Genomic DNA, 60,948 nt, shown 5'->3' with positions numbered 1-60,948 from the left:
AATGAAAAACAAACTGGATATATTTTTTTCTGACCTGAAATCACATTATTCTAAAACAGAGGATCTCATTTCGAAGGAGATCAAATAATTTAGGTTCAATTAGAATTAACTAACCAAGGGCAGACTTCAGCCATCTCAGATTTTGATCTAACTTGTTTACACTCATCCAGGGTGATGGGCAATTCCAGCTCATGGGAAAAACAATTATCGCAGACAAAAGGCAGCCCTTCTCACATTTGTAAGGCAATATTTGCCCGACCTCGCCATTCCCAGGTGGCTCCACTGAATTCTCTTGTTAGCTCTCTCCTCAGTCTTTGATGTGGAGACAGATTATATCTTACAATAGACCTCAAAGAGGGAGGCAGCTGCGTGCATTCGGTAGAAAATAGAAAAAGGCATGGCCAGGTTGACCACTATTATCCAGGGTTCAAAGCCAAAGACAATTTCCTCCAATCCGTTGTCATACTCGGGGCGGCAGCCAAAGGCGGGAGGGATCCAGAGCTGCAAGAGAAGAGGAGGTGGTCCTAGCAGCCGCCCGGGGGCCCCCCACAAACCCAGGTGCTGACTTGGACTCAGGGAGACCAAGTCACACCTGTCACAGGGGTAAGCAGCCCCTGTGTGTTTCCCATCTCTATGGAGTCCACTGAGCCAGTCCACTGAGCCCCGATGCTGCATGAATGCTCTTCACACCTACCTGGTTCTCTCCATCCCCACAGCCCTCACCTTGGTCTGGTCCTCCATCTCCCCTTCCCCGGACTGCTGCAATGCCTCCCATGATCCCCCCCACTCCAATGGGTGCCTTCGATTCCCCCCCACACCCCGCTCCAGCACATCACATGGCTTCAGAGTGATCTTTATAAAGCACACATCTGACCTTGTCACTTCTCTGCTGACCACGCACCAGGGCTCCAAATGCCTTCAGGAGACAGTCCAAATTCCCTCAGTGATCGGGAACACGTCCACGTCTCCACATCTCTCGTCACGCCCTTCACTCTGGCCCTCCCGGGCTGTGCACAGCCCCCAAATGTGCCTTTCCCCAGCCTTCAGGGTTTTGCTCCTGCCTCTTCCTCTATCAGGGACTCCCTGTCTTCCTTCTGCTAAGTCTTACCTTCTTCCGAGTCCTGAGACACCTCCCCTTCCAGGAAGCCCTCCTTGATCTAACCAGTCAGGCAGGAACTCCCTGTGTGTTCCCATAGCCTCCAGTGTTTTCCTACAGTGGTGCTCCCTGTTTCCCACACCCGTCTTTACATTTCACCATTGGTGCTTGGGGGTCCCAGCCACGTGGGTCTGGGCTGGGGAGTTCTGTGGTCCTTTTTCTGTCTTGTTCTTGGCTTAGAGAGGCAGCCCAGGCCCTGCCCACATCCCCCTGATCGGGAGGAGAAGCACATGCCGTGGAACCAGCCCTGGGTTCCTGCCACTTACAGACTATAATTTAATATCTCCAAGCCACAGTTTCCTCACCTATAAGATGGGAATACTAACACCTGTCTCAGAGGGCTCAGGTGAGAATAAAATGGCAACTACATCTGCAAAACATAAAGCAATAACCTATTATTTTTGTTGCTCATGGAATCTACACACTGGTTCCCCCTTCTCAGCCTCCGTGTCCCAGTTCCTCCTCCTCTACCTCCCCCTAAATTGTTGGGCTCCTAGACCTACTTCCCTCTCACACTGACATTTCTACAACTTTCTCCACCCCTACACTGTGGCAGGTAGCCTCTCGGATGACCCCCCATGGTCCCACCTCCTGGGAATCTTGTGGAGCCCTGTCCCCCTGAGTTGGACTGAATCTAGTGACTCTCTTCTAACCAACAGAACATGACACAAGTCATGGGATGTCACTTCTGAGATTAGGTTACAAAAGGACTCTGGAGTCCATCTTGCTCACCCCCTCTTGCAAGAGAGGAAGCTGGCTGCCATGTGAGCCAGCCTATGGAGAGGCCACATGGCCAGGAACTGAGGGGGATCTCAGGCCCGCAGCCAGCAAGGAACTCAAACCCTCAGCCCAACAGCCCAACAGCCCACCAGGAACTGAATCCTTCCAACAGCCACATAAGTGAGTTTAGAAACAGACCCCCTTCCCCTCCAAAATCCAGCCATGAAATGACTGCAGCCCCAGTGGGCACTTTGACCACAGCCTGTAAGGGACCCTGAGCAGAGCCACCCAGCTAAGTCACACTCAGATTCCTGACCCAGAGAAGCTGTGAAATAAGAAATGTCTGTTGTTTTAAGTTGCCGAGTTTAGGGCTCATTTCTTACGCAGCAATGGGTATCTGATACACATGGCTTTCATTAACATCTCCATATAGAACACTCATGGGCTTATATCTCTAGCCCACTTTGTTCTCTGTGTTCTGGGTCCTTAAGCGTCATCCTCCCATGCCAGCTGGTTCTTCCCGCCCTCCTTAGCTGGTTCCTCCTCCTTTGTTCTGTCTCTTAACGTTGGCTGGTCCCAGGGCTCATTCATTCCTGGGTCCTCTTCTCTACCCTATACCCATGACCACTAATGATCTCACCCAGTCCTGGTTGTAAATACCAGCTATGGGCCTACGACTTCCCAATCTAAATCACCAGCCTGGTCCACCCTTGAGAATTGCAGGCTTGTATATCTCACTGGCTACTTGGTTGTCTGAAATGCATCTCAAACTCAACATTACATTCCCATTTCTCCCCATCTCCTCAGGAACATCTTCCTCCCAGAGGCTCAATCAAATTTCAGGCATCATCCTCATCTTCTCACTCATTCTCATAACAATCCACCTGCCACCCAATCCATCAATTCTCAATCCACCCGTTTCTCTCCACTCCACCTGCCAGGCCACCACCCCCATCTCTCACCTGGACCATTGCAGTGGCGCCCTGCTTAAGCTCTCAGCCTACAGTCTATTCACCACTCATCGCCAGATTAACTATTTATGTAAGATGGTGTCCCTTTCCTGGTTAAACACCCAAGGGCTTCACAGTACATCTAAAATAAAATCTACCTGCTACATGGGATGGCAGAGCTCTCTGTTAGATGGTCCCTTACCACCCCCCAGCCCAGCTCCCCAGATTGTCCCCTACCCACCCACCCCAGTCACATGGCCTTCCTCCTCTTCTCAAAGGAGGAAAGCTCCCCCCACCAAGGGTTTTGCACCGGCTGATTCCTCTGCCTGGAGCACCCATGGCTCCTTCTGCCATCCAGCTCTGGTCTCTAATCCCACTGCCTGAGAAAGCCCTTCCCACCAACTTGGCCATGTGATCTACCATGGCCATCCAAGCACCACTTCACGCCCATCCTTTCTTACTTCCCTGCAGGGCATGCAGCACTATAGGCATTTCTCCTGTTTGATTTTTTGTTGCTAGTCCTGCCATCTGGTTTATAGACCCCATAGGAGGAAGACCAGAGCTCTGGGGCGTGCTGCACCCTCATCATGCACAGCACTGCTGGCCCTCAGTGGGCACACGGAGGACATATTGTCAAGAAGGAGGGAAAATGAGAAGAAAAGGAAGAGACCTTCAAGATGGCCGAAGAGTAAGACGTGGAGATCACCTTCCTCCCCATGAATACATCAAAAACACAGCTGCATGTGGAACAGCTCCTACAGAACAACTACTGAATGCTGACAGAAGACCTCAGACTTCCCAAAAGGCAAGAAACTCCCCACGTACCTGGGTAGGGCAAAAGAAAAAAGAAAAAACAGAGATAAAAGAATAGGGACGGGACCTGCCCCTCTGGGAGGGAGCTGTGAAGGAGGAAAGGTTTCCACACACTAGGAAGCCCCTTCGTGGGCGGAGACTGCGGGTGGCGGAGGGGGGAAGCCTCGGAGTCATGGAGGAGAGCGCAGCTACAGGGGTGCGGAGGGCAAAACGGAGAGATTCCCGCTCGGAGGATCAGTGCTGACCAGCACTCACCAGCCCGAGAGGCTTGTCTGCTCACCCGCCGGGGAGGGCGGGGCTGGGAGCTGAGGCTCGGGCTTTGGAGGTCAGACCCCAGGGAATGGACTGGGGTTGGCGGCGTGAACACAGCCTGAAGGGGCTAGTGCGCCAGAGCTAGCTGGAAAGGAGTCCAGGAAAAAGTCTGGACCTGTTGGAGAGGCAAGAGACCATTGTTTCCGGGTGCACAAGGAGAGGGGATTCCTCCCCTGTCTGCACACAGGGGGCAGAGCACTGCCTAAATGAGCTCCAGATACGGGCACAATCCGTGGCTAACAGCTCAGACACCAGAGACAGGCATGAACCACTAACGCTGCTGCTGCTGCCACCAAGAATCCTGTGTGGAAGCATAGGTCACTACCCATGCCCACCCTGGGAGCCTGTGCAGCCCGCCACTGCCAGGGTCCCATGATCCAGGGACAAGTTCCCCGGGAGAACACACGGCACAGCTCAGGCTGTTGTAACATCACGCCAGTCTCACCCCGCATCCCAATTATGACTACTGTACCCCTGCCTCCCCCTGGCCTGAGTGAGCAAGAGCCCCCTAATCAGCTGCTGCTTTAACCCCCTCCTGTCTGGGTGGGTAACAGACTCCTGAGGGCAGCCTACACACAGAGGCAGGGCCTAAACCAAAGCTGAACCCCAGGAGCCGTGCTAATAAAGAAGAGAAAGGAAAATTTCTCCATGCAGCCCCAGAGCAGCAGATTAAATCCCCACAATCAACTTGATAAACCCTGCATCTGAAGAATACCTGAATAGACAACGAATGTTCCCAAAATTGAGGCAGTGGGTTTTGGGAGCAACTGTAGACTTGGAGTTTGCTTTCTACATCTAATTTGTTTCTGGTTTTATGTTTATCTTAGTTTAGTATTTAGTACTTATTATCATTGGTGGATTTGTTTATTGGTTTGGTTGCTCTCTTCCTTTTTTTTTTAATATATATATATTTTTTCTTTTTTCTCTTTTTGTGAGTGTGTATGTGTATGCTTCTTTGCGTGATTTTGTCTGTACAGGTTTGCTTTTACCATTTGTCCGAGGGTTCTGTCTGTTCACCTTTTGTTTGTTTTTGTTTTTGTTTTTTTTCTCTCTTCCTTTTCTTCTGAGCCATGTGACTGGCAGGGTCTTGGTGCTCCGGCCAGGTGTCAGGCCTGAGCCTCTGAGGTGGGAGGACTAGTCCAGGACATTGGACCACCAGAAACCTCCCAGCCCCACGTAATATCAATCAGCAAGAGCTCTCCCAGAGATCTCCATCTCAACGCTAAGACCCAGCTCCACCCAACGGCCAGCAAATTCCAGTGCTGGACACCCCATGCCAAACAACTAGCAAGACAGAAACACAACCCCACATTTTAGGCAGAGAGGCTGCCTAAAGTCATACTAAGTTCAAAGACACTCCAAAACACACCACTGGACATGGCCCTCCCCACCAGAAGGACAAGATACAGTCCCACCCACCAGAACACAGGCACCAGTCCCCCCCACCAGGAAGCCTACACAGGCACTGAACCAACCTCACCCACTGGGGGCAGACACCAAAAATAATGGGAACTAAGGACTTGAGGCCTGCGAAAAGAAGACCCCAAACACAGTAAGTTAAACAAAATGAGAAGACAGAGAAATATGCAGCAGATGAAGGAGCAACGTAAAAACCCACCAGACCAAACAAATGAAGAGGAAATAAGCAGTCTACCTGAAAAATATTTCAGAATAATGACAGTAAAGATGATCCAAAATCTCGGAAACAGAATGGAGAAAATACAAGAAATGTTTAACAAGGACCTAGAAGCACTAAAGAGCAAACAAACTATGATGAACAACACAATAAATGAAATTAAAAATACTCTAGAAGGAATCAACAGCAGAATAACGGAGGCAGAAAAATGGAGTCACCTGGAAGATAAAATAGTGGAAATAACTACTGCAGAGCAGAATAAATAAAAAAGAATGAAAAGAATTGAGGACAGTCTCAGAGACCTCTGGGACAACATTAAATGCATCAACATTCGAATTATAGGGGTCCCAGAAGAAGAAGAGAAAAAAGAAAGGGACTGAGAAAATATCTGAAGAGATTAGAGTTGAAAATTTCCCTAATATGGGAAAGGAAATAGTCAATCAAGTCCAGGAAGCACAGAGAGTCCCATACCGAATAAATCCAAGGAGAAACACGCCAAGACACATATTAATCAAACTATCAAAAATTAAATTCAAAGAAAAAATATTAAAAGCAGCAAGGGAAAAGTGACAAATAACATAAGAGGGAAACCCAATAAGGTTAACAGCTGATCTTTAAGCAGAAACCCTGCAAACCAGAAGAGAGTGGCAGGACATATTTAAAGTGATGAAAGGGAACAACCTACAACCAAGATTACTCTACCCAGCAAGGATCTCATTCAGATTCGATGGAGAAATTAAAACTTTTACAGACAAGCGAAAGTTAAGAGAATTCAGCACCACCAAACCAGCTTTATCACAAATTCTAAAGGAACATCTCTAGGCAGGAAACAGAAGAGAAGGAAAAGACCTACAATAACAAACCCAAAACAATTAGGAAAATGGTAATAGGAACATACATATCAATAATTACCTTAAATGTAAATGGATTAAAAGCTCCAACCAAAAGACATACACTGGCTGAATGGATACAAAAACAAGACCTGTATATACACTGTCTACAGAAGATCATACTTCAGACCTAGGGACACATACAGACTGAAAGTGAGGGGATGGAAAAATATATTCCATGCAAATGGAAATCAAAAGAGAGCTGGAGGGGCTTCCCTGGTGGCACAGTGGTTAAGAATCTGCCTGCCAATGCAGGAGACCCGGGTTCGAGCCCTGGTCTGGGAGGATCCCACATGCCACAGAGCAACTGAGCCCACATGCCACAACTACTGAAGTCCGTGAGCCTACAGCCTGTGTTCTGCAACAAGAGAAGCCACCACGATAAGCATGCACTCTCCAACAACTAGAGAAGGCCCGTGCGCACCAATGAAGACCCAACGCAGCCAAAAATGAATAAATAAATTTAAAAAAAAAAAAAAAAAAAAAGAGAGCTGGAGTAGCTATACTCATATCAGACAAAATAGACTTCAAAATAAAGACTATTACAAGAGACAAAGAAGGATACTACATAATGATCAAGGGATCAACCCAAGAAGAAGATATAACAATTGTAAATATTTATGCACTCAACATAGGTGCACCTCAATACATAAGGCAAGTGCTAACAGCCATAAAAGGGGAAATTGACAGTAACACAATCATAGTAGGGGACTTTAACACCCCACTTTCACCAATGGACAGATCATCCAAAATGAAAATAAATAAGGAAACACAAGCTTTAAATGATACATTAAACAAGATGGACTTAATTGATATTTATAGGACATTCCATCCAAAAACAACAGAATACACATTCTCAAGTGCTCATGGAACATTCTCCAGGATAGATCATATCTTGGGTCACAAATCAAGCCTTGGTATAAATTTAAGAAAATTGAAATTGTATCACGTATCTTTTCCAACCACAATGTATGAGACTAGATATCAATTACAGGAAAAAAAACTGTAAAAAAAACAAACACATGGAGGCTAACCAATATATTCCTAAATAACCAAGACATCACTGAAGAAATCAAAGAGGAAATCAAAAATTACCTAGAAACAAATTACAATGAAAACACGATGACCCAAAAACTATGGGATGCAGCAAAAGCAGTTCTAAGAGGGAAGTTTATAGCAATACAATCCTACCTCAAGAAACAAGAAAAATCTCAAATAAACAACCTAACCTTACACCTAAAACAATTAGAGAAAGAAGGACAAAAAACCCCACAAAGTTAGCAGAAGGAAAGAAATCATAAAGATCAGATCAGAAATAAATGAAAAAGAAATGAAGGAAATAATAGCAAAGATCAATAAAATTAAAAGCTGGGTCTTTGAGAAGATAAACAAAATTGATAAACCATTAGCCAGAATCATCAAGGAAAAAAAAGGGAGAGGACTCAAATCAGCAGAATTAGAAATGAAAAAGGAGAAGTAACAACTGATACTGCAGAAATACAAAGGATCATGAGAGACAAATACAAGCAACTATATGCCAATAAAATGGACAACCTGGAAGAAATGGACAAATTCTTAGAAAAGTGCAAACTTCCAAGACTAAACCAGGAAGAAATAGAAAATATGAACAGACCAATCATAAGCACTGAAATTGAAACTGTGATTAAAAATCTTCCAACAAACCAAAGCCCAGAACCAGATGGCTTCACAGGTGAATTCTATCAAACATTTAGAGAAGAGCTAACACCTATCCTTCTCAAACTCTTCCAAAGTATAGCAGAGGGAGGAACACTCCCAAACTCATTCTATGAGGCCACCATCACCCTGATACCAAAACCAGACAATGATATCACAAAAAAAGAAAACTACAAAAAAGAAAGCCATTATCACTGATGAACATACATGAAAAAATCCTCAACAAAATACTAGCAAACAGAATCCAACAACACATTAAAAAGATCATAGACCGGGCTTCCCTGGTGGCGCAGTGATTGAGAGTCCGCCTGCCGATGCAGGGGACACGGGTTCGTGCCCCGGTCCGGGAGGATCCCACATGCCGCGGAGCGGCTGGGCCCGTGAGCCATGGCCGCTGAGCCTGCGCGTCCGGAGCCTGTGCTCCGCAACGGGAGAGGCCACAACAGTGAGAGGCCGGAGTACCGCAAAAAAAAAAAAAAAAAAAAAAAAAAATCATAGACCATGATCAAGTGCAGTTTATCCCGGGAATGCAAGGATTCTTCAATACACACAAATCAATGTGATACACTATATTAACAAACTGAAGGCTAGAAACCATATGATCACCTCAATAGATGCAGAAAAAGCTTGCAAGAAAATTCAACACCCATTTATGAAAAACACTCTCCAGGGCTTCCTGGTGGCGCAGTGTTTGAGAGTCCACCTGCCGATGCAGGGGACATGGGTTCATGCCCTGGTCCGGGAGGATCCCACATGCTGCGAAGCGGCTGGGCCCGTGAGCCATGGCCGCTGGGCCTGCGCGTCCGGACCCTGCGCTCTGCAACGGGAGGGGCCGCAGCAGTGAGAGGCCGGCGTACAGCAAAAAAAAAAAAAAAAAACTCTCCAGAAAGTAGGCATAGAGGGAACTTACCTCAACATAATGAAGGCCATATATGATAAACCCACAGCCAACATCGTTCTCAATGGTGAAAAACTGAAACCATTTCGTCTAAAATCAGGTAGAAGACAAGGATGCCCACTCTCACCACTATTATTCAACATAGTTTTGAAAGTTTTAGCCACAGCACTCAGAGAAGAAAAAGAAATAAAAGGAATCCAAATCAGAAAAGAAGTAAAGCTGTCACTGCTTGAAGATGACATGATACTATACATAGAGAATCCTAAAGATGCTACGAGAAAACTACTAGAGCTAATCAATAAATTTGGTAAAGTAGCAGGATACAAAATTAATGCACATAAATCTCTTGCATTCCTATACACTAATGATAAAAAATCTGAAAGATAAATTAAGGAAACCCTCCCATTTACCATTGCAACAAAAATAATAAAATACCTAGGAATAAACCTACCTAAGGAGACAAAAGACCTGTATGCAGATAAGACACTGATGAAAGAAATTAAAGGTGATACAACCAGATGGAGAGATATACCATGTTCTTGGATTGAAACAATCAACATTGTGGAAATGACTATACTACCCAAAGCAATCTACAGATTCAGTGCAATCCCTATCAAGCTACCAATGGCATTTTTCACAAAACTAGAATAAAAAAATTTACAGTTTGTATGGAAACACAAAAGACCCCGAATAGCTAAAGCAATCCTGAGAAAGAAAAACGGAGCCAGAGGAATCAGGCTCCCTGACTTCAGACTATACTACAAAGCTACAGTAATCAAGACAGTATGGTACTGGCACAAAAACAGAAATATAGATCAATGGAACAGGAGAGAAAGCTCAGAGGTAAACCCACACAAATATGGTCACCTTATCTCTGACAAAGGAGGCAAGAATATACAATGGAGAAAAGACAGTCTCTTCAATAAGTGGCGCTGGGAAAACTGGATAGCTACATGTAAAAGAATGAAATTAGAACACTCCCAAACACTATACACAAAAATAAACTCAAAATGGATTAAAGACCTAAATGTAAGGCCAGACACTATAAAACTCTTAGAGGAAAATATAGGCAGAACACTCTATGACATAAATCACAGCAAGATTCTTTCTGACCCACCTCCTAGAGAAATGGAAATAAAAACAAAAATAAACAAATGGGACCTAATGAAACTTAAAAGCTTTTGCACAGCAAAGGAACCAATAAATAAGACCAAAAGACAACCCTCAGAATGGGAGAAAATATTTGCAAATGAAGCAGCTGACAAAGGATTAATCTCCAAAATATACAAGCAGCTCATGCAGCTCAATATCAAAAAAAGAACAACCCAATCCAAAAATGGGCAGAAGACCTAAATCGACATTTCTCCAAAGAAGATATACAGATTGCCAACAAACACATGAAAGGATGCTCAACATCACTAATCATTAGAGAAATGCAAATCAAACCACAGTGAGGTATCACCTCACACCAGTCAGGATGCCCATCATCAAAAAACCTACAAACAATAAATGCTGGAGAAGGTGTGGAGAAAACAGAACCCTCTTGCACTGTTGATGGGAATGTTGATACAGCCACTATGGAGAACAGTATGGAGGTTCCTTAAAAAACTAAAAATAGAACTACCTTATGACCCAGCAATCCCTCTACTGGGCATATACCCTGAGAAAACCATAATTCAAAAAGAGTCATGTACCACAATGTTCATTGCAGCTCTATTTACAATAGCCAGGACATGGAAGCAACCTAAGTGTCCATCGACAGACGAATGGATAAAGAAGATATGGCACATGTATACAATGGAATATTACTCAGCCATAAAAAGAAACGAAATTGAGTTATTTGTAGTGAGGTGGATGGACCTAGAGTCCGTCATACAGATTGAAGTAAGCCAGAAAGAGAAAAACAAATACCGTATGCTAACACATATATATGGAATCTAAAAAAAAAAAAAAAAAAGGCTCTGATGAACCTAGGGGCAGGACAGAAATAAAGACACAGACATAGAGAATGGACTTGAGGACACGGGGAGGTGAAAGGGTAAGCTGGGATGAAGTGAAAGAATAGCATTGGCATATATACACTACCAAATGTAAAACAGATAGCTAGGGGAAAATAGCTGCATAGCACAGGGAGATCAGCTCGATGCTTTGTGACCACCTAGAGGGGTGGGATAGGGAGGGTGGGAGGGAGACGCAAGAGTGAGGAGAAACGGGGATATATGTATATGTATAGCTGATTCACTTTGTTATACACAGCAGAAACTAACACAACATTGTAAAGCAAATTATACTCCATTAAATATGTTAAAAAGAAAAAAGAATGAAAATGAGAATAAAAGAAGAGTTTATGGACCTCTTTCCTGAAATCCAGATCTTTCCATCTGCTGTGAAGTTGGCTATAATTCTTGCTACTCATCCCCTTGAAAGGCAACCTATGCCCCCTTCCCTTGAATCTGGGTGGACGCTATCACTGCTGGACCCATAAAATATGGCAGAAATGGTGCCGTGCAATGTCCACACCCAGACCTTAAGAGACTGGCACTTCCAGTCCTTTGGAAGCCTGGCTCTGGGTCCTGAGCCATCACCTAAGAAGTCCACCTCCCCTGAGACCGCTGTGCTGGAGAGTCCCCATGAATACGCTGCAGCCAGAGTCCCCACTGAGTCCAGCCTTTCAGCCTCCCCAACCCAAGGCACCAGATCGTGGACTTTCCAACCCAAGCAGCCCATCCAGTAGCTTCAGTCAGTTTCATTAGGAATAGAATTGTCCAGCCAAGCCCTGCCAGAATTCCTAATCCACAAGTTCCTGAGACATAGTAAAATGGTTGTTGTTTTTGTCATGCATTTGGGGTCACTGGTTACACAGCAATAGAAAACCAAAATATCTGCCTGTTGGTTATGTCCACTTGGATGTCCTTACCACTGAAAGTGTCCAGTACTAAACTCACGTGCTTCCTTCCACCTGAGCCCCTCCCAAGCCTGCTCCCCCTCCAGAGACCCCAATCTCCATAAGTAGCATCACCATGTATCAGGAACTCAAGGCAGAACCTGGGAGCCGCTCTTGGCATCCCTCTCCCTCCACAGACTACAACATGGATGAACCTGAAGGTCCTTGCACCACGTGAGATAAATCCCGTATGGTTCCACTTATATGAGATACCCAGAGTCAAACTCATAGAGAAAGAGAGTAGAACGGTGGTCGCCAGGGGATGGGGGTGAAGGGAATGGAGAGTTGTTTCATGAGTACAAAATTTTAGTTTTGCAAAGTGAAAAAGTTTTAGAGGTGGGTGGCGGTGATGGTAGCACAATCGTGTGAATGCAGTAAATGCTACAGAATCGTACACTGGAAAATGGTTAAAATGGTAAATTTTAGGTTATGTGTTCATTACCACCATTAAAATTTAATTTAATTTAAAAGAATAAAAACACAAATCAGATCTTGTCACTCAGAGCATAAAACCCTTAGATGGTTTTCTGTTGCATTTAGGATTAAGTCCTGGCTTGTGGCCACGCCTCTCTCTTCTTGCTCTCCAAGTTCTAGCCACGTGGGTTTCCTTCCAGTTCTTGAGCGCATCCAGCAAGCCCTACCTTGCTCTGCATCCGTGCCTTCCCCGTACCTGCTGCTCCGCCCAGACTGCCCCACTCCACCAAGAGGAGGCCTCCCCTGAACCCCAGTGTTCCCACAGCACCCAAAGTCTTCCATCATCACACCCACCGCCCTTTACTGTCCACCCCACAGCTGCCAATCGCCCCACGTGGTCGTGCATACCAGCACCTCCAGCTGCTGCCTCTGCGCCAGCTCCTGGTCCCGAACAGAAACAGTTCCTGCCTCTGCCAGATGCCCTCAGCACAACATGGGTTGAAGTGCAGGGTTTCAAAGTGCTGCCCGTGGAGTTGGCTCAGGTCATCCTAAGACATCAGCCTGCATTCATTTCCGTCCTATGGCTCACTCCCCAGGGAAAGGAGGCAGTGCCTGGGGCCATCAGGGGCAGAGCACAGAGATGAAGAGATAAAACGTGTACTTCTCCTGGTCCAGAGCCCTGAACCTGGCCTTTACTTCTCCTGGTCCAGAGCCCTGAACCTGGCCTTCGGGTCCCAAGAGAACATCAGTTGCCACTCGATTCTAGTGTAGCAGTGCTATTCTCGGTCAAGCTGGTCCAAAAAAAGCAAGCCAAGTGTACCACCTGGTGATCAAGCAAAAAACCAACACAGGGAAAGTGGTCTTTCTGAACTCACTGAAAAGAGAGATCTTCATACCTTGGGGTGCATAAAAAACAACACGCTTTAGGGGCTTTCTAGAACCAACTCTGACTTTATAAGAACCTAAGTTGATACACCCCTCTCTGGAATGTAAGCCTTATATAAAATGCAGCCCCGTTGTAGTTATTAATATCTCCTCTCTTGTTCTCCTGTTTTAAGTCCTTTGTTCACTGCTGCACCCACATAGCTCCTGACACAGAGCAGATGCCCCATAAATGTCTATAAGATGAAAGAAGAGGGCGCACCTGGAGCCACACTCTTCTGGGACCCCTTCTCCCTTCAGAACTCCCCACATCTGTCTGCCGACCTGGAGGGGGACCAAGGTCCAGGTGACCCAAAGCAAGAATCAGATTCGGTTGGCAGACACATGGCCCTTTCAGCTTCAGATGGACCCTCCCAATTTTGTGGCCTTAGGGTAATATCAAAAGTTGCAGTCTCTGGACATGCACCAACTGACATTAGGGAGAGGAAGCTAAAAAGTTAGTAAGCTTCTGGGGAAACAGAGCAGCCCTGATGATACGGAGGCTGGTAGCAGAGAGTTGGCTGCGATGATGGACGGGCCCCGTGTGCTGGGGCGTCGTCACCATTCCACCAGACACAGTCACTGCTGATGTCTGTGTGCACCAAAGGCCGCTTCTCCCTCCTTTTTACCCAGACCTGTCACCCTTCTATGTACCTCTAGAAGAAATCCCAACAATACACAATGCTTTGTATTCCTTTTCCTTCTCACCATCCCCACCAGCACTGCCCTGGTTCAAGTTTCCATCATTTCCTATCTGGGCAGCTCTGTGGGGCTTCTGTTCAGGTTTCCCTGACTTTGATCTTACCTCCCTCCATCCTTCCTGCACGTTGCTGCTAGATCATTCTAAAACACAAATCTGAGAGGGTCCTCTACTGCCCTCAGCGTGAAGATCAGACTCAGCCAGGCTTATGAAGCTCTGCTCAAGCCAGACCCGTCTAACCAGACCCTCCATCCTGCTTCCCGCCCTGCTTCACGTGTATGGAATTCATGACAAGCTGCTCACGCTACTCAAATAGGCCATGGTGTCCTTTGCCTCTGTGTCTTTGCACATCACGTGCCCTCTGCCCCAAGCCTTTCTTTTTCTTGCCTTGATCACAGTTGGTAAACTTCCAACTGTTCCTTGAGGCTGAGGCAGACAATATTGAGTGGCTGATTATACATCTTTTTCTACCTTGTTACCGTCCATTATAGAGGCTAGAAAGCAAACCATCCACTTCCCCCTCCTTCCTTGCAGTTAGGGGTGGTCACATCAATTGCAGACATTGCCTGGCACCAATCCTTCCCTCTGTCTTCCTGTCTTGAACCCAGATGTGGTGCCTGGTGCTGCAGCAGCCATCCTATGACCATGTGCCAACCACATTCAGTAGAAAGGTGAACAGTGCCTGGATCCTTGATGATAGGGTTCAGCTGCCAGGCCAACCCTGAATAGCCAACTTCCAGAATTCTTGTCTTTAAGACTGAAGATACTGCTGATCAAGCTATCTGTTATTTGCAGCCAAAAGCACTCCTAATTGAGTCTCTGTCTCACCTCAAGCATCCCCTACTTATTGAAGTCCCTCTTTGACTCCATGCTCCCATTCCACCTTGTAGATAGCCCTGTCCCAGCATTTGCCATATTCACTCTATTATATTTTTTCCTTGTCTCCCTCTCCCACTAATACTGTGACCTTTTTGAGGAAAGAGATTACGTCTTCTCACCTTTAATTCTTTGTTCCCACCCCAGTCCATGGCATACAGATACTCAGTCAGCAAATTTGTAGAATATAAGCCTATGTTCCAGTCTAATATTTTAACCTTACGTTTAAATTATTTTGATTAAAAGCTGCCTTTATTCCTTATTTGAAAACGGCAAGGAAAACAGATTAATCAATATATTTAAATAAAGAAATAACTTGCAGATTACCGAAATATTGCAGAGGAACAAAAAGGCTGCAATATTCCTTAAGACTCTTCTCTGGGCATTGCCCTGCAGGAAATGGGGGTGGCGGGCTGGGCCCAGGGCCCCCTCCCAGCTCTTCTCCTCTTCCTCTTTGTTATCAACTTCTCTCAGACACATATTTCCATTGGCCGCATGTGACATCTCGCTGTCCTGGGGAGCCACGTCCCCGGCTGCAGGTCTGCTCTCGAAGCAAGAAGGGAGGGATGTGGCATTGCCATTGTAGACTGTGACCACCTGCAGGGTTCTGATGTCCTTGGAGAGCTTCTCCGGCTCTCGGTGAATAGACTCAATGATGAAGAGGTTCTGGATGTACTTCTCAACAACCACCAGGATGGAGTAGGGCAGGTTGTACCAGGTGTACGGGGGGCAGGACTCGGCACAGAGGATGGCCAGGATGGAGCCCCAGGAGATGAGCCAGGAGCCGGAGGCAGTGCCCACCAACAGGTCTGCATCCAGTTTGCGGGCCGGATTTTTGGACTCGTCTAGTGATTGCTCATCTAGCCTATAAATCCGGATCCCAGCCAGCCCTGCCGCCCCCATGAGTACTAGCAAGATGATGGCATACAGGTAGAACATGATGAGTGCTGACTCGCTCCCGGTTTTGGAACGCCCGATCCAAATCAGATACACCACCACGACCCCAATGGTGGCAGCCAGTGCGGTCAGGCCCAGTACCGAGCCCAGCATGACCCCGTGAGACCTGAACTGCATCTTCTGACGCTGATGACTGTCAACTTTGCGCCCGATGTTTTTCCACAGGACGTAGAGCATCGTGGAGGCCAGTATCTGATATTCTATGTTGAAAGGGTAGAGGTAGTAGATCCCGTGGGAGATGGCAGAGCAGAGGGTCGGGGGTGTGCAGTTACATGGAGGCGTGTGGTCATCTAAAACTAGCGGGGAGACACACCACAGGGGAGGACAATTAGAACATTCAGTGGCGAAGCAGAAAACCACAAACAAATACTCTCACTGTGGATTCATGCTTGGGTTTGCCATTGAATTAAAAGCTTTATTTCATGGCTTTTGGTCATGTTTCATATCATGGCTAAATTGACAGCCATGAATACTCCCCAAAGAGTACTAATTACACGAATTAGATCTTATCCATACATCAGAATATTGTCCAGCCATTGCAAATGGTATTTTAGAAATTTACTCATCAGCATATAAAGACGTTCAGAAGACACTGTTGAACAAAAGCAGCTTCCAAAGAGGCTGGAGTATGGCTCCGTTTTTATAAATTATAGATATCTTGGTGATATATATATACAGAGACAGAGAGATAGGGAGATAGACAGACGTAGAAAAAAATTGGAAGGACATAAACTAAAATGTTAACAATGGTTATCTCTGGGCGGAAAAATGGCAGGTGAATTTTTTTTTTTTCAGTAAAAGAAACTTCTATTGAGATATAATTGACATACAGTCTTATATAAGATTCCCTCTAGATTTTGCTTCGCTGTATTTTCTAAACTTTCTATATGAATATGATTGACCTGTGTGATTTTTAAATTACTTTTTTAAAACAACTTTGTGAGGGAAAATGCCCCTTATCAGCAAAAATTTTCCTCTTGAGAATATCCGAAGCCAGCAAGTGTGGCACGAGACAGGCCCCACCTTCTGAAAGACACTTGGCAATGGTATAAAGGACCGTTTCATAACAAGGAGGGGAAAAGCTGTAAGTAATTAATGAAATATGCAACAAAAGCCTTAAAGATGATATAAAGTCTCTGGCCTATAATTCCAAGCTATTCTAAAGGACAAGTCAAAAATATAGTCAAAGCGTTAGGTAAAATTTTGTTGTGAGTTTTTGAGAAAGAAAGAGAAACACCTCAATGTGTAACAATTTAGAAAATGTTAAATGAATTTTAGTACATCCTTACAATAGAATAGTAGGCAGCCATTAAAAATTATAATTGTGTTTTAATGATACAAGAAAATAATTGTTACAATAACAATGGGAAAAAAGTAAGAACAAATTGTATATCCAGTATTTTTAAATGCATACCACAACACAGAACTCAGTTGTGAAATCAATTTAGAGGGTAGCAACCAATATATTTTTTAATGGAATTGCAATGGAATAAAACAGGATTGAATAAATGGAATCAAATACAATAGAAATTTGAGTGTCTCTGAGATAGTAAGATTATTATTTCATGTGTACACACATACAGGTATATGTTCATTTGGGTTGCAATGTAAAATCTATTTCTTATTGTATGTTGTAGAAAAAAAATGATCGAATATGTACAGTATGATCTCAACTATAAAAAAATAAATAGCACCAAGACCAAAAAATAACCAGATGTTAACAGCATTTAAGTGCACTTCTGGGTAGGTGCTACTGTGGATTTTTTCTTTACATTTTGTCATTGTTTTAATTTATGATATGTCTTAATTTATATGATACTACTTATAAAATCAGACAAAAAAGCTTGGTAGTAGCATTAATTACCCTCACTTTTGCAGAACACTGCAATTTTCAATTCAAAAGGAGTTTCCCCAACACTTGTAACACAATACAATACAATGCAAAAGACAAGGGAAATACTCAGGAGAAAAGGTTCAGATTAACAGAACGTTAGAGCTGACAGAGTCCTTTTTTATAAATTAATCTAATCCCATCTTCACCAAGGTCTCTGGAGCCAGATTGCTGGAATTCAAATCCCAGCTCAATCGTCCATCTGCTGTGTGATCTTGGGTTAGTCACTTAACTTCTCTCTGGCTCAATGGCTTCACCCATATAATGAGGTCACTGTTGCCTACCTCAGAGTGTTGGGACAAGAGTTTAATGTGCCAGCCACTCAGAAAATGCTTAACAAAACTTTTTGTTATTGTTGTCACTGCTGTTACTGTTATTGATACCAGTGAGGAGACGGGTCCCAAAGAGAATGGCCTTCCCAAGAGCAGGCTGCTTGTTAGGGGTGGTGAAGAAATGTAGTGTGTCCCCCTAATTTTGTCATCCCCACCGCACTGGTGAGGAAACGGGTTTAAAGTTGCTCTCTGGGACTGACCGGGGTTTGTACAGAGAGGATAGATGTGCATTGCATTAAAGCTGGAAGGACTCATGGAAAGTACATGGTTCAAGACCCTTCACTTCATAAAAGAGAAAAGGGAGGCTCGGAGTGGTTGAATGTTTTCCAAAGGTCACACAGCTAGAAGGTGATGGGAACAAGACCCAAACCTGAGACATCAGTCCCCTGTACATTGCACCTTCCTCTACCCCACAATCTTCTCAACCCCAGTGCTCTAATATAGAAGCAACAGGTCACAAATGCTAAAGAATTTTGGAAGAAAATGAAGAGTCATGAGACAGGCGCTCCAATAGGAACAAGGGGGGAATAAAGATGGGCCAAAATTATAAACTAAGTAGAGTTAAATAAAACTTCAAATGAACGAAAACCAATTAACCACAACATACCATTAGACTTCTATGGATTTTTTAAAGCTATACTTTTAGTAGAAAGAACTGGTAATAGAGGTTTAATTAAAAGCACAAACAGAAACAACCACCAATCTTCCAAGGTTGTAAACAAAGACATTCATTTCCATACCAAACTGGACCATGAGAAATGGTGATCAAAATGATGAGCCCTGGATCTGACAAGTCCCTGAGTCACTGAAGAAACCTTTAATTATGCTCAGCACACCCTACTTATGGAAGCAGGATGAGAGACTTAGGAGGTTTTGAAAGATTTTCAACAACAGAGGATTGTCTGGCCGATGTTGAATTGGGTGGACCCTGCAGGTCTTTGAAACCTGTACCTCCATCTATGGACATTCTGGTCCCTGCAGGTTTCCAAGCGGTTCCAAGATGGCAGCTGGGCAACTCTTACCACTCACCTATTGTTATGTTCCCGAAGCCCAGGGTGATGAGCCGTTCCTTGTGCTCGTTAAGTTGGTGCTTTGACTCATTCAGGACGCTGTTCACCCAAAGAAGCAGGTTGGTGAACACTGAGTGGATCACCCCAAACCTGAAAAACACAAGGACTCACTTCCTGAGCAGCCCTGGGAAGCTCCTAGCCCCGTGAGGTGAGATGGAGACATTGCACACATGTACACGGGCACACACACAAGCTTCCTTCTTAGCAGTGATTGTGATTTCATCTGGCAGCTCAGGCTCTGGTCCTGAGGGTCCCCTGTCTGGCAGTTCTATGGGACCTTCCAAAACCACAACCTTGGCATCCTGCCTTAATCTTGAACCTGCCAGTACTCAACTCATTGTCTACAGGACAAAACAAAACAAATAAAAATCTGGGTCTTGGAAGCAGGGATACAGGGATGGAAATTTACTAAAAACGGGCAACCTACCCCACCATACCCCAAACCCTTTCTTCCAAAAGGGAATAGAACAATGAAGGAAAGATGAAAGGACTACTTTGGAAATCTGGAGAACTGGGTACGCCTTTACTGTTGGGTTGCCAACCCAATGATCATTATCCACGCCCTCTGTCTTACCCCTTACTTCTAAAGACACCAAAACAAACCAGAAGCTCACCATCTGGCCTCCCTTGAAGCTAAGCATGGCCACTGTGGCCAGTAGGATGTGAGATGAGGTCTACTGGGCACTACTGAAAAGCTTTTGCTTTCTTGATGGAAGAGATCAGAATGAGAAAAGCCTACTTCTTCTCCCCCTTTTTCCCAGCCTTCAATACAGACACGAAGGCTGGAGTTTTGGCAGCTATCTTGTGACCATGAAGCAACAAGCATGGGATGAAACCCTCACCCCCTGAGGGTGGCAGAGTGGAAACATAGAAAGATCCTGCTCTGTGACGACACTGTTGAGCTGCTGGAGTCTTGGATAGGTTCAGGAATTAGGCCATATTATTTACAAATAGAATATGTAGCTGCATTGGGGGTTTGAAAGTTAGGAAGCGACAAGGCTGTTCTCGTCTGACCTCAGAGTTCTGTCCTTGCCTCTGACCACACTGCCTCCTAAAGAAGAAGAAAAGAAATGACATGGAGGGTGGACTCTGGACTCTGGAGAACAGAGGAGGGATCTGGGGGAATATGGTTCCAATGGAGTCACTGTCTGTTTCAAAACCTCCAAAGATTCCCCATGGCTGCCAGTTTAAGATGTATTCACTTTGGTAGCTTCCAGGGTGCTTAACAATGGGCCTTGCATGGAGCAGGTGCAGCAAATACAGGTGATTTGAGAGAGGAATTCCTTGAAACCTGTGTGTAACTGATCACTTCTCAGTTGGAGAGCAGAGGCCCAGAGGATGTGAGCCCCCTCCCCATGTAACCAAGAGCACCCTTGTCCATAATCTCCCTACAGGAAGAATGGTACAGTTGGGTCCTCAACCCTGACCTTGCCTCTCCTCTGAGTTTTAACCCCAGATGACCCCCTGGGGTTCCCATGAGCAACTGCAAGCAAAGTCTTTCCTCATTTGAACTCCAGCTTCCTTTGGCAACTTCCCAGTGTCCAGGCACAAGTGGGGAAGGAAACAGCCGCCTGCGGGTGTCTGAGTCAGCTGTTTGTCCATCTGCTTGCCCCTCATGCTTGCCCAGTTGCTATAGATTGTGGCCAGCCTTCCCCAGGACATCTGGGAGGCATTGTATAGAGCCTTTGACAAATGCAGACAATGCTGTTTGCCTCCGGCTGGCTGGCTTTTCTTTTACTTATAATGCACACAGCTCCCCTTTCTTCTCCTCTTTCCTGGTCCAAATGGCGTTGTCTCATCCCAGGTCCACTGAACCTGAGCAGGTAATACTAATGCCGCCCACAGCTGCTGGCTGTTCTGCCACAAACGCTCCCTGCGAGCTGGCAGCTCCTCCTGTTGATTTGATCTGGAAATTGTTCTACCAACTAAAGGCAGGCGTTGTTTCCTCATGCCAAGCTGCCTTTCTCACACTTGGATCCGATAACCCCAGACCACAATGAAGAAGGGTTCTGTGAGCCATTCTCTAATCTCAATTTATGTTTCCAGGTCTTTTTTCAGAACTGCTGCTCCTCGAAACTTCACTCTTGAGAAAAGTAAAGGACTCAAACCAGTAAGAGGAATTCTCACACCAGGAGAAAAGTCCTTGTATGTACTAAAAGCACAGAGAGTGGAATATTGGCTCGAAAGATCAGAAAAAAGGGTAAGTCCAGGAGAGGGAAGTTTTAAAAACTCCAGGGCATGGCAAGAAATGTCAATGACTAAAGCAGGCCTGGGATAACATTAGGGAGTGCTGGGGACTGTAGCTAACTGAGCAGCCACCCCCCCATCTGGAGGGAACAACCCCAACTTGGCTCTAGCTCTTTGTTGCCATGCACATTTTGAATTATCAAACCTCCCAATTTTTCTAGAGACATCTAAATCTATCCCTGGTGGCGCAGTGGTTAAGAATCCGCCTGCCAATGCAGGGGACATGGGTTCGAGCCCTTGTCCAGGAAGATCCCACATGCCGTGGAGCAACTAAGCCCACGCACCACAACTGCTGAACCTGCGCTTTAGAGCCCACAAGTCACAACTACTGAGTCCGCGTGCCACAACTACTGAAGCCCACGCGCCTAGAGCCCGTGCTCCGCAACAATAGAAGCCACCGTGATGAGAAGCCCATGCACCACAACGAAGAGTAGACCCCACTCACCACAACTAGAGAAAGCCTGCGCACAACAACAGAGACCCAATGCAACGAAAAAACAAATTAAAAAAAAAACTGAAAGGTGGTAACTCAAAAATGGTTAACACTTTGCCCTATTTAAAAAAAAAAAACAACAGGCTAAATCAAGTTATAAGCATATCTAGTTCAAACCACTCACTATCCAGTTTAGGAAAGAGGCTCAGAGACAGGGAGAGACTTGTCTCCAATTGCTCAACAAGCAAGGCCAAGGCAGGACTAGGCCCCAGTCCTCTAGGATTCCCTCAGATGAAAACTCCTGGTGGGAAATGTCTGCGTACATGGCTAGAACAGCATTTTCCCCCCAAAGATAATGCAAGACACTGATGTGAGCCACATATGTAATTTTTAATTTCTTAGTAGCCACATTTAAAGAATAGTAAAAAGGAACAGGTGAAAATAATTTTAATGATATTTTATTAATCCCAATATATCTAATATACTGTGATGTCAACTAATCATAGAGAAAGATTTCACCCAGCAAACCCTGCTGGCCACTGCAGCCACTGCAATTCCATGGAAATAGCAGTAGATTTAAAGTCAGCATTCAGATCCCACCCAGCTATGCACAGGCGAGCTGCCTGACCTTGGACATTTACTTCATTTCTCAGTTTCCTCATCTCAAAGTGGGATCATGATCATACCTACTGTCCCTGACAGGGCTACTGTGAGAGGTTCTCATAAGTAACACATGTAAAAGAAAATGCTTTATGAATGGGAAAGCCCATTTCATTCAGCCAGGAGTTCCCAGTAGGTCAAACTACCCAATATACATTTGTCGAAAACATCTCACCCTTTATCCCCACAATCCTACTTCTAGGAATTTAACTCAAGAAAATAACCAGAGGATAAACAACAAGGTCCTACTGTATAGCACAGGGAACTATGTTCAATATCCTGCAATAAATTGTAATGGAAAAGGAATATACACAACTGAATCACTTTCCTAGACATCAGAAATTAACACAACATTGTAAATCAACTATACTGCAATAAAATAATTTAAAAAAAGAAAAGAATCAGAGATGTTCAAAAATATTTTTAGCCAAAGATGTTCATCACAGTACTATTTATAATAACAACAAAAACTTTCAGAAAAATTCGATGTCCAACAAGATGTGTTATGGACTGTATTGTGGCCCCTCAAAATGTATATGTTGAAGCCCTAACCCCCAATGTGACTGTACTTGGAGATGGGGTATAAGGAGGTAATTAAGGTTAAATGAGGTCATAAGGGTGGGGCCCTGATCCAATAGGACTTGTGTCCTTATAAGAAGAGGAAGAGACACCAGAGAGGTCTCTCTCTCCCTGCCCAGAGAAAAGGCCATGTGAGGACATGGCAAGAAGGCAGCACCTGAAAGTCAGGAAGAGAGCCTCACCAGGACCACAGTTGTAAAAAGGAAAAAAGAAAAAAAAATATATATCTATTCACTGAAAAAAGACTGGAAGAAAACAGACCAAAGTGTGAATAGTAGTGACCTCTGGGTAGCGGCTGTCTTAGCTGTGGTTGCTATAACAAAACAACAGATATTTATTTCTCACAGTTCTAGAGGCTCAAAGCCCAAGAGCAAGGTGCCAGCAGAGTTGGTCTCTGGTGATGCCTCTCTTCTTGGCTTGCAGATGGCTGCCTGTCACTGTGTCTTCACGTGGCCTTTCCTCTGGGTGCTCTCGGTGCAGGAGTCGAGGAAGGGGGAGATCTGGTGTCTCTTCCTCTAAGAACACTAATCCCATCATGGAGAATTAGTGGGACCTAATGACCCTCATGACCTAACTACTTCCCAAAGGCACCACCTAATACCATCACGTTGGGGGTTAGGGCTTCAACATATGCATTTGGGGGGGACACAAACATTCAGTCCATAACAGTGGCATTATGATGATTTTTAATTACACTGTACCCTTACAAGTTTTATCAGGAAAAAAAAAAGTGACATTTTTTAAAGAATGTCTATGGAATAGATGAAGTGAAACCCATGCCCCAGAACAAAATCAGCAAGTGTTGTCCTCAAGCTGCGAGTGGAGCCCAGGCTCACTGATGGAAGGAGGACCAGGTGACCTGGTCCAGCACACAAAATGGGAGAAACTGGATGGGAATCCCCAGCTGGCCACTTGCACTCTGGAGACCCAGCTAAGTCCCCTAACCTGCCACATCCATTTAATGCAGAGAAGAATAGTTACCATAGTTACCCTGGCGGAGCCTGGATTAAATGTGAGGATGGATGTGGAAGTCTTTGTCCTGCCCTAAGGCACAATTAAAGCTGCCTTTGCTGGGTCATCGGGGCCTGGACTTCATTTGTCCCTGACTTATCCATTGGACCCCATTTGTCCATTCTCCTCCCCTGGAGGCAGAGCAGTGGCGCCTTCTGCCAGGAGGCGTGGCTTCTCGTGTTAAGATGGGAGTTAAAGATCACTGCCAAGGCCACTGCTTGGGGCTGCACAGGGGAGAGCACAGGCTGCACATTCCTGGAATGATGCTTAGATGCTTGGATAGCTCGGCCCATTACCTCTGCATATCACCACCAGTGCCTGGCAGCAGGCTCTGCGCACAGTAAGAGCTCAATAGTTGCCTCACTCCTTGTCGAAGCTGATCCTCTTTGCGTAATGAGGTTGATGAAAGTTATTTCTAATTCAATAGTCTGTTAAAATAGTTCCAACCAGTGGTCTTATATAAGTCACTCTCTTAAATAGCAGATTTCATTTCAAGAGGTACTGGGAGACTTTTCTGTTCCTCACTGACAGTTTATATGATGAGGGATCTTTCTAGAAACCAAATAGTCATCCCTTGATTCCCCTGTATGTGTGCACAGAGGCTTTCTTACATGATAATCATACCATGCGTTTAGGTAATTCACCCTCTTATCCTGTAGATTCTCTCCCTTGATCTTCACAATCATCTCGAGGGAGAGGTGATCAGAGATAATAATAGAGCCAACACTTACTGAGTCCTTGTTCTATGCCAGGAACAAGCTTTACATCAATTATTTCATCCAGTCCCCAGAGGTTGGCTATGCTATTATCTCCATTTTACAGATGAGAAAAACTGAAGCTCATAAAGGGGAAGTTTCTAAGACAGCAGAAGTGAAATCCAACCCACAACACCCTACTTCCAGAGCTGTCCCAGAGAGGCCAAAGCAGAGGGTCCCCTTCCCAGGCCACAAATGAAGGCTTTGCTTGTCAGAATGGAGAGGAGATTCGGTCTCATTTAAAACCCAAGCAAGCTAGTTGGCAGAGTCCAGACTGTTGCTTTTTCGCCACGGCTGACACCGTATCATAACTCAGAAGACACAGCGTCCGCCAGCGACCAGGAAACCGAGGGCTTGCAGTGTGCTCAGAGCCGTTTCGGGAGGTGAAATCCGTTACAAACAAACAAGAAGATGTGATCGTTCATTGTAAAGCGCTTTGTAAAATTCACATTTACAGAATAATAAAGTCAGTTCAAACCCCCCCAAAAAAACCCCAATCAAGACGGCAGTGATGAGTTTTGTTTGTTTCAAATGAACATTAAATTCAACACGTAAGCAATTACCCATGATTTTTACCTTTCCAGTGTTTTGAAAGATTGGATGATATCCTTTGCGTGCCCCCAAAGAAAGTACACCTAAATGGAAATAAAGGAAGAAAAAAAAGATACATCAATGAGAAAGCCATCACTGTATCTGCACCCTTGAGAAGCTATAAAACCTAAGGGAAAGGTGTGAAAAATTTTGGGAAAGTCAGTGCAGTGACCTCCCCCGCCCCAAAATGGCAAGTCACTATCCTCATCTCAGGTGGCAGTGCCATTCCCGGGGGTGTTGGGGGGAACAGTGCTGCAGGGGCACTGCCGTGAGAACCAGATGGAGGCCTCCAGGTTTAGGAGGAAATAGTGACGAGTCTGCCATGGGGCGGGGCTTGGGGAGTGGCAGCCTGCCTACCATAACCCCTGTTCACGTGTTTATGTCATCCTTATCAGGCTTCATTCGAGAAATATTCACTGAACTGTTACTACGTCAGTGGCCGGAAACCAGAATCTGAGTGCTTTAAATGAGGAACAGAATTAATTCAAGCTGGTCTTTTATTTCACTCTGTTATATACGCTGCCCAGGCCCCTGGCCACGCAGTCACTAGTAGCAACTCAGGATGGGGGCTGTAACGGACCCGTGTGCAAATCCTGGCTCTCTCGGCCTTGGGCAGGTTTATTTTCCCATCTATGAAATGGGTATGATAGTGGAACCTACCTTGGAGGGTGTTGTGAGCAGTGAAATAGGACAATCCATGTCAACTACTTAGAACAGTGCCTGGAGCAGATACCTTTACAGTAAAATCTCTCTGCTCTCAACTCACTCATGTGTGGACATTGAATGAGCACCTCCTCTGTCCCAGGCACTTTCTGAGCTCTAAAAGCATTTGGGGCCTTATTTAGACACAAACACATGTTGAGCACCTACTACGTGCCGAACACAGTTGGGCACTTTATAAATTTGTCTCATTTAGCCTTCATTTTCAATTAAGTGTCATAAAAAAGAAAATCAAACAACACACAAGAAATTGCACTTACACATACTCTCTCTTCCACATCATTTCACCTAAGATTTACTATCCTGCTCTGGAAAACACTTTCAGGCATGATTCTCGAAACATCTAACAATTTAAAAAACAGATAGTAGTGACTCCTGGTAAAGAGGACATTCAACCCAACAACAGGGAAACACTGAAGTAAATTAGCTTTTATCTATGAATTCTAAGTTAGAGGACCACTTAACTGATTCTTGATAAAGACTATATAGCAACACAAAAATGTTTATGATTTTTTAAGTGAGACACTCAAAACAGTAAATTCTGCACCTTACATGTAGAACTTTGCCAAGAATGTACACTTGAGTACAAAGAATGGAGGGAACACATAAAAACAGCCACAAATATTTCAGTTAATGGGCTTACAGACACATTTTTAGTCTCTTTTTCAATTTTTTCAGTAATGTTATACTATATTTTTTAAATAAATATTTTTTAAATTACCATACAACCCAGCAATCCCACTTCTGGGTACAAATCCAAAAGAACTGAAAGCAGGGTCTCAAAAAGATATTTGTACACCCATATCCACAGCAGCATTATTCACAATGGTCAAGAGATGGAAGTAACCCAAGTGTCCACACAACACGTGGTCCATCCACACAACGGAATAGTATTCAGCCTTAACAAGGAAGAAAATTCTGACACGTTACGACATGGATGAACCTTGAAGACATTATGCTAAGTGAAGTAAGCCAATCACAGAAGGACAGATCCTGTAGGATTCCACTTGTCTGATTCAAAGAGACAGAAAATAGTCAAATTCATAGAGATGGAAAGTTGAATGGCAGTTGCCAGGGGCTAGGGGTGGTGGGAATCAGGAGTTAGTGTTTAAAGAGGACAGAACTTCCTTTGCAAGATGAAAGAGTTCTGCTGATTGGTTGCACAGAAATGTGAGGATACTTAACACTGCTGAACCATACACATAAAAATGGCTAAGGTGGCAAATGTCATGGTATATGTACTCTACCACAATTTAAAAATAAATAGTATGTTTCAGAAAGTAATGTTTTGTATTCTCCCATCATCTAACGTCACAAATGCACGTAGTAAGTGTCCAATAGGTATAGAAAGATTGATTAATTGACCTACTGACCAAATGCCTTAAATGAGGAAGAAAGAGATCCCCAACCCACCAAGTAACGGTTTTTGAAAACTCACTTCTGTCCAGGTCCTTCCTCTGCCGAGAACCTTCAATGGCTCCCCACTGCCCTCAAGGTAAAGTCAAAGCTGCTAAGTGGTTGTCAGCCTTGACCAAGCGCTCACTGGAAAGTGCTCTACACACAGCACCTTAATCCTCACAACGACCCCCGTGAAGGAGGCATTTTTACAGATGAGACCCATGAGGCCTAGAGAGGTTAACACATTTGCCCGAGGTCACACTGCTGGTGTGAGCCAAAGCCAGGTAGTCTGACCAGAGTGCATGCTTATAAGCCCTACACTAAACCATGGCTCCAGTCCGGGCCCGTCACCCCTGCTCACCTTCCCCCGCGGGCCACACATCTTCCCCCCATCTGGTGGAGAGACTTCACAGCCCCAGATGTCCTTTGTAATGGTGTCTGACACACCACACCCCTCTCTCCTTGACAACCACCCCGCACCCCAAAGCTAGTGAGAGGCCCTTCCTGGCACCCCCTCTAGGCGATTATGTCAAAGCATTGACAGTGAGGACAGAGTCTGTTTTGGTGATTGTCTCCCGCTCTGACACCTCCATGGGGCACAGACCACGGCTTTTCAACCCTGGACTCACAGTACTGAACACAGGGTTTTGCCCCATGTGGAGGAAGGCAGGGAGGGAGAGAGAGAGAGAGCAGAGTGGAAGGAGGGAGGAAGGGGTGGGAGGGAGGAAAGAAGGGGAGGAAGAGGGGAAGGGGGGAGGGAGGGAGGAAGGAAGTTCTTTCTGGTCCCCTAAGGCTTTCCATGTTGTCACCGGCATCACTATAAGACTGTCATCATGGGATTGGACGCCCCTGGAATAAATAACCAGTTAACTCTTGTATTCCTTTACCGGCATTTCCAGAACAAAGTACCACAGACTGGATGGCTTCAAACAACCAAAATTAATTTTCCCATGGTTCTAGAAGCCGTAAGTCCGAGATCAAGGTATTGGCAGGTTGGTTCCTCCTGAGGCCCCTCTCCTTGCCCTGCAGATGGCCACCTCCCTTCAGCGTCCTCACACTGTGTGTCTGTGTCCTTCCCTCCTCTTCTCATAAAGATGCCAGTCCTATTGGACTAGGGCCCACCCTCATGACCTTATTTAGTCTTAATTACTGCCATCAAGACCCTATCTGCACACAGTCACATTGTGAGGTCCTGGAGGTTAGGACTTCAACATCTGAATGCAGGGGACACAGTTCAGCCCTTAACAACCCTCAAAACGCAAGGCGACCCGTTCAAACAAGTCTCCCTGGAAGCTGCCACCCTGTTCCACCGATGTTGCCACCCTGTTCCTCCCGCAGAGGCAAACTGCTACCAGGCTCGTCTCTCACAGAGTTTCACTTGTGAGAGTGTGTTTGATCTCAAGAAACACCGTAAGGTCACCAAGAGCTGACTGGCAGTCACCTGGGTGCAGAGTGGAGACCACTTTCTGATAAAAGACTGAGATTAAAAATGGCATCCTTGGCATTCAGAGGTGAGAAATTGGTCCTGAAGGATGTTCCTAAATCGGGAATGCAGAAATATTTTGAGCAATGACAGTATGCCTGGACCAAGTTCATGGTCTTTCTGGGTGACTTCTGTGGAGAAGAACCACGGACAATGTAATATATATATATATATATATATATATATATATATATATATATATATGCATAAGATTGTGTGTGTATATATATATATAAAGAATGTATTCAATATGTCTGTAAAAGAATGTGTGTATATATATATATATACAAAGAATATATATATGTATAACTGAATCACTTTGCGGTACAGCAGAAATTAACACAACGTTGTAAATCAACCATACTTCAATTAAAAAAAAAGAATCATGGCATCTTGGCTGTGACTTAGGGCAAGTCATTTGTCCCCTCTCCTTCCTTAGTGTGACAATCTGACAGTTGTTCTCGTGGAGTTGTTGAAAGCACTACACGAAGTGAAAATGAAAAGTACTTTGCAAAAGTCCTATAGACGTACTACTTATTACTTTTACTGTTATCTCAACTCTGATTGCCATTTCCAGGGATTTCTGCCAAGGATGGAAGCTACACTGGAGATCCATCTAAGGTTTTTTTCAAACATGAGATTTTTCTGATTCTAAGCTATAGGTTCAAATTATATATCAAGGGCTTCCCTGGTGGCGCAGTGGTTGAGAGTCCGCCTGCCGATGCAGGGGACATGGGTTCGTGCCCCGGTCTGGGAAGATCCCACATGCCGCAGAGCGGCTGGGCCCGTGAGCCATGGCCGCTGAGTCTGTGCTCCGCAATGGGAGAGGCCACAACAGTGAGAGGCCCGCATACCGCAAAAAAAAAAAAAAAAATTATATATCAAATCCTTATTTCTTACCCACACCAAGTTGACCAGGGCTGAGAATGAACCCCTCATTCATTTCTAAAGAATTTAATCCACAAGTAAGCAAAGAACAAATGAACAAAGAAAAGGTCTCAGTGACTCAGAGGAGGGACTGTAATGGCACAAAGTTTCTTTTGGTGGTGATGAAAATGCTCTAAAGTGGACTGTGGTAATGGTAGCACAACCCTATGAATATACTAAACCACTGAAATGTACACTTTAAATCAGTGAATTGTATAGTATGTGAATTATATCTCAATAAAACTGTTAAATAAAACTCCCCAGAGCCTTTTCTGGTGGACTCTGACTTGGCAGAGTTTCCTGATTCTTCATCAGTGTAAGTTCCGCCACTCAAGATTCCCACAAAAATGGCCAAGAGGACACCGTCCCACTCTACAGTGCAGGCAGCTGAAGGACCGTTTTATATACCCTGGGATACACTTAACAGGAATCCAGGCAACAAGGAACAAGCAACAAGCGTCGTGTGGTTTACCTGCAACAGAGTATGTACCGCATGGGTAACAGGGAAAACTCCTTCTGTGGCTGATAAACATTCAGAAAATCCAACGAAGTACCCAATTTTCAGGCATCCCAGGATGATGGTAATGACTGCAAACAACGTGATACTACCTAAATTGGGGGAGGGGGATGGGTAGAAATACACACATATAAGTGTTAATATGCACTAATATCATTTCAAAATAAATTATATTAAACCTTCACATAAATGGTCAAATGATTTTTGACAAGAGTGCCAAGACAATTCGATGGGGAAAGTACATTTGTTTCAACAACCAGTGCTAGGAAACTGGGTATCCACATGCAGAAGAATGAAGCTGGATGCTTACCTCACAGTATATCAAAAATTACCTCAAAATGAATCAAAGACTTAAATGTAAGACCTAAATCTATAAAAATCTTAGATGAAAACATAGGGGGAAATCTTTATAATGTTGGATTTGGCAGTGACTTATTGGATATGACACCAAAAGCACAAGCCACAAAAGTAAGAAATAGGTAACTTGGGCTACATCAAAATGAAAAAGAAATTATGCACCAGAGGACACTATCAACCCACAGAATGGAGAAAATGTTCACAAATCGTATATCTGATAAGGTGTGAGGGTCCAGACTCTATACAGAACTACAATTTAACCATTAATAAAAAAAATAAAAAATAAACAAAGGATTTGAATAGACATTTCTCCAAAGAACATATGTAAATGGATAATTAATACATGAAAAGATGCTCAACATCACTAATCATTAGGGAAATGAAAATGAAAATCACTAGGAAATACCACCTCAGGGACTTCCCCGGTGAGAAGACTCCATGCTTCCACTTCAGGGGGTGTGGTTCGATCCCTGGTCAGGGAACTAAGATCCCACATGCTGTGTGCCATGGCCAAAAAAAAAAGAAAAGAAATACCACTTCACGTGCATTAGCATGGCTACTACCCAAAAAAGAGAAAGAAAAGGGGTGGGGGGAGGGGGGAAGGAGGGGGGAGGGGAGCGAGGGGAGGTGGGAAAGGAAGGAAGGAAGGGAGGGAGAGAGGGAGGGAGGGAGAGAAGGCGTGTGGAGAGAAGTAAAATAATAACAAATGCTGGCAAAGATGTGGAGAAATTGGAACGCTTATACACTGTTGATGGAATGTAAAATGGTGTAGCCACTATGGAAAACAGTATGGCAGTTTCTCAAAATTTTAAAAACAGTAACTCCACATGGTCCAGCAACATACCCAAGAGGATCAAAAGCAGGTACAAAAGCATATACACCCATGTTCATGGCAGCATTATTCACAATAGCCTAAAGGTGAAAGCAACCCAAGTGTCCATCAATGGATGAACAGATAAAGCTTGGCAGGGACTTCCCTGGTGGTGCAGTGGTTGAGAATCCGCCTGCCAATGCAGGGGACAAGGTTCAAGCCCTGGTCAGGGAAGATCCCACATGCCGCGGAGCAACAAAGTTCGTGAGCCACAACTACTGAACCCTTGTGCCACGACTACTGAAGCCCGCACACCTAGAGCCCATGCTCTGCAACAACAGAAGCCACCGCAATGAGAAGCCCGCGCACTGCAACAAAGGGTAGCCCCTGCTCGCCGCAACTAGAGAAAGCCCACGCGCAGCAACGAAGACCCAATGCAGCCAAAAATAAATAAGTAAATATTTAATAAATAAATAAATTTATTTTTTAATTGCCCTGTTTTTTTTTTAAAAAAAGTGTGGAATATCTGTGCAATGGAATATGATTCCGTTTTAAAAAGGAAAGGCATTCCGACCCCTGCTACATCGTGGATGAACCTTGAGGACATTATGCCGAGTGAAACAAGCCAGTCACAGAAGGACAGATGCTGCATGACTGTGCTCCTAGGAGATGCCTTAGAATAGTTCAGTTCATAGGGGAAAAAGCAACATGGTGGCTACCAGGGGCTGGGAAATGGGGGGTTATTTAATGATACAGACTTTTCGTTTTACAAGATGAAAGCGTGTTGGACATTACAATTGTAATGAATTCACAATATGAACGTACTTAACACCACTGAACTGTACACTTAAATGATTAAGTTGGTAAATTGTACGTTATGTCTATTTTATCACAATTTTAAAAGTTTTAAATATATATAAAGCAAATTCTACTATCGGCCTCACAAGCTGAAAGTAGGAGACAATATTACATCTCGTTTATCACTGGACCGACCTCATGCATATTCCAGGGTCTGATAAGGGACGTACATTCAACAAAGTTTGGCCAAAACAACACAAGTCCTCTAGAAGTTTTCCCCCCAAAATGATCCATCTAAGAGTGTCACTGTTCTGCTCAAAAATCTCAGTTCTCTGATCCTAAATTCCTGCTCTAAATAATAAAAGTAAGGGGTATAAGGTATACAGGAACTTTCTGTACTATCTTTGCAATTCGTCTGTAAAATAGAAAGTTTATTTTTTCAAAATGATAGGGAGGGGTCTAGAGCAGTGGCATGAAAAGGGCTGTGCTAGTGAAGTGAAGAAAGGCAAGTTCTCTGATGGTACATCCAGCATAGTTGACAACAAATTAAACAAACAAGAAATATGCATATGAATAAGACTGGGAAGGAATATGCAAAATACATTAAAAAGAAACTCGTAACCAAATGAAAAAAAATAGCAAGAAAACCATAATGATGGTGGGGACTTGATCGATGTTACAGTCCCTAATCACCCTTCTGGGCCAACATTAACCACCATTCATACATTCTCTCCCACGAACAGAGGAAACTGGATCGTGTTTGACATGAATTATGGCACGAGAAGAGAGAAGGGCATGAGCCATAACAGGGAGCTATAATATTACAGCTCTGGCCTAAGAAGCCTCCAGTGAAGAGTAATGCAATCGCCTGGCTCCTTTCCATTGCTCAAAGCATTATAGAAACAACTCTAAGTCACATTTTCTTAAATCCTGGAAATGCCCCAGTGAAATCAGAAACTTTGTAAGAGTGGAGAATCAATCCCAGGGCTTTGAAATGGTTTGATAAATGCATGGTTCGTTTTGATTACAAAGAGAAATAGCAAGATGAGGTGAGGCAGCCTGGTTGGGTGGCAAGGGCACAGGCTGTAACTCTGGGAACCTGGCTGTGCCACCAATGGAACATGGGAGTTCAGACAGGTCATTTCCATGCTCCCGGCCTCGGTTTTCCCATCTATAAAATGAGATTGGTCCACAGCAGTGGCTCACAAACTGCAACAGAATCACCTGGAAGGCTTGTTACAACACAGAGTGTGCTGGGCCGCACCCCCAGAGTTTCTGATTCAATAGATCTGGGGTGGGGCCCCCAAATTTGCATCTCTAACAAGTTCACAGGTGGGGTGATGCTGGTGATCTGGGACCCCACCTTGAGAACCACTGATCTTTGCCACTGACATTTCAAGAGCTGTAACAAACACATCACATGCCTTCTCACGCTCTTAAAGCCCTTCCTTCCTTCATCCATCCTTCCATCCATTTATTTGTACAACAAATATTTTAGGGACTCATACTATGCATGAGGCATTTTGCCAGAGGCTCAAAGGTAAACAAGTAAGATTGCTGGATAAACAAAAATACACACATATAGTATTGCATAAATTATGGAGTACACAAAATATAGAGCGATGAGCTGGCCCCAGACTTCTCATCTGCATCGTGGGAAACCAGAAGCCAGTGGAAGAGTAGCTAGAGTCCACTGCAAGGAAAGGACTGCATCTCAAGAACCCTATTCCCAGCCAAGATGGCACCCACTTGTCAGGGCAAAAGACAGAAAGATATATGAAGGTATGCCAAATATAATTGTTTGACAATTATTTGTTGTTCAACTATGATCCAGGTACTTGGGATATTAAAATGTCAGTAAAATAAAGTACCTGTCCTTGATGAGTTTAACATTGAGTGGGGAAGCAGAAAAATAAACAAATAAATAATAAACATAGAAGAAATGTCAGGAAGTACTAAGTGCATGAAGGAAAGTAAAGCAGGGAAGAGGACTGAGGTTGACGGTGGTGGTCAGAAAAGGATTCTCTGAGAAGGTGACAGTTGAACAGACAAAAAAGGACAGTTGAACAGACAAAAAAAGGACAGGGAGAAAAATATCATCCACATAACTCACCTGAAAAAGGGCTTTAACCAAACAACCAGTGAATTAGGAGAGAGTCCTCTCAATGAGAGAAGACGAAGAGGAGAGGCAACGATAGTGAGCAACAAACTTTGCAACAGAATGAAGAGGTAGATGGACATATAATGGAAGGAAGGAGAGAAGGAAGGGAGGGAGGGTGTAAATGAATGTATGATGGATGGATGAAAAGATGGAAGGATGATGGATGGATGGATGATGGATGGATGGATGGATGATGGATGGATGGATGGATGGATGATGGATGGATGAATGAGTGAATGGGTGAATAGTCCAGTAGATAAACAGATTAATAGAAAAGAAAGCAAGATAAGAGAGGTTAAATCCGAATGGGTGAAGATAAACTGTCTGGAAATGTGTCATTTACATGCTATATAAAGACTTGTGATACAGAATAAAATTGGGGATGACTGAGTAGGGAGCAGGGATGAAAAACCTTTCAAAGTTCTCATAGTAAAAAGATGGGTACTAGGGGAAAAGAGGGAAACAAATGTATACTCTAAAGGTCTTGTCTCACTGGAATAGAGAGTGGGTGGGAGGATCTTGGAGTGGGAAGCAATGTGTCTTGCTGGGGGAAATGTTGCATATTTTGTTTTCAGGTAAGAATGGAGTAATATGTATCTGGTTATGAGAATGAGAAAAGGGAATCTAGCCATTAATGGAATAGAAAAACACAATAAAATGTTCAAAGTGCTCCAAAAAGCAAACGTGGAAAAGGCACATGAGGCAACAAAATGTAAAATAAATCATTATAATCAACATAAAGAAAAATAGAAATAATAAAGTCTGGGATATAAATCATTACAATTAGAATGATCTAAGTGTCGCACTAATTAAGGGGTGGGAATATTGAATTAAAAACAAAACCTAGCTATATGTTCTTTTTACGAAACACACTTTTAACTAAGTGATAATAGTGGAAAATAGAGGGGTGGGCAAAGAGGAAGTAGCAATGCAAACGAATAGAAAGAAGGAACAGCAATATTAATATCAGACCACTTGGGATTTAGGGTTCAATGTAATAAATAGGATAAAGAATCCTTCCACCCTTATCACTACACATGAAAAAAACCCGTAATGTATGAGGAAGACATAATAATCAAATAGCCCATATAAAATCATTTTTGTTTTGTATATTTAACTGCTACTTTAAAAAAAAAGAGTGGAAGATTTCAGAACTAGACAGATCTAGTAGACATAAGATATGACACAGAAGAATTGAATCACACAATTGATAAACTTGGTTTTATAATACCACCTTGCATATTGATAAAAATCAATTATGCTCTAAAAACACAGTACACAGAGTATAGCGGTAGGTACTGACTGTCTGGCTTCAAATCCTTTTTCTACCACTTATTATAGTTGATGACCTTGAGCAATTACTTAATTTCTCTGTGCCTCAGTTTCCTCATCTGTAAAATGTGGATAATAAGATTGACTATCTCCTAGGGATGTAGAGGAGATTAAATGATTCATAACATGAAAAGCACCTAGAACAGTGCCCCACAAATAGAAAATTCTATAAACGGGATGTTATCATCATCGTCATCACTCAACCACAAAGAAACACTTAATGAATTAGAACCAATTAGAAAGTTCCCCAGCCACATTCCTTGAGAATAATCCTAAAATGTCTAGTGTTGGCAGAGGGGAGACTCCTCCTCTGTGTTAGGCTCCCAGATCCCTTCTAGGAGTCTAGAATCTTGAACCGTAAGCTCTTAGAGGTGGAAGGTTCCACAAAGTTAGTTCACATCTCCCATCTCATGCAAGGATGCTTCCCAGTGCATCATGACCAGCGGCCATCTGGTCTCCACCTGGACATGCCCAGGGCTGGGAGGCTCACCCTTCCATCTCCAGCTGGTGCTTAGATTACAATGCTCTTCCCCACAGTGAACTGCAGTCAGCCTCCCAGAACTGCCATCCCCTTCCCTGGAGATTCTGCCGTGGTTCACTCATTCCTTCATCCATTCATCCATGCATTCACCCATTTGATGATTCAGCAAATATCAACTGGCCCTTTTACATGTTAGGCACTGTGCCAGGAGCTCAGGTTATAATGGTAATTACATTCAGACAGGGTCTTTGCCTTCAAGAGCTCACCATCTGGTCAGATCAACAAACAAACTGAATGACACAATCTCCTGCTTGAGAAGTGCTAGGAAGAAAACAGGGTGTTATGAGAACATACAACCCGGAAGCCACACCTGGTCTGAAGGCATCGGGAAAGGCTTCCCTGAAGAAGTGACTCTCGTTTGCTGACCTGAAGCTGAAGGGGGTGGGCCTGCAGCATTTTCCACCCCACCATCTCCACATCCTCTCTCTCCTGGACTGGACATCCTTTCGCTCCTCCTGGGGCCGCCCTCCTGCAGGCACCCATGTGATGCTCAAGGGGGACGTGACACTCCACATGCAGCCTGACCTCCTTTCCAATCAATGCCTGACCAGCATCGGCTTTTTGGGCAGCTACATCATGAGGTTGAAATCCTGACATCAGGTTTACATTTTCTACTAGAGCAGAAATCCCATCCCAAAACCCCAAACATGCATGATAATGCATGCAGTTAGGCAAGACTCTCTCACGGTGACCCCAGGCTGGATCATGGCTCCCTTTCCTGAGGGAATTGCTCAAAATTCCCTGCATCTTGATCTGCTCCAGAATTTTGCTGGGAGTTGCCGTTATGCTCAGTTCTCTATATTCTGTGCATTCTTTATCATTTTTAAAATTCAGGGTAGCTTTCTGAGACCCTACATATTCTCCCTAAGTCCACTTAATTCCTAACTGACCTCTCAGCCTCCTGTTTTACTCCTCTGAAAACCAGGTCCCACCCTGCAGATGGAGTGATCATTCTGAAACACAAGTATGATCACATCATTCCCTTTGTTCAAAACCCTCAATGGCTCCCCACTACCCACTGCACAAAACCGAGATCTGAAGCCTGCAGATAGGGTTCCAGCTAACTCAGATCTTGCTGACATCTCTGGACTCACTTCCAGACTCCAGCAAAAGCAGAAGGTCCTCCTCTGGGACCTCTCCCTAAACCCCCAAACCCTTGCCCCAGGCTACCCTTCTGCCTATCCACCCATCCCCTGCACATCATAACACTGAATCATTTAGTGAATAATAATAATGTCTTTCTCTTACTAAATGCCACAGGTTTCTCTAAGCATTTTATATGTACAAACTCACTGATTCTCATACAACCCTATGTGATGGTTGGGGGGTATCATCCTCCCCATTTTACAGATGAGGGAACCGGGGCAGAAAAGTGAGGCTACATGGGTTGGGGTGGGGTTTGGTGGGGAGCTCTTAGCCATCGTGCTCTGCTGCCCCTCATTGTCTGCACCGTCTTTGCCCCCTCCTGCAGTCCTCCATGCAGGGCCAAACCTGAGCCTCCTGCTGTCCCCAGGGCTCAGCCAGCGCCTGGCACAGAATGGGAGCTCGGTCCAGACTGCTGAACAAAACCAGACCAAAGTTTCTGCCCCGACGTCACAAAAGTTGTCCCCATGCAGTGGGCTTGGCCACCTTCTCTGTTGTTCCCTGCAAGTTCCAAAGGTCCCTCTGCTCGATGAAGAGGACAGAAACCAAATGGAAGTTAGAGGTTTTGCCTTCTCTGTTACCTGCTAATATCACACCCTCTGTCCCGAAGCCAGGAACTTATCTCTCTTCTCTTTCTCACTCTGTCCGTATATTTCTGGTGACAGGGGCTCAACCCTCCTCCTGATGCCCTTTCAGCTTCCTGGTCTAGAAAATGAGGGTGATAACACCCACCCCAAGAACCGCTGGGAGACTGAAAACATTACGCTCAGTGAAAGAAGCCAGTCGCCAAGATGACATATTATGTGATTCCATTTATAAAAATGTCCAGACCAGGCGAGTCTAGAGACATAAAGTAGATCCATGGTTGTCTATTCCTGGGGAGGGTCTGGGGGATGATAGCTAAAGGGCATAGTGTTTCTTTTTGAGATGATAAAATGTTCTAAAAATTGACTGTGGTGATGGTTGCACATCTCTGTGAATATCCTACAAACCATCGGCTTGTGCACCTTAAATGGGTGAACTGTAGACTATGTGGACTACATCTCAGGAAAACTATTGTTTTAAAGAAAGGAGGAGAATTGCTAGGCACACTGACATGGGCTCACTATACCCAGAGCAGGGACAGAAGCCCAAGGAAATGAGGAGTATCTGGAGAGGCCGTGTCTGCAGAGGAGTGAGGTGATCAAACTGAGATGAGCGTGCATTCTGAGGAGGGAAACAAGGTGAAGCCCAGACCCATGTTCATGAACTTGCTGCATCTGCCCCGAAGTCAGCAGGGTGGGCTGGAATACCACGGTGGCCCACCCTGGCCACTCCCTCCTTGGCCACACCAGACGCTGCCACAGGACTGCACACCAGGTTTTGCAATCCTGTCAGTCATCCTCCAGTGGTTTCTGTGAGTCCTGGCTGCACTCCTAGACTGTGGGCTCCCCTGGGTGCAGGGGCAGTTGCATCCTCGTGTCCTGCAGCCTTCCTCCTTCCCCTCTCCCTCCTCTTCTGCTCTCTGCCACCATCCTGCATGGCAGCCCGCCTCTCTTCACACATGCACTTGGAACCATTTCTTTTAGCAACCTTCACTTTCTCACCCATTGGACCGCCTGTTCCTAAAACCCATCACTGTGTCCCAATCTTTATCTCTACAGCCTGTACAGCCACCTGTCCTGGGCAGATCTTACAAAAGCAGCTCACGTCTGCCCCTTTACTTGCAGCCCCTTAGGGATAAGGAACACAGTGCCCTGAGCAGCCCTTTTCCAAGGATGGTGCACTGGACAGAGATGTAATGTGTCGTATACATGGATGTGCCTCATTTTAAGTAGAAAGCACTTTGTAAAAACCTGATCTCGTAAAAGTAGACTTGGGAGTGATTATTCACACGCACAAAGAAAGCCTCACTGTGACAAACAACTGGGACAATGCCTCTAATGTACCAGCATTCCAAACGCACTCAATAACTGTGGCTATTAGTCTTACTGTCGTCATTGCCATGACTTTGTGTTAATAACACTTCTCTGGGCTTGAGGCAGGCCAGAACAAGGAAAAGGACTACCTTCACCGCTGCGGTCTTTTAAGAGACCAGAAACAGAACAGAAACAGGACCCTGGTAATTAACAGGAAGAAATGGCTATTCATTAGATTTTCATGTCACTGGACACACAGGACTGGCATGAGATATCCCAGCTGCTGCCACTTCTTCCAGAAGAAATCAATCTCTTTACTTAGCAAACAGAGGATCTGGATGAATAATCCATCATTTCCACTCATTTTTAAAAATTAGTCAATATTTTTTGTTCCAAAGAAAGTCTTCACTTTCTCACACCCAGTAGGTGGGACAGAATGTTTTCCTGCTCAAAGAAATGCCTCACAGCCCGTACCAAGACCCAAAATCTTTCTCTGGAAAACCTCAGTGCCCAGAATTCCACAGGGTGACTCTTTCTCAGAGCCCCAGACTTCTAAGACCATCACAGAAGCCAGGGCAGAGCTAAGTCAAACCTGTTTTTCCAGCTAGGATTCCAGGGAAATTCTCAGTCCCTGCTGGGGCTGAAGGCACTTTCCCTTGGCATTATGGCCTCCTGGGGTACTTTGGGGATAATTAGGCTCTTGCTTCTTTGATAAACTGCAGCTCATTTACAGGGATAGACAGTGCTTTGCAAATAGCTTTCACTCGACCTCTCCCAGCTCCTCCCTGAGAGGTGGCCAGTATTCTTATTTTACTGATGAGGAAACCGGGACTCAGAAAGGCGAAGGTAACAGAGCCGAGACATCAAGCCAAGACTTCCAGGATCAGCACCACTTCCATCATCCACATAGCTCACTTGAATAGTTATGTTATTATGGGGTAACTTGCTGAGTGTCTAAACAGCCACACCCTTTACTGAACACCTACTATGTGCTCTCCTATACTGCCTCATTTGCTCCAGCTCTACCTGGTGTCTAATGGACATCTCAAATGTAACACATCCACAAGAGGAATCCTGATTCTGCATCCCCACACTTACTCCTCCTTCTGTCTTCCCAGTCTTGGGAAATGGCACCACCATTCACCCATTGACTGGGGTCCCAGTGCTTAGAGTCTTCCTGGAAAGAGTGAGAGAGAGAGAGGAGGGAAGAGTGAGGAAGAACAGGGTGGGGGAGGGAGAGAGGAAGGAAGGGAGAAAGGAGAGAGGGAGAGAGGAAGGAAGGATGAGGGGAGGGCAGGAGAGAGAAAAAGAGGAAGGAGGGAGAGGGAGGGAGGGCGAGAGAAAGGAAAGGAGGGAGGAGGGGGAGGATGGAACAGAGAGGGGTAACACAGAAAGGAAGGGATGGATGAGGAGAGAAGAAGAAGGGAAGAAGAGAAGAAAGAAGGACAGAAGGATGGAGTAGGAAAGAAGTGAGGGAAAGACCAAGGAAGGATCCTGCCACTACAGGAAAGCATAGGTCAAAAGCCTCTGTATGCAATATTGTTTTAGCCTGTTTAAGTCAACAACCTCAAAATAACATTTTATTCTTGTTTGCTTGTTTGCTATGACACTGGATTCACTCCATTTATAGGGTCACAAAACCACGAACCTCCCTGAAACAACTACTTTCAGAGCAGTAATCTGGGTCACGCTGCAGTTTTGTGCAGTTTTTCCAAAGGCAAGATGAACTAGACACAGTCCCTGAGCCTAAGAAACCTAAAATCCCATCCAGATGACAAGGCTTATATCCACTAATCATAAGACAAGGCAGAAATAGACAAGCGCCAAAGAGCTCTACAACAGAGAGAGCTGTGGCAGCCCATGGGAGTGAGGAGAAATTCCTGCCAGGTGTGTAGAGAAGGTGTCCTTGGGGCAGACCTTTGAAGGGAGTGTGGGTGGGAGGGAGAGTGACTGTGTGCTGGGCGCCCACCCTGTACCCAGCAGTCACTGGTCCTACACGTGTGATTCCCATTCTACACATGCTGAAACTAGGGGAGTGGGAAGACTAAATAATGTGCCCAAGAGCATGCAAGGAAAATGACAGCCACACTCTGAGACTTAAATTCAGATCCAACATGAGAATTCAAGCAGAGACCTGTGATGTGTCTGGACCACACAGAGTGAAATGTACCCGGCCCCTCCCATGAAGATTTCTCAGGCACCCGCTTTCTCCACAGACTCCCCACCACCTCCTCCCTTTGACCTGCATCATGTCTATCTCCCTTCCAACAGTGCAAGGTCCTTGAGGAGAGAAGGGTTCCTGTCTTGACAACGTTTCAATCAGTGTGTTGTGGGTACCTAGCAAGTGCTTCTATTCCCCGCTGCCTGAACATTTATCCACTCGTTGATTACATCATTCATCTCAACCGCATTTTCTTAGCACCCACTCTATACCAGGCCCTGAGTTGGCTCTAGGACGAAGAGATGAGCATCTTAGAGATCCCCCAGTGTGGTGGAGGGGACAGAAGTGTCAACAAGAAGCACAGTGCCTTCCCAGGGCGCAGTGAGGGGTGAAGCAGTGCGGTCAGAACCCCAAAGGGTGAGAGATGGGGTCTGAAAAGCATCACTGGGGAGCACGGGGTGGGGCCTGAGCCCTATCTCCTAAAGCAAGGCAGGTGGGAGGCATTCCAGGAAGAGGGAACAGAATATGCAAAGGCAGATAAGCATGAAGTATTGTGATGGGAACTAAAAGCCTTTGAGACTGGAGCACAGAATGCGGGCTAAGGAGAGGATTAAACTAAAGAGGCCATCTGAGCTCAGATCTTAGCGGGCCTTGAATGCCAGGATAAGGAGTGTGGCCTCCATCGTGGGGTCCGTGGAACCATGGCAGGGCTTTAAACAAGGAAAGATGTGAATAGGTTTGTGTAACCGTAGTTCCAACGATGGCATGTAAGGCAAGAGCCTGAAGGCGGAGAGAGGAGACTATGGCAATAATCCAGCCTTAAGAAAGAAAGAGAGAGAAGGGAAGGTGGGCGGCGGCGGGCAGAAAAGATGTGCAGGAAGATGGAGGCAGAAAAGACTAAAGGAGAGAAGTCAGAGAAGGAAAGGGTACAGAGCTGCTGTCGGGCTGCGGCTAGCGGGCGAGCAGGCTGGGGTCGCTGGGCACTCACCCGCCGGCCGGCTCGCTGCTTCGGGGACTCACCGCGGAGCCAGCGCGCGCCGGCGTGCGTGTCCTTGAGGCGGCGGTGCGCGGAGCTGCGGCCCACGTACCACAGCATCCAGAGCAGCTGCAGCAGCATGAGCGCCGTGAGGAAGCACAGCAGGTCGCTCTTGCCCACGCCCGAGGCGTGCACGGCCCAGGCCAGCAGGAACAGCAGCCCCGCCACGAACACGTTCAGCCCATACTGGCTGCTCAGCGCTTCCGCCAGCTTCTGCGGGAAGCTGGCGCGGATGGCGCCCCGACGAGGGGCCGGGGACTCCGGGGGCCCCGGGGCCGGGAGCTGGGGCGGCGGGCAGGCTGCGGGTCCCGACAAGCCCCTGTCCGGGCTGCTCCGAAACGCCTGGGGAGAGGCAGGCGCCCCCTGGCCCTCGGGCATCATTGAGGGACCCGCACTGAGTCTAGTCCCGGGCCCCACCCGCTGCCCCTGTCCTCTGCCCTAATCCCGACGCCCTCTGCCAACCAGCCCGCTGTCCTGATCACCCTCGGACGCCTGATCTCCCGCCTTCTGCCCCCTACCCCCGGTCAAGGTACCCACCCGATCCACTTACCACCTTCCCCCCCCACCCCGTCCCCCGCCAACCCGGGCTGACCCGGGCTGACCCCGGCTTCTTCGCCCTCCCTAATTCGCACCGCCCACCTTCCCTCCCTCCTCAATGTCCGGGGCAACACTTCCGCCCACTCTGCACCCACGCGGGCCGCTCCCCGCCCCTGGTGCCTCGGCCTGGGGGCAGCCCTGCCCCGATGGCCGCGCGTCCTCCCGCTCCCCGACCCGCGCACTGTCCTCAGCTCTGTCCCCTGAGCCGATGCCGGATGACAGGTGCCTCCCGCCGGCTTCCAGAGGTGGGATGGGGGGCAAGGTGTCGCCCTGAGCCGGCCCGAGGGTGTGGGCGCGGAGGCGTGGCCGCGGCGGAGCGGCGCGTCTGGGGCCCCGCGGGTGAGTGCGCTCCTCTGGTGCCCCTGAGCGTCTCCGTAGCGGACCACGGAGGTCTAGGTGAGCCCGGACGAACGCGTCCGTGTGCGTGAGTGTCTGCCTGTCCTCGTCTCTGCGTATTTCTACGGTCTGTTTTCTCTGTTGCGTGTTGCTGTCTCTCTCTGGAGGTCAGTCTTCGGGTGTGTCTGGTTGGGTCGGGGAGGATGGGAGGGGGTGGCAGCTCCTGTCCCTAGATCTATGAATAGGGGGACAGGGTGTCCTTTTCGTTTGTGTCTGTGTTTGTCTGTCCGTCTGGTGTACCTGGGTGTCTGCCAGGAGATGCCCAGATGCGGACAAGACAGGAGCCACTTCCCAAGAAAAGAGACCATCTCTCTCCCTCCTCCAAGGGAATGGGGAGCTACTTCTGGGCTGAGCTGAGCTGGGGCTGGGGGCTGCCAGGAATCCTCCCTGGAGCCGGGGCAACCGGAGCGTCTCCCTCTGCTCCCCCAGGCCCCCCAAGCTGACCTGGTCCGCCACAGTGCCCCTCTCAGGAGGTCTTAAGGGCTGGCGTGGCTGAGATCAGGGCTGGAGCAGGAAGCTGGGAGGGAGCCACTGGGGGATGGAGCCCAGGAAAGGGCAGGCAGGGCTCACAGCGAGCCCCTTGTGCAGTAGCATAGGGCTCAGCACTCAGGAGACACCCTTTCCCCCTTGGTTTAACATCCTGCTGTTGTCGTTCTGAAATTCTTAATTTTTGAACAGGGGGACCCACATTTTCATTTTTGCAGTGGATCCAGCAAATTACGTAGCTGGTTCTGATTGCCAGAGGGTCCTGGCTGTGAGGGAGCCCTGGGCTGGGAGGGAGTCAACCTGAGGACTTGCCATCATTCACGTTTTCACTTTGTTTGTTCGTTTATGTGGTCAACACTCATTTATACTACACTGAATCATTTCAGGCTCTGTTCTAGGTGCCAGGAATTCAGTTATGAAAGACTGCCCTCACGGAGCTGACATTCTGGTGGAGACACACTCAGTGGATAACTATTTAACTCGCTGAGAAGCTATAGAGTATCAAACATGAGACTCAGCCCTGCCTTCCAGGAGCTCATGACCCAGGACTGCCTAGGGCGGGAGGGTTGGACAAGCCCTGAGTCAGCCAAGAAGGGTGAGAGGTTCCCGGAGGAGGCACCACCTGTACAGTTGTTTTTGTGGGGTTTTTGTAACATCTTAATTGGAGTGTAATTGCTTTACAATGGTGTGTTAGTTTCTGCTTAATAACAAAGTGAATCAGCTATACATATACATATATCCCCATGTCTCCTCCCTCTTGCGTCTCCCTCCCACCCTCCCTATCCCACCACCTGTACACTTTTTTTTTTTGCGGTACGCGGGCCTCTCACTGTTGTGGCCTCTCCCGCTGCGGAGCACAGGCTCTGGACGCGCCAGCTCAGTGGCCATGGCTCACGGGCCCAGCCGCTCCGTGTCATGTGGGATCTTCCCAGACCGGGACACGAACCCTTGTCCCCTGCATCAGCAGGCGGACTCTCAACCACTGCGCCACCAGGGAAGCCCATGTACACTTTGGATAGGAGTAGGAGCTGGCCAGGTGACATGGGGCAGGGCAGAGGAGGGCGTTCCAGAGAGAGAATGAAGCACGTGCACAGAAATGAGTGTGAAAAGGCAGGTGGGGACCAGGAAACATGTCCATCAGTATGAGGCTTAGAGTGTGCCCTTCAGCTGGGTGTCCCCAGAGCCAAGCCAGGTGGGTGCTCAGTAAATAAACCAAAGAGTTAATGAATGCACACGTGGATGGAGGCTGTATGAATGAGTAAGTGAAGTGTCGTCTTCTCATCAGATCACTGGGAGGTGGGACTCGGGATGTGTTCCCCCCGCACCCAGTGCTCTAGTCCCTGACCTTGCTTCGTTTTCCTTCTTAGCACACAGCGTTACCTGGAATGTGTGTGTATCTGGGGCCTATCACTCCCACTGTAATGAAAGCTCTATGAGAAGGATGTGGCCTGTCTTGTCCACTGCTGTATTTCCAGCATGTAGAACAGTGGTGCCTGGCACATAGTAGGTACTCAATAAATATCTGTTGAATTGTGTCCCCCCAAAAGATGTTGAAGTACCTGTGAATGGGACCTTCTTTGCAAAGAAGGTCTTTGCAAATGATCAAGTTGAGGTCATTAGTGTGGGTCCCAATCCAATATGACTGCATCCTTATAAAAAAAGGAAATTTGAAGATAGACACATACAGAGGGAAGAAGATGTAAAGATATAGAAAGAATGTCACCTGCAAGCCAAGGATTATCTGAGACTACCAGAAACTAGGAGGGGCCTGGAACAGCTTTTTCCCTCCCAGCCCCCAGAAGTAACCAACCCCTCTGACACCTTGATCTTGGACTTCTAGTCTTGAGAATTGTGAGATTATAAATTTCTGTTGCTTAAGCCATCCAGTGTGGTCTTTGTTAGGGCAGCCCCAGGAAACTAAGACACCCAACTTATTCCTTCTGTGGTCCCCTGGGGATCTGTTCACCTCTCCATCCTCTATTTTCCACATGGCATAATCTATTTTTTAACTGTCTTTCCTACTCTGAGCTCCCTACAGGCAAGAACTACATCTGGTTCATTCTGTTTTCTAAACCCAGCATGTGTTTTTTTCTTTTTATCTATTGAAAAATGTGTCCTAAGCACCTCTCATGTGCCAGGTATGGGACCAGGCCTGGGGCCAACAAGATGAAACCCAGTTTATGCCAAATGCCACGGGAGCCTGGGAGAGAGACAGCTTAGTGTCTGACAGGTGGCCAGGGCTCCATGAATGCCCCAGAGTCCCATAAAAACCACCTCTGCTTTTATTTCACTCTACAAGTTTACAAAGCACATTCACATCCGTTATCTCTTTTACATACATCAGCTCAAGTCAACATGAATGTAGAGGGAAAGGCAGCACCAAGTGGTGGTTAGGGGGATGAGCTCTAAAGCCAGGCTGCGAGGTTTGATTCCTGTCTCCATCACTTCCTGCTGTGTGACCCTGGATGAGTTACTAAGACTCACTGTGCCTCAATTTCCTCATCGATAAAAGGGAGCTCTTAATAGTAACCACTCTTACAAGTTTCTATGAGGACAAAATGAGTTGATACATATGAAGCACTTTGGAAGGTGCCCGCCAAATACAAAGTACCTAAGACCCTTTGTTATTTACTGAGCACCTACTATGTATCAGACCCTGGGCTGACACCGTGTGGCAGAGGCTGCCAACTGTCCATTAAACACATGCTCCCCTTCCGGAGCATAGAGCTGTCACAGGGAAGTGTCTGCCCAGCCAGGGACTCAATTCCCAGTGCAACTTGCATCTAAGTGGACCGAATGACTAAGTTCTGGACGTGGGGTGCGGACAGAAGTGACACACAAACTCGGGGCCCTAGCCCATGAAAAACCCCTACACAATCCTCCATTTTCTCCCCCCCCCCGCCCCCCCACCAGCCAGATATTGACACCAACACCCAGGGCAACCTTGGAGCCTCGTGCCGAAGACGGCGGAGCCTGTCAGCCTGAGCCCCCAGTGACTGGTGAAGCACATTCTCCCTGCTGAAACCGGACCTTACATGAGTGAGACATGAGCTTCTATCGTGCGACGCCACTGCAATTTGGAAAGGTATCTGCTACAGCAGCTAGCATGACCCTTAACTCGCTTAGAATACAAAGATAGATAACACACAATCCCCATCAGAAAATCAGGTGGGACTCCCTGGTCTGGGCTACCTCGATTCTTTTTAATAAGCAATGAAATGTAAGTTTCTGGACACCAAAGAGAGAAACAAGTCTGTCCCCTTTCCTCTCTACTCAAGACAATGGGAAAAACTGATTGAGAGATTTACCCACGCTGCTTTCTGCCTTCTGTGGATGACATTTTTTCAAAGGTCTGAACTGCTCAGGAACCTCAATGTCTTCTGATTGATCCCAGCTCAGCAGTGGGCAGACATGGGGGTGTGAGAAATGGTGGGCTCTGATGGTATCCAGGCCCCTGGCTTTCACCTCTGGAGCACGTTACTCCACCCACATTCCACGGTGAGAGCTGGCCGCAGGGCTCACCTAGTTGTAAGGGGCTGCGAATGCCTTGACCAGGCAGCTGCTCTCCTGGGACAATTCAGCGCCTCTTGGATGATGCTGAGAAACGCTGACCTGAAACACGGGCTCCCCAACTTCAATGAGGATGACAGAATCCCCAGAGGGGCAGAGGCCAACCAGACGTGCTTAACTGCCACAGGTAACATGGGCACAGTTACTCTGATACGCAACAGGACCCGAGTGCCAATTAGATTTTGTCCCCACTTATGTTTGCTGGTGGCTACATAATCCCAGAGTTTCTAAGAATAAGAGAGGCGAGCAGTGTATTAGCTTCCTAGGGCGCTGTATCGAAGTACCACCAAGTGGGTTCCTGAACAGAAATTTCTTGGCTCACAGCTCTGGAGCCCGGAATTTGGAAACCAAGGTGTCGGCAGGGACAGGCTCTCTCTGAGGGTTCTAGGGATGAGCCTTCCTTGCCTATTCTAGCTTCTGGTGGCTGCTGGCGATCCTTGGCGTTCCTTTGCTTACAGGAAGACTTGAACAGCCAGGGTGACTCAACGGCCAGGGCTGGAATCATTTAACGGTTTCCTCACTCACATTCTGGTGCTTGGAATAGGATAACCCAAAGGCTGGGCTCAGCTGGGACTCTCGACCAGAGCACCTCGACGTCGCTTCTTTATGTGTGGCTTAAACCTCTCACAGCATTGCATCTGGGCTTTGAAAGGGAGCATACCAGGAGGGAACATCTGGCAAGCAAGCATTCCAAGAGAACTAGCAAAAGCTGTATGGCCTTTACGACCTAGCCTGAGAAGCCACATAGCATCATTTATGGCATCCTATGTTCCCAGATTCAAGGGAAGGGGATAAAGATTTCCCCCTCTCAGTGGAAGACGTTTCCAAAATTTTATTTTTTCAGATCATCACAGCAGGTTCTGCACTCAGCACTCTGTTAACCACATCAGCCTTGGAGAGATTTCTGTGTTGCTGAGCACATGCATGGCCTCCATCCCTGCCACCGTGTACCTGGTACATGGGCCCGTAGAGCAAGCACTGGGGTGGCCAGGCAACGAGGCTGACGGACTCCCACAGGACGGCCATTTCATCCCGCTCCTCGGTAGGGGACGCCGCTGGTGAGCATTCACATGAGATGCAAATCTTCATACCCTGAATCCATTCTGAGAGGTCCATCCACACACTTTCCCCCCAAACCTCCTTGTAACTAATCTTCAGATTTTATTTCCAAGTCACTGAGTATCTAGACAAACTGGTAGCCTGTTAGCAACCATCCATGAGTTCATGTATATTTGTACTCTGGACGTCTCTCAATCCAGACAAAGTGAACAACCTTATGTACCACTCCACACTCTGCCCACTGGGGAGATTTTCCTGTACCACCCTTCCCTGCAGGGATCCCTTTGGGTGGGGCTGTAATGCTGCAGCCGTCCACATGGTTGGACATCATATCATGATGGCTGGTGTTGTCATATCACATAGAGCCACTGTAAACTAAGCCTGAGCTTTTTCTCATCAGTCATGAAAAAAACCCCATGAGACCACAGGTGTGAATTAAAGGAAAGGAGACAATGCAGGAGGAGTGGTTTCAAAGGAACCTGAACCACCTGTGCATGCAACTGATTCATGGTTTTCAACCCTGCTCAAGTCAAGTCTTCTACATCATTCCTACTCAACAATATATCACTGCTGGGCATGCCCAACCTTGTGGTTTGGTGGGTCAGATGACTGCAGTCCATACAATAGATGGACATTCAGTCTCTACCAGGGCCTAGTAGCAAGTGAGAAGTTATTTTTCAAAAGAGAAATAATTATCTACAGAAGAAGCTATGGATTTGCTCCAAAATCCTTGTGGTCTGTGCTGTGACCCTCCTAGTGGTTTGTGCTAGAGTCTCCAACATAAGACCACTATTTGCCACAAATACTTCAAGTGCCATTGGCTTTGCTGGGTTATAAGATCCAAGTGGGAGAATGTGTGCACTACAGCCTGGAGATGCTTCCGAGCCTTCCCTTGCTCCAACACCCACTCAAAATGGGCAGCCTCGTGAGTTCCTCAGTTAATAGGTCAAAGTAACACACTTAGATGTAGTCTATGTTGCCTCCAACATCTAGAAATTCCTATTAAGTATTTGCCTCTTTTTTAATGGGAGGAAGTACAAGGAGCAGCATCTTGTCTTTCATCTTGGAGGTGATATGCCAACACGCTCAAGATCACTGGACCCCCAGAGACTTCACCAAAGTTATAGCCTCCTGAATTTTAGTAGGTTTTCTCATCCACCCTGTTTCAGATAAGACATCTAAAGTACTGGCTGCTTCCTGCTCATCAGATCCAATGACTGTAGATCATCAGTGTAGTGGCCCAGTATGATACTGTGTAGAATGTCAGATAATCCAGTTCTGTATTATGGGAGAAAACAAGAGTCAGATAGCTCTGAGGCAAGGCTGTGAAGGTGCACTGCTAGACCTGCCTGGGAAAAGCAAAAATGGTACAGCCTCCACTATTATGGGATCCTAGCATTCCAACTGCTGCTAGGGAGACCAGTTCTGTAACAGCATTCCTGCCTCAGCATGGCCTACAGAGGACAGTCACTGTTGACCAACTCAATGATGCCTGTCTCTTCTTATTGGCATATTTCTTATCTCCATGATCAACGGAAAGCCTCTGGGGTCCTCCAAAGATCAGCTGGTAGGTTTTCTAATCTTACACGGTGGACCCACTTGAGCACGCCCACTTCCCTGAGTCTGTTGATCCCTTCCCCCACAACGTGTCATGGCGATCCTGGCATCTCCACTTTGTTTAATGTGGGCCATGACTTTTTCCAAGCCTCCAAGAACCATAACAGCAGTGGATTAGAACCATCTCTTCAAGCCCTTGCCAGGGTGTTGAATCCTGTTTCAAAAGGGAGCACCCACACTGACAAACTCTCCCTAAACCAATGTTATAGTCTGCTTTTAATCCAGCACCACCATGATTTACTCCCAGGCACAGGCTCCTGAAGTATTTGTCAGTATATGTTATTCAGGTCCTGAAGCACCTTTGCCATATGATCCCTCTCTCTACTCAGCCGGCCAGCACATCCCCAGTAAGGCTACGCAAGCATTTGATCCAGAATAATGGATGGATGGCCAGGAGGGACATGGGGACAAATCTGGAGGAGAGCAAGCATTGCTTTGTAAGGTTCCTACCGCCTCTGGGGCCTCAGCATGGTCTTCAAGCAAGGAGTGGCTCTATCACCCAGTAAGAGGGAGGTGGCCCTTCTGTAGGTCCAGAAGGTTCTGAGGAATCTAGGAGTGCAAGGTTTCAAGTGCATTTCACCAGTTATCCCCTTCCCAATTCTCAAATTCCTGCTCCTTCCCTATCAGGGCTCTGACTCTGGTGGATATTTTCCTAGACTGAGAATTCAGCCTTCTCTGCTACTCTGCCACTCTCACAATTCAGTTTTGTGCTGATCCTTAGCTATGTCTACCCTCCAGCTCCAGGAGGTAAAGATTTCTTTAAATGCTACCAAGAAGCTCTTCTGGGACTTCCCTGGTGGTCCAGTGGTTAAGAATTTGCCTTCTAATGCAGGGAATGCAGGTTCGATCCCTGGTCGGAGAACTAAGATCCCACACGCCATGGGGCAACTAAGCCCACGCACCGCAACTACTGAGCCCGGGCACTACAACTAGAGAGCCCACGCGCCTCAGCAAAGAGCCCACGTGCCACAATGGAAGATCCCTCGTGCCACAACTAAGACCTGACACAGCCATAAATAAATAAATAATTTAAAAAAAAAAAAAGCAGCAGCAGCTCTTCTACTTCTCACTCTCTGAGACTTGTTCTAATGGAAGAACCACCAGCTTCCACTAAAAAAAGGATGACACAGAGGGTAGAATAGAGCCCAGAGGGTAGAGCCTAAAGCTTTGCGCAGTCCTAAGAAGCAGCACTGGTCCCTAAACAAGAGAGGGAGACATATGCCCAGCTGGCTTTCAGAATTTTTAGGGAACAGAAGCCACGTGCCTTGTTACCCCTCTTTGAACGGGAATATTATTACGAGCACCCTATGTCTATCTCACCCCTGTATGTTCGGTGTGTAATTGGCAGGTAACTTACCTTTAAAGGTGTGCAGATTGAGAGGACCTTGCACCTGAGGCACCTTTTATTGATTTAGATGATGAGATCCGGGAGCTCGAGCCTGAACCTGATGCTGTAATGGGATGAAACTTCAGTGATTCCTGGAAGATAAACGACTTTTGCATGTGGAAGGAATCTAGAGAATTTATGAACAGAGATTAGACTGTGGCAATTTTCACTTTTCTTTTTTTTTATTGAAGTATAGTTGATTTACAATGTTAGTTTCTATCATACAGCAAAGTGAATCTCATATATATATATATATATATATTTCTTTTTCATATTCTTTTCCTTAGGGTTTATACAAGATATTGAACATAGCTCCTTGTGCTATACAGTAGGACTTTGTTGTTTATCTATTTTACATATAGTAGTGTGTACCTGTTAATCCCAAACTCCTAATTTATTCCTCCCCCATCTCCATTCCCCTTTGGTAACCGTATGTTTGTTTTCTGTCTGTGTCTGTTTGTTTTGTAAATAAGTTCATTTGTATCATATTTTAGATTCCACACATAAGTGATATCATATGACATTGCTATTTGTCTTTTTCTGTCTGACTTACTTCACTTAGTATGATAATCTCTAGGTCCATCCATGTTGCTGCAAACGGCATTATCTCATTCTTTTTTATGGCTGAGCAGTATTCCATTGTATTTATACACATCTTCTTTATCCATTCATCTGCTGATGGACATTTAGGTTGCTTCCATGACTTGCCTGCTGTGAATAGAGCTGCTATGATCACTGGGGTGCATGTACCTTTTAGAATTCAAGTTTTCTCAGGATATATGCCCAGGAGTGGGATTGCTGGATCATATGGCAACTTTATTTTTAGTTTTTTAAGGAAACTCCCTTCTGCTCTCCAGTGGCTGCTAGACTATGGCAATTTTAAAACACGACCTCCAAATTTTTTGGTACTCCTCCTTTAGGATGGGGCAAAGCCATGTCCCCTCCCCTTAAATAGGGGATCTGTGACTGCTTGACCAGTAGCATAGGATGGAAGTGACATTCAGCTTCTGAGCCCACGCTTTAAGCAGTAGCTTCCATTTCCTGTCTCTAGAACACCGTGGTAGGTGGAGTAATGGCCCCAAAGATGTCCACACCCGACTCCCTGGAACCTATAAATATGTTGTGTTACCTGGCAAAAGGAACACTGAAATGAAGTAAGGATTTTACAACACGGAGATGATGTTGGGTGGCCCAGGTGGGTGGGCCCAATGTATTCACACGGACCCTTAGGAGTGAAGGAGGCAGCAGAAGAGTGGGTCAGAGCAATGTGGCAATGGAAGAAGAGGCAGGAGAATTTCAAAGTATAAGAGCGATGTGTTGACCCACTGTCCTAGGCTTTGAAGATGGAGGAAGAAGGCTACACGAGCAAGAAATGCACGTGGCTGGCGTCTCCAAGCTGAGAATGGCCCTCAGCTGCCAGCCAGCTGGGAAATGCGGATCTCAGTCCTTCAGCTGCAAGGGACTGAATTCTGCCAACGGCCTGAAAGAACAAGGACATGGATTCTCCCCTAAGAGCCTCCAGAAAGGGATGCAGCCCTGCCGAGACCCACATTAGACTTCTAACCAAAGAACCGTGAGATAATCAATGTCTGTCATTTTTAGCGCTGTTGGTGGCAATCTGTTACAGCAACAGAAAACTAATGTAAAAGCTCACCCTTGAATCCCACCTACTATGCCATGAGGACACCCAAGCTGCCCATGAAGAGGTCCAGGCGGAGTAAAATTGGCGGCCAGCACCATCTCATCAACCACGAGGGAACCACCTTGGAAGTGGACCGTCCAGTCCCAGTTGAGTCACCCCATACATAACAAGCTGTTCCTATCAATTCCTGCTCAAATTTCAGATTCCTGAGCAAAATAAAGGGTGGTGGTTGTCCTAAGGCACTTAGTTTGGGCGTGGTTTGTTATGCAGTGATAGGTGATAACCAGAACATACAGACAGATGCACGTGGAAGTCAGCCCAGGGTATGAGAAGGAATCCCAGGTTTTGTGGTGGCACCATGACCAGGGGTGGAGGGATTACAAGGAGTCCTGCTGGTCCTGAGAGAGAGTGGGGATCAGGCTGCAGGCTGGGCGCGCGGGAGCAAGGGAAGCAGTGAGCTGAGTGAACTCCAGGGTCCACTCCTACCCCCGAGTGTGGGCTGGGGAGGGACCAAGTTCCTGACATCCTTTTTGGACTCTATTTTTATACATAAAGGAACATTACACACACTCTTTTGAGTCCATACGTCCTAATACAGTTTTTTTTAATGAGGAACACAACTGGATATCATAAGCCTGGAGAATTCTTCGGTGGAGTTTTGCTGTAAAGGGGACTCAAAAAGTGGTTAATAACTGGAGAAGCGTGAGGGAGCCCTATCTTGGGTGTTTGTTTGAAGATGGTAAATAGTACAACACATTTGTATGCGGATAGGAATGATGCATCTCAAGCCATCATGAATATACCCAAAGTGAGGTAAAATAAGGTTTGCCAAAGCTACGGCTTTACCAAAAGCTAGTTGCTCACATTGCTTTAGAAATAAAAGAGCTACACATTACATTTCTGCCGAACTGGGAAAATCCCATTCCTCAACTTCAGAACTGAATCTGAGAGACTTAGAAGAGATCTCTGTGGCCTTTTTAGGAATAATTTACTCTTCTGTTCAACTCCCAATCTTCCCTTGACCCGGAGCCTGCAATTTGGCTTCTTTCAAATTAGTCCTTAGTGTATGCGAAATATTCCTGATTGCTATTTATTTTTATGAATTCTATGTAAACATTTCTTAAAATCTACCAAGCTCTTTCCCACCTCAAGAAACACTGAGCTGAATCAAAGTCTTTAAAATATTTTTAAGTGAAGGGCAGTTATCCTAACTGTGGCCACGGAAGAGGGCATCTATTAACCCCTATTACCTAGGACCACCCCGCCCCACCGCCCCAAATGATTCTACTTATAAAGATGTGGCTCTTAGCTTTTCCCTCGATTCCTTTCCAATGCATTTCTCTTTTGCTTAAGCACAGCCAGAGACCTTTTCTTGTTATTGTTGTATAAAACCAAAGAACCCTGAGACAGCCAGGATGTTAAATGCTATAAAGTCTCCTAGAAAGACCATTGCCTCCCAAGCTAGGTCCCAGACACAGATTTGGAGGGAGCCTCATTCTGGTTTTTAGCCTAGGTAGCTAAGTTCGATTCTGCTATCTCTATGTTCCCTGACAATTCGAACATTCTAGCTTCTGCAGAGACGTCTCTGCCCAAAGTGATTGGAACAGGATAGTTCTGGAATGAGGCTGAACGTTAGAATCACCTGGAGGACTCTTCACAAGACAGCCTTGTCACCAGCTGCAATGGAAACCTCTGAGCAGCAGGCCTGAGGCAACCAGTGTGCAACCCGGGTGGAAGACTCGGTCTTGACACTTGGGACTGTCAGTCAGGGACATTTTTAAGAGCACACGCTTGCTTCTACCATATCCCTGACTTTCACGATAAACATTCACAACTGTTAATTCCGTTATTCATTACTATTCTGAGTGGATGCTCCTCCCACAGGCTTGTACAGAAGAAGCAACAACACTGCTTGACACAGTTTTTATTTAATAATTATAACAAGGGCTTCCCTGGTAGCGCAATGGTTGAGAATCTGCCTGCCAATAAAGGGAACACGGGTTCAAGCCCTGGTCTGGGAAGATCCCACATGCCGCGGAGCAACTGGGCCCATAAGCCACAACTACTGAGTCTGCGTGTCTGGAGCCTGTGCTCCGCAACGAAGAGAGGCCGCGATAGTGAGAGGCCTGCGCACCACGATGAAGAGTGGCCCCCACTCGCCGCAACTAGAGAAAGCCCTCGCACAGAAACGAAGACCCAACACAGCCCTAAATAAATAAATAAATTTATTTGAGAAAATAATAATTATAACAATAGGAAAAGACCCAAAATAATCTGCACAGCACTTATTTAATGGGCACAGGGACCAGGAATGATCCTGCTTAAACAAATTTATTCAGATGTCTCTTTGTAACAGGATCACCTCCTTACCACCCTAGCTATACCACAGTATCAGCACTTGGCTAACTGGGTTCTAATGACTGTGTTACACAGAAAATCCCAGCCTTAGGTTTCTATCCAAGTATCAACAGTAAAACTACTTTGCAAGAAAAGAAAAATGGGGCTTCCCTGGTGGCGCAGTGGTTGAGAGTCCGCCTGCCGATGCAGGGGACACGGGTTCGTGCTCCGGTCTGGGAAGATCCCACATGCCGCGGAGCAGCTGGGCCCGTGAGCCATGGCCGCTGAGCCTGCGCGTCCGGAGCCTGTGCTCCGCAACGGGAGAGGCCACAACAGTGAAAGGCCCGTGCATCGCAAAAAAAAAAAAAAAAAAAAAAAAAGAAAAGAAAAATGGAAGGGAGGGAGGGAGGGAAGGAAGGAAGGATTTCTTGCAGAATCTGCCCAAAGACTCTGTGGGAGCTGTCACGGGGGTACGTCCCTTGCCCCCCACCAAACCAGTGCTCCCTCTAATCCTACTTCCTGGGTTTGCAACCTCAGCCTCGCACTGGACCCTCACATCACTGACTGACTTGGCCACCTGATTCTGACCTTCGCCTGACTTTGCTCCTTACTTTAAATGACTCTCTCTACACACCCTCACATGCATATGTACACAAACTGAGCTTGAATCTGTTTATCGATCATGCCTGCCTCTTCCCATTCCTGCTCTTTGATCTACTTTGTCTTTCATTCCCTCTCCATTACCATTTATTGAGTGAGCACCTACTGTGTGCCAGGCACTGTAGTAGGTGTCTCATAAACATTATTCTTATCACCCACAACCCAACAACACAGATATTGTTCCTGCCTCACAGCTGGAGAAAGACTAACTGCTACTCAAGGTCAAGATTAACTACTACTGCAGGGTGTGATCCGAGCCAGACACTAGTGTTGATACCTGAAGTCCCTTGGGGGTGGGGAGTGCAGAAACCAACATAAGGTACTTAAAATGTCACAATGCTTACGATGCTTAGGTTTAATGTAAACATATTTGCATTTGAAAGTGCAAATACTGTCTGCCATTGGTCTTTGAAAAGCAGGGTAGCCTTCGCTAAAAAGAAGCCTTATTTCTATAGTGAAAGTGCTAATAGCTGAAGACAGAAACAATTCCAAAGTTTGTATTAACAAAACCCACAAGAAAGTTATAGAAATACTTTATTTAAATATTAAGAAAAAAATTACACGTACTTAAGATGATTAAAAGTTCATATGTTAAACAAATGCTAAAAACCCAGTAATTTACACAGTGATAAATCTTAAGTGATGGGAAAACACAAAATCCTTTCAACTGGTCCTCCTCCTTACAAAACTATTATAAAAATGGTATTATATAGGAATTGCTGAAGTTGGGTTAAAGGCACATGACACTATCATTCCTTTATATACACAGCCAGTCATCTCATACACTGAACTGCTCACCCTTAAATGGAAGAGTGAACAACTTATCTACACTATCGGGAGTACATTATGCATCTCTAATGAAAATTCATTTAAATTTTTACACCAACAATTTCTCCAATGATCCAAACAGATTAACACTGCAAATCAGTTATTTCTGTCTTGAATATTTCTACTTTGAATCTGAAAAATTCGATAATGAGTTTAGGAATATGCAAATGAAATATAATTTATTCTGATTTCAACTACAGAGCTATAAAGTTACAATTCTTCCAAGGAAACCATTCACTTCATAGATGCAAAAACACACTGTAGCTTTTCCATTACGTCTGCGGTGCTTTCAGCTAGCAGGATATTAATCATTCACTTTAAACTGACATGCCCTTACACCTGAAAGAAAACCCAAGCGAGACATTCTATCTCAGGCTGTTGGATTTAATATTAAAAAGCACAGTTCAATCTCCCTGCCTACAACATTCTCTGGCTCTCTGTTACCAATTAAACGTTGATGTCGGCAGTAAGTCAAAAGCTCCTGAACACGTGGAAAAACTCAATACGGAACAGCCAGAGATTCAAAGCAGACAGGGTCAGATGAGGGAATGCTCTTGTGGCGACAGGTCAACAGGGACAGAGGACATACTGTGAGAGTCCAAACGGTCCTAGACACAGCACAACGTGTGGAGGGGACTCTGCACATCAGCATGTGTGTGCTAGCAGCTATTTTCAGACTAGCAACAATGAGAGGACATCCATTTCTTCTTTACCTGGTTATAGGGGCTTTCCAAACTCCAAAAGGAGAACATGCTGTCTGTGAGCCGCAATGTCAGTTTTCTTTTGCACCCCAATAATTGAGTGCATTAACTTTTTCTTCTCTGGGCCTCAGTTTTTCAAGTTTACTTCTCTGGGTCTCAGTTTTGAAGTTTACTCCTCTGGGTCTCAGTTTTCAAGTTTACAAGTAAGTAAACTGACATATGGAATAGATTTTCTCCAAGTTCTAACGTAAGCAACGTGAAGAGAGGGACCGTCTGTCTTTTTCACCATGTCCCTAAGCATGTACAGTGAGTACTCTGAACACATACTTATTCAATAAATGAGTTATCTGCCAATTAGCAAATAGACCCCATTGTGAAGGCAGCAGGCCCAGGGACACAGTGGTCTCTGGGGAAACAGAAATTCTATAAATAACATGGAAGGAAAAGGCTGATGTACCATCCATCAGATTTTTATGAGGCAGCCAGGACAGTTAGAAAACAGATTTTTCTTCTCAACTGGGTAAAATTGCCCATTCTTCCCATATTCCCATTAACTAAGAACGATCTAGCCAACAGTCATCTGTATAGAAGTAGATGGAAGTTTATTGCAATAGAAAATCGATCAATGTGTGAACTTATCCATATTGGAAGGTGCAAATACTCTCTTCATGAGATCTTGGAAGGTCAGGGTGCCTTCTCTAAAAAAGTAGTCACTTAGAACTAAATTATGCAAATGGGAAGGGATCACAGTCCCTTCTACCTCAGAGTTCAATGGATGAACAACTCTCGTGTAAACATGACTGAAATAATTTACTAGTCCGTTATTGCTATGTCCACTGAAAATTATTATGAAAGACTTTTTCAAATGCATTCATTATTAGAAATACCATTCCAGAAATCTTACCTTTAGAAATCATCCAAGGAGTGAGATCAACATTACAACCCCCATAAACTGGGTAAACAACAGCAGTGGAGTGAAAAATGACCACACATGCCATAAAGCAACATTGAAGCTGAAAAGAAAAGGACAAAATAGCCACACAGTTCACAACTATAGCTATACTCTACACAACTATATTCTACTGCAGAATCTAGATTTAAAGGACTCACTTTTACCCGGTTTGGGAAAGTTCATTCAGCCAGTAACTTTCTATATATAAATCATGTTTCTCAGATATGTGACTTAGCCAATATTGGAAATATCACAATTTCTTCACAAAGTACTCAGAACTGGAATCACTAAAGCTCCTCTAACGAGAGCTGGCCTGGCTTAACAGAGGCTTCAGTCTCTTAACATTAGTATCTGTAAAGGAACACGAAATAAAATGACTACAGCCTGCTTTTACAATCTCACACACTACCAAACTATAATGGTTAAAAAAAAAAATGGTTTAAGTATTTTTCTGTCAGAAACAGAATGAAAAAGTAATCATTTATAAGCTGCTATTAAACTTTCCATTGAGAAAAATACTGTTCCTTTCGCCAGGTAAGAATAACACACTAAGTGCAACGATTTTTATGAACTGAATTTTTAACAGCATAAGTTAATAAAGGAAAATTATAGTCAATTAAATAACTGTTTCAGATAGTTAAAGACTAACATAATATTTTGAGAAGTAGACGTTTAAATAGCTATAATCCTACTGTTCTAAAACATACAATAATATTTCTGGGGGTGACGTTAGCCTTATAAGAAATTGTAAAATAAGACAACTGTCTACACTCGTCACCGAAGGGTTAATAAAAAACCGCATCACAATGCAACATATGTCAAACACCCATAAACTTCAACTACAGAAAATACATAATGGAAAAAATACATTTAAACTGAATATGTACAAAGGTGTGTGGTTTTCCCTAAATTAAAATGCAATTAATATAAAGAGAGGAAAAAAACCTAAAAGCCCAAACACAATGTTCAGTGTAGTTTTCTCTCTGGTTGGCAGGATCATGGGATTTACTTCCTTTGTGTTTTTCTGTAATTTACAGATTTTTCTTTAATGAGCAAGTTATAAAATACTTTTATAAACATAAAAAAAACTTCTCACTGAGAACCTCTTAGCTTATGAAAAATGATGTTAATTGTGGCATTATTTATAACAGCAAAAGAATAAAATAACAGGGAGCTGGTTAAATAAATCATGATATGTCCATGCAGTGATAATGATGTAACTGTTAAAAAGAATGAGACACATCTATATGTACTGGTATGGAAGAATTCCAAACTCAATTTAAAAAAAAAAAAAAAAGATCACTCTGGAAAACAGTTTGGCACTATTTACTAGAGTTGGAGGTATGCATACCCGATGAGCCAATGATTTCCCTTCTAGAGATATGTATATATGTATTCATGTACACATACATCCAACAGAAACACACACAGGCACACAAGACATACACAAGAATGTTCTTAACAGCATCACTCATAATAACCCCAAACTGGAAACAATCCAAATGCGATCAACAGCAGAACAGATAAACTGGGAGCTGGTTATAAGATGGAATGCTGAACAGCAATGAAAACGTGCAACTGTTATGCACAATATGGACGAATCATACATAATGTTACATGTAAACAGTCAAATGTAAAAGAATACATACTATATGAACCCATTTCTATAAGAGATGCAAAAGAAAGCAGTTACCATGAAGGTGGGGACAGTGTTTACCTGCGGGCAGGAATGAAGGTACAGTGACTGGGAGGGGGCATGGAAGGGGTTAGAGGGGGCTGGCACAGATCTTTCTCTTGACCTCGTTAGGGTTTACACCAAGGTTCACTGCATGATAATTCAGCTGTATATTTTAGATTCTTCCACTTTTCTGTCTGTATTATATTTCACAATGAAAATGATTTAAAAAGCAAAATGCAATATATATATATATATATATATAGCATGTCACCATTTGTATTTTAAACAACTAAATATATAAGTA

The 60,948-nt window shown here is 45.4% G+C and overlaps 2 protein-coding genes across 2 annotated transcripts in view; both read right to left on the bottom strand.

Moving 5' to 3' along the window:
• Nucleotides 1-249: 249 nt before the first annotated feature.
• Nucleotides 250-43,139, bottom strand: OTOP1 (otopetrin 1). The gene is made up of 6 exons (XM_032633385.1): nt 42,719-43,139; nt 30,452-30,588; nt 25,437-25,495; nt 19,135-19,265; nt 15,253-16,178; nt 250-501 (listed from the first exon to the last, which is right to left on the bottom strand). Exons 1-6 carry the CDS (start codon nt 43,113-43,115, stop codon nt 331-333), a joined length of 1,821 nt encoding a protein of 606 aa, XP_032489276.1. The 5' UTR covers nt 43,116-43,139; the 3' UTR covers nt 250-330.
• Nucleotides 43,140-57,002: 13,863 nt separating this feature from the next.
• TMEM128 (transmembrane protein 128) overlaps nt 57,003-60,948 on the bottom strand; it is a 9,535-nt gene continuing 5,589 nt past the window's right edge. The window contains exons 4-5 of the mRNA XM_032633469.1: nt 58,919-59,027; nt 57,003-57,652 (exon numbers count right to left, since the gene is read on the bottom strand). Coding sequence (XP_032489360.1) covers nt 58,928-59,027 — 100 coding nt within the window. The 3' untranslated portion in view covers nt 57,003-57,652; nt 58,919-58,927. The remainder of the gene's footprint in view (nt 57,653-58,918; nt 59,028-60,948) is intronic.

Source organism: Phocoena sinus, chromosome 5 (assembly GCF_008692025.1).
Source record: "Phocoena sinus isolate mPhoSin1 chromosome 5, mPhoSin1.pri, whole genome shotgun sequence".
In the NCBI taxonomy this organism is placed as follows: domain Eukaryota; kingdom Metazoa; phylum Chordata; class Mammalia; order Artiodactyla; family Phocoenidae; genus Phocoena; species Phocoena sinus.
Note: the sequence above shows the minus strand (reverse complement) of the source record. Positions and strands in the feature narration are given on the sequence as shown.

Bases quoted from the DNA above. Each gene is read 5' to 3' on its own strand.
- OTOP1 (XM_032633385.1), bottom strand. From the start codon at position 43,115: ATGATGCCCGAGGGCCAGGGGGCGCCTGCCTCTCCCCAGGCGTTTCGG. The intron at 16,179-19,134 runs GTGAGTGGTAAG...TCTCCCCGCTAG, and splicing joins CTTCGGGAACATAACAATAG to TTTTAGATGACCACACGCCT. The intron at 502-15,252 runs GTAATCTGCAAG...CTTCTCTTGCAG, and splicing joins TGTTCCTCTGCAATATTTCG to CTCTGGATCCCTCCCGCCTT.